Source organism: Silene latifolia, chromosome X (assembly GCF_048544455.1).
Source record: "Silene latifolia isolate original U9 population chromosome X, ASM4854445v1, whole genome shotgun sequence".
Lineage (NCBI taxonomy): Eukaryota > Viridiplantae > Streptophyta > Magnoliopsida > Caryophyllales > Caryophyllaceae > Silene > Silene latifolia.
Window position 1 is genome coordinate 333,157,396 of NC_133537.1, and position 72,089 is coordinate 333,229,484.

Genomic DNA, 72,089 nt, shown 5'->3' on the forward strand with positions numbered 1-72,089 from the left:
AATTACGGCTTCACAGCCAGAACTGAGCCAAGGAACAGACGCAGCGTCTGCTGCGCCTATTCCAAAGGACGCAGCTCTGCTGCGCCTGTTCCTGGCTGAGTTCTGTCCCTGAACTCCGTTTCTGCCTTGACCTAGTTTAATTAGTCTACGTTTAATCAACTATTATCCGTAATATCACGCTAATTTCTGTTCGTTAATTTGTTCTTTCTTCCTTTTATTTCTTTTCCTCAAATTATCCGTTTTAAAGGTATTTTCGACATAAATCGCCTATTCCAATGTAATTATTGTAATTTTCATTATTGTAATTTATAATTATTGTATTTCTTTTATTGTTTGTGTGTTTTCACATGTAAATGAGCATTAAATCCTACTTCGACCCAATTGTATGATTAAATTACGTGCTAACCGACTTAGCCTAATTCTCACATGTTAGGATTAAAACTTGGATGTTGCATTGCATGCATTACAACCGACGATATATCGAGTATAAATGATATCCCTAATCATTAGTAGAGGCCGCTATCGAGGCGGGCGGGATTAGGTGTTCGATCAAAAGAGCTTCCTAATACGTACCCTCACCCCTTACTCCAGATATCTGTGAACACCCGTGTTCATTGGCATCCACGAGAGTCATTCTAGACATAGAATGCTAAGGGTAACGATTGCTTAGAGTTCATGTCTTTACTTTGTGTCTAGACATGGCACGAGGTACTCGAACGGTTCCAATTTCCCATAAAAATTGGTGGCGACTCCATACAAAATGCAAACGCTTGTTTCCCAAGCGCCCCCGTGGCCCCCGCTGTCCACATAACCACTAGTCGAACGCCGTGTATCCGGACACCCGGCCCAATCAGCGTCGGTGTAGGTAGTAAGTGTCGTAGGTAAAGAAGGAGTCAACCATAAACCAAGTCGAAGTGTACCTTGAATATAACGGAGGATACGTTTCAAAGCATTCATATGAACCTCCATCGGATTGTGCATAAATAAGCAAACTTGTTGAACCGCGTATGAGATATCGGGACGTGTGAACGTGAGATATTGCAAGGCTCCTGCCAAGCTTCGATACAAGGTAGTATCACGAAAGGGAAGGCTCGTGGTTGAGCTGAGCTTCGGTTTCGTGTCGACCGGAGTAAGAGAAGCTTTGCAATTGGACATACCTGCACGTTCAAGAATTTCTGCCGCATACTTTTGTTGAGATAAAAACAGTCCGTGAGCACTCCGAGTTACAGCAATACCGAGGAAATAGCTAAGGGGACCGAGGTCTTTCATCGCAAATTCAGTCCCAAGCTTGGCCATTATAGCTGCTCGTAATTTCTCGGATGAGGAGGTTAATATGATATCATCAACATAAAGGAGGATATAAGCCGAATTTCCACCTGTGTCTCGATAAATAAATAGGGAATGATCGCATTTACTATGCACAAAACCAAGTTTATGAACAAAAGAAGCGAAACGAGTGTACCATGCTCGTGGTGCCTGCTTGAGTCCGTAAAGAGACTTACGAAGTAAACAAACATGATCAGGAAAACGCTTGTCACGGTATCCAAGTGGCTGATGCATGTACACGGTTTCTTGAAGATTACCGTGAAGAAAAGCGTTCTTTACATCTAGCTGTTGAATGGACCAACCGTGAGCTAACGCAATAGATAGGACAGTACGGACTGTTGCGGGCTTAACAACCGGACTGAAAGTTTCACCACAATCTATTCCTGCCTGCTGCGTTTTACCGTCACCTACAAGACGGGCTTTGTGCCTTTCAAATGAACCATCAGATTTAACTTTGTGACGAAAAATCCACATTGACCGAATTACATTCACATTAGTCGGACGCGGGACAAGCTCCCAAGTCTTATTACTAATTAAAGCATTAAACTCGTCATCCATAGCCAATTTTCAATTGTGGTCTCGGAGGGCAGACACGGGATTTCGGGGTAAAGGTGAAATAGCAACCGTAGTATTAAGGTCAAATATAGGCTTAGGTTTACGGATGCCATGGTCACCCCGGGTGACAGCTTTAGAGACAATTGGTGGAGGAGTATGAGGGACGGGTTCGGTGCTAGGAGGGGAATTCGGTGGTTCAGGCGAGTGAGGAGTAGGAGGGGCAGTGGGTGAGGCAGGTTGCGTGGGTGTAGGGGAAAGGGGATTTGGCGTGATTGGTTGGGCAGAGGACGACCAGGGAATTGGAGGTAGAAGAGATGGAGAGACATCGCCATCAAGGAAATCATATGTGCGTGAGGCGGGTATGGTAGTTTTGGCAAAAGGAAATGTACTTTCATCAAAACGAACATGGCGACTCAGGATGATTTTGTTGGTGCGAAGGTCTAAGCATTTATAACCTCTATGTTGGTCGGGAAAACCGAGAAACACGCATGGCAAAGAACGAGCTTGAAGCTTGTTAATTTGTGTCGATGGAATGAGGGGATAACAAAGACACCCGAAAACTCGTATGTGAGAATATGACGGGTTTCTATGATAAAGTATGTGGAGAGGAGTTAGAAGACTCAAATGTTTGGACGGTAAAATATTAAGCAGGTAAGTGGACATACTAAGAGCATGATGCCAAAACGTAGCGGGTAATGAAGCATGGAGAAGTAAAGTTCGAATAATATTGTTAATGGAACGGATTTTGCGCTCGGCCTTACCATTTTGGGGGGAAGTGTGGGGGCATGAGAAACGAAATGCAAGTCCGTTAGAGGCACACAATTCCGTAAATGAGCCGTTATCAAATTCTTTTCCATTATCACATTGAATGGTCTTTATATCGCGTTCAAATTGAGTTTTTACGAAGTTACGAAATTTGATAAATGTGGAGTAAACCTGTGATTTCTTTGCCAAAGGAAAAGTCCACAAAAAATTAGTAAAATCGTCAAGGAGGACTAAATAATAGCGATGACCGGCTGAACTTATAATTGGAGATGTCCATAAATCGCTATGAATTATATCAAAAGGCATGGTTGTGCGAGAACTAGAAGCTACAAACGGTTGCTTAATATGTTTACCAATAGAACATGAATGACAAATTGTCTTTTTATTTGGAGAACTACAATTGATCAAATTATTGAGTCTAAGAGAATTGAAAATAACATCGCCAGGGTGGCCAAGAAGGTCGTGCCATAAGGATGACTCGATAGCAGGCAAAGCAGCGTGAGGTTGGACGTTATTCGTGGGTGTGATAGGATAGAGGGCTCCCTTACTCTCACATCTCATTAGCGGTGTCCCCGTCTTGTAATCCTTCACACAAAAACCAAAGGGGTCAAACTCAACAGTGACGGAATTATCAGTAGTGAATTTCCTAACAGAGACGAGATTTTTGACAAGTTTGGGGGCATGAAGGACATGACGAAGGGAAAGGGGTGGGTGCGGTTTTGGTAACGTAGTATTACCGGTTCCACTAATTGGGATGGATTGGCCATTTCCGACAATAATAGAGTTAGAAATGCTCGAATTAGAGTAAGACGAGAGATTACCTGCACTCGAGGTCATGTGGGATGTAGCCCCGGTGTCCATATACCACGGGTCAGGTGGGGTGAGTCCAAGAGTGTACATGGCTGCTTCAATATCAGTTTGTGACGGCGGAGTCGCGGCTGTGTACGCTTGTGGACGAGGAACAGGGGGTCGCATACTCATCCCCGGAGCACGCATCCATGGGGTAGTAGGGTAAGGACATGGGGGGAAGGCCCAGGGAGAGGGTCCCCATGGCCACCCACCGTACCCGCCGTACCCACCAGCCTGCCACGGGTGTGATGGGGCCGTAGCAGACGTTGGCACACCAGCAGCGGCAGCAGTAGCAGGTTCTGACGAGGATCCCTGTTTCCCTTTACCTCCTTTGTTCCCGCCACCCTTCTTCTTGTTCTTGTTGTTCTTCCCTTGCGATTGAGGAGGACGGCCAAGAATTGAAGGAGAGGCAGTGGTGTCAGCGGTTTTTGCATAATTAGCAGAATGGGCATTAGTGGCAGCCTGCTTTGCAAGACCCGCTTCCTCCAAGGTCAGCATCGACCGAGCACGATAAAAGGGAGGAAGAGGAGTGCTCTGTCGAATGATGGTTCCAACACCATGATATGCCTCGGTCAGACCCGACACCATTTGAAGCACTAAACGGGTATCGGATACAGGAGAGCCAACGTTCTTGAGTTGATCGGCTATGCTTTTGAGTCGTTGACAGTAGGCCGAGGCAGAGGAAAAATCCTCCATCATCAGGTGAGAGAATTCTTGCTCGAGAGTGACCGCTCTCGAGTGTTGATTGTCTTGAAAAATATCGCGAATGCGATTCCAACACTCCATGGCAGTGGAGTCATCCTCAACCACAGTTTGCAACAAATCGTCAGAGATCGTCGCGTAAATCCATTGGAGAACCGTTGCATCAATAGTTTCCCATAACTCTTTGTCATCATCGGTGACAGGCTTAGTGGACTTACCCTTAGGGTCGATGATATGGTGCAAGACACGATTGGCTTTCGCATAATTCGTAAAAAGCGCCACCCACAACCGGTATTGGTCATTATCCATACCGAGGACGACTGAGACATGGTTTTTGATATTGTGAACGGCAAAAACCGAGTGAGTAGGAGGAGAATTGGTTTTTGTTACCCCTGAATTTGTCATGATTGAGATTGGTTTTCAAGAAAAAAAAAAAGAAGGAGATGGATGTCGTGAGGACAGAAACTAGGGTAGGAGCGGAAGCGATTTGGATCGAAAATTTGCCCTAGAACAATGATACCATGAAAGAATATTGTGCTTGACTTTCATTCATGAATAAGGCTCAGTATATGTACAAGCTAGAGAAGATCTTATGACCTAATTACAAGGAAACGTATCTCTAAACTACCTAATTAGTTACCACTAATTTAGGAATACAATAAAACAAATATGGACTAAATATATTTACATATATTCTAACAAGGAGCTTACTTTCTATAACAAAAGTTCGCTAAATTGTCTCGTTCTCTTTAATCCCATTAGTTTGAGGTTAAAGCCCTTTCAAAAGCAATATTAAAGATTTGAGAGTTTAGACTATAAGACTTAGGTTTTGTATGAAATGTTTTGTATATATATTCAATGATGAATGATGTACATTATATAGAGGATGCATAGGACTAAATGAGGCTAATAATAATATACAAGATAATTTTATTCTATAGTTACAATATATGATTGAGACTAATTGATTGCTTGCTTAGGGAGTGAGTTATGTAGGAGATATGGAGATATTATTGCTAATAAGACCCTCCCTCAAGATGGATGTAGGAGGACGAAGGCCAATCTTGTCTCGTAGTTCATGGAAATGTTGCTTGTGTAGTGGTTTGGTGAGAGCGTCTGCCAGTTGATCTTTGCTTGCAACATGTTGGATGCGAATGAGACCAAGTTGCAACTTTCACGAACAAAGTGAAATGAGAGAGCTATATGTTTCATTCTTGAGTGGAAAACGGGATTCTTAGCATAGAGTGTAGCAGAGATATTGTCACAGTATAGTGCGGGGGTTTGGTAATAGCGATATTGAGTTCAGTAAGAAGGTTGCGAAGCCAAAGAGTTTCGGTGGTTACAGCTGCAAGTGCTCGAAATTCAGCTTCCGTAGTGGATAGAGCAAGGCCTCGCTGTTTTTTAGAGGACCAGGAGACGGGATTGCGGCCGAGATAGATGATGTAGCCAGTGGGTTGATGCATAGTTGTCTTTGTCGCCAGCGAAGTCTGCATCACAAAACGCATGAAGACAAAGCGGAGTATTTTTATGAAGCTGAATGCCATGGGGTTGAGTTCCTTGTAGATAGCGTAGAATGTAATTGTAATACCCCAAACATTTTAAACTAATTTTAATACTTTATTTAAATTTCAAAATAAAAAACGAGAAAAAAAAATGTGAAATTGGAAACTTAAAAGGTAGGTCATCATCTGTTGTAAGTGGGTTCCTTTTATTTTTCTTATTACGCTTAATAGTTATCGCTTTGAAGTCTTAGTAGAGATCAAACCCTATTTTGCCTCATATTTCTCTTAATCACCAAATAAAATGGTATATTTCCCTCTTTCTCTTCTCTGGAACATGCATAAATTGTCATTGCCTTGATCTTCTTATCATAATTATTGATTATTTACTCAATCTTAGTCTTTAATGTTGTTAAGCCCATCTCCAACAATCATACTACCTATTTAAAATCTAATTTTGATTATTTCCGATAACTCCACTGACATGGTCATTTATAAAGAAAGGAAAAGGGGATTTGATCATCTTCATCCTTAGCCTATCACGTTCAACATTTTTAGTGTGCAATTTCATCCGATCCACTCCCTTATGTTACGGATTTGAGTAATTTCCGAGTTATTAAAGGTAACACGATTCTACCGATCTTAATAATCTTATTTTTGTTCGGGGTTCTGTGAATTTGTGTTATTCATTAAAGTGGTTTATATGCTGAAATTTGATTATATGAGAGAATTATAATTATTGTCATAGTATGATTGTCTTTTATTTTGAGAACGTTGGTAGAGATGAATAATGGATTGCTATGGAAATTGAGTTTTATGTGTTGGAAGTAGTGGAATTAGATGATTAGGATTTTTGAAGGTTATATGTTCTAGCTTGCTTTTAAGGTGGTCTTATTGTGGGAGATTATAGTGGTAATTACTAGTTAGCCTGCCAAACGCATGGATAGATGATGATGGGAAACAGTAAGGTTTTGAATTGAATTTGTGTTGGTCCTATAAAGAATAAGATGATGGGGTTCTCGTGCTACATTTATTATGCTAAGGTTTAGAGTGTAGATTTTTACTTGGCTTCTGACCGAGAGCTTGAGGTCATACTAAGGAGTCGAGTATGCTCGTAACGTGCTTCAGTTGTCGCTTCTTTTGACCATGGCATAAGTGGGTGAGTAGCTTAGAGTTTATACTCTTAAGTGTTTAGCATGGCTCCTTAAACCCTTGACAATATAACATTGAAATGGAGATTGGATACTAGTATTGAGTTATGTGGCTTCAGTGCCGAGTTGAGTTATCTATTTCTGTCAAGAGTGATCAAGATTGTCGTGTTGTATATCATTATTGAGTTTTGATCGATATTGAGAGGGAATTATTGTCTTGCGGTTTATCCGCCAATTCACTCACCCCTTGTCTTTGGCTTAGGTTCGACGATGAAAATACGATGGGAGTATTTACCTTATGAGACAGAGTAATGAGTGACACGTAGTAATGAGCCGAGACTTGGTTAATTATGGAGGCGAGAAATGAGTATTATATTTAGTATTATCTATGTCTTTCTATTATTACAAAATGGGTGAGATTGGGTTTAGTCGTGTAATAGCATGGTTGATATTTGATTAATCAGGAGCAGCCATATGAGTTGATTAAAAGTAGTTTAACTTGGCATATTAAATGACTAATGGTGCACTAAGATAGTTTGTGAGATGATACAATTATCACTTATTGTGTAGTGTACATGACATGAGTATTATGTACAAGGTATAAGAGGAGACTTGGATTGTAGCAACTATAATAGTGTGATTGAAGTAGTAATAGTTAGTGGTGGAATTGTCATTTTTGTAATAATGAGATTAATAGCTAAGACATTATTTGACATGGAGTCATTCAATTTTCTTTGTAATATTACAACTCAGCTTTGTTTCGGAATTTTTACAACTTATTTAGTTAGTGTATTTGTTAAAATTCAAAGTCATAAGATTAGAGGATTATAGTTTGGCTCATAACCCGCAGTGGCGAGCCAGGCATACAAAAATGCCTAGTGAAGATTATAGTTTGGCTTATAACCCGCATTCAGTGGCGAGCCGGGCATACAAAAATGCCGGGAATTATAGTTTGGCTCATAACCCGCAGTGGCGAGCCAGGCATACAAAAATGCCTAGTGAAGATTATAGTATCTCCGTATTTTGGCAAGTTTATATGTAAAAGTAATTTCTAATTTACCCGAAATTTGGGGGTGTTACAGTAATACTACGGTTTTATGTGTTTATGGGTACTCTATCGAGTGGGGCTTACTCTGTCGAGTTGGATGACTATTGCTAATGAGTATTATTTTAGACAATGTTTAAATATGTTGTTTACTTGTCAAGCCAAAACTGCATCGTAACATTCTGTATAGGACGACAGATTACCAATCCCGCCATCTTCCCTCGTATACTGTATACAACTTCTCTTTAGTAGTTGTATTCCAGGGAAACAGGTAAAAGATTAAATTATGAGACCCTTGATTTGTTATTGTATTACAGTATGTTCCGTGTCTATACTGGCTCTACTGAACGATGTTTTTAATTTTTCTGTTCACAGATATGAAGAAAGAGGATGGTGGATCATCACGTCATTACCTGAGTTGATGGTCGGGGGTAATTTGGATCCTCTCCATTACCTCTCCTCTCGATTTCTTTTAAACGGCTGCTGCGTTCATTTGAGTACATAATCTGCACGTTTGAAATGATCTTTCAGTCCCAAAACACGATCATTTGTCAAATTTATATTTCAAATGCTAGGCAAAATTAACGATTTAGAAGTTTTCGGAACCAGCTCCAGCTGCAGTGTTTTTGTAGCATGAAGCCCTTAAGAACAATACATTCAGTTTTTTGCACGAAATTTAAGTGATAAAAGTACAACACAACAATGGAACACGAGCTAAAATTAGTATTGAAAAGTGATTGTACTTAACTAACTACTCTTCTTGTGGGTCCACAATCGACATTAATATAAAAGGAAATACTCATATAAGGCGGGCATACCCGCTTAAGATTAAGACGGGTCAAATATACCTTGTGAGATGAATATGATAAAAGTAGAATGCATAACGAAAAACCAAGTATGATATTTGACCCGTTTTAAATTAAGACGTATACCTCCCTCTCAAGGAAAACTAGCTGAATTATCATCTTTCTCAATTTAGGCCTTGTGGTACAACTCTGCAAGGTTACATGAATGATACGTATCCTACCTTTTGAGGTTAGTCAAGCTACCCAATTATTGTTTCATGCTTTGATTTTCCAAGAGCCTTTGCACCAAACAAAATGTCTAACAACTCTGACTTAGAGATGGTACACAAGCTATGAATCTACGAGTCTATGAGGTAATGCTCCTTAGAAATTTCGCGGAAATATAAGATGCTGATATGAAGGAACAGTATAAGTAGATTTGTAAGCATGTTTGTTTTACTAACACCACATACATTTGATTATTTGATCATCTTTTTCCACAATGAATCGGCATTATCAAAACATCAGAAAACCCCGGGCCACTTTGTTAATACTTGGTTGTCTTGTGATGTCTCTCTGCACGAGTTGCAGTGTCGGTAAATCTAATGATGTTTACCGTAAAAATATTACTTGTATCGACCAAGAACGAGATGCTTTGCTCAAATTCAAACACCACATTGATTCTGATTCATGTAGGTTGGTGGCTTCATGGGGAAATCCTCATACACCAGACTGCTGCACTTGGGAAGGCGTCACCTGCAGCAACCAGTCAGGTCATGTAATCGGGCTTCATCTTGGCGGAGATCCATATTTAAATGTGTGTTTGGATAGTTCAGTTTATAGTCTTTATTCCCTTGGTGAGCTCAAGCGTCTTACATACCTTGATCTCTCTGGGAACTTACTCTCAAGCATTATTCCGGATGCAATAGAAAATCTTCAGTCTCTTATGTACCTGGATCTCTCGTACAATTCACTGTCAGGTATGTGCATCATCATAAAATTTAGATTCTTTTGTTGTTGTATATTACTTCATTTACTAGAATGATCCATGTTATTACATCTTTTGCTTTTAATGTCTCTCGGGTCCAATTCCACTCACACTAGGGTCTTCGGGTTCCCTTTCATATTTCAATCTCTCCAATAACCGTCTTGAAGGTTCCATTCCAAGTGCGATAGGGGATTCACATTCCATATTACAAATTGATTTGTCCAATAACCGTCTTCAAGGTTCCATTCCAAGTGCGATAGGGGATTCACATTCTTTATTACAGATTGATTTGTCAAATAATCGACTTCAAGGTCCCATTCCAAGCTCCTTAGGGCGAGCGTCTTTACTTTCATATCTCAATTTATCTAATAATCATCTTGAGGGCGTCATTCCCAGTTCAATAGCTAACCTCAAGTACCTTGAATACCTTGATTTGTCAACCAACAACTTGAGTGGAGACATCCCCTGTAAACTTGAGATTACAAAGCCTCCATACTTTGCCAATTTCTCTAATAATAACTTATCAGGTTCAGTTCCAAAATATTTGTCATCTCCTGGCTTTGACGCTTTTCAAGGGAATCCTAATTTTAATATTTATGAGGTCCAAGGCCCTTGTGACTACAAAGACAATGACAAAAACGATGATAAAATTTATCCTGGATTGTATGTGAGCATTGGGCTTGGTATCTACACCGGATTCTGGGTATTTTGCGGCACATTGACTGTGAAAACCTCTTGGAGACATGCCTATTTCGGATTCCTTGATCACACTATAGACAAGATTTATGTAACCGTAGCTATATACTTGGCCAGATTCCGAAGAAATTCTCAAGTGTAACGTACTTGATCGTTTTCTAGTGCTATGTTTCAACATGATACATGTAAGAATAAAATTCTTGTCATATAAGTCATACTGTACTATGTACTCCTATGTATAAGGAACTTTATATGAGATAGCCTAGTTGTTAAAACAGAGGTATCATTACAGTTTCGAATCCCCCTTCCAAATAAATCACGGGTTCGAATCTTCTGCTTGAAAAGCATAATGAGTTGAACGAAATCCTAAACTTATAGTAGATCGCGTGTGTATTTGACCATCTAGTGTACAGACAATGGCGAAACCAAGTCGGGGCTAGTAGGGACAATCGTCTCTACTCTCTACTAAACAATGAAACAACAATTAACAAAGCCGAGGCTAGGCTTAACTGTGTGCAGTCATTCACCTAACTCGAATTTTTCGCCCTCTAATTTCAGCCCTCGTTCTGCTACAGTGAATTGGGTAGTCACTATCTAGTCAGGAGTCAACACACGCTAATGCAAAATTTCAACAAAATGAATATAGTCGTCGTTCTATACAAAATCCAATCATATGGACGACCGGAATCTCAGTCGCATAATTATTTAATCATTTCATCTTAAAATTCTTATGCTTCTTCAGATATTTGTAAAACAAAGTAAGAAATTTATCCTTGGACGGAGGAAGTAATCACTAACAACGATCCATATTATGACGTCTTTTGCTTTTAATGTCGATCTCTCAGGTCCAATTCCATCTATACTTGGGTGTTTCGGTGCCTTAGGGCCAGGGGAGCGTCTTCAATTTCATATCTCGATCTCTCTAATAATCAACTTGAGGGTACCATTCCTGGTTTATTAGCAAACCTCGAGTACCTTGGATACCTTAATTTGTCAAGCAACTACTTGAGTGGAGAAATCCCCTGTAAACTTGATATTAAGAAGCCTCCGTACTTTGCTAATTTTTCTAACAATTATTTATCAGGCTCAATTCCAAAACATTTGTCATACCTTGGGTCCGACTCTTTTCAAGGGAATCCTAGTTTTCGCACAGATGAGATTCAACGCTTTTGTGACAAAGACGACAAAGATAAATTCAAACTTGGATTGTATATAAGCATTGGGATTGGATTTTACACCGGATTTTGGGCATTTTGCGGCACATTGACTGTCAAAAACTCTTGGAGACATACCTATTTCCGGAGTTATATATATCCCATGTATACAGAATTAATTTTATGTGAGATGGTCGTAGAAATTTACAAATATCGCCGAGAAGACTTAAAATCAAGAGTTTAGTGAACGAGATGGATGTATGCATACAAAAATACTCAACTGACGAAATCTGGGCTCATCTCGTAATATATGATGAACTACAATTGAAATTAATATCTTGCTAACTAATAGATTGACAGAACATCGCAATATCATCCTCTCACATGAAATTTCTGTCACAAAATGATCAACATATTTGATACTTCGAACTAATTATAATAAAACAATGTCAAAGATCAATTATTTCTGATATATGTGAACCAAAATAGTGAAGTAGAATAGAAAAACTAGGACTTATTTAATTTACCGGGGATCAAGCACCGTCCCAACAAAAAGTACAGCGCCCGAAACATCTTCCATGATCATAAACATAAACGGGTGGTCAGCCACAAAGTTTATTGAAGGAGGTCGTGGTTTAGAAGTTAGTGCACCTCCTGCAATCAATCCACTCCAAGTGACAGCTGCACCCATCGTCCCACGTTCATTAGTTTCAACAAAGCACTTCTGAGATATACCACTTACATAGATCGGCTCAGTGACATCCGTCATTCCTGAAAAATCCTCACAGGTTTTTTCAAATGGCAGTAACAAGCCCAATTCTTTCATAGGCTCTTTGAGCGCAACTTTGCATTTAAATTTGAATTTCGGGAATGAAAGATGGGTAATTCTGACAAACTCGAGGTTATTGATGAACAAATTTGCATCAGTCTTGATTTCTTCAAAGAGATTTGGTAAGCCATTGTTCTCATGTGGAAGAAAGACATACATCGAAAAGGCCTTCGGCTCATCTTTACACTACTACAGATACAGGCTATAACAACGGTCAAAAACCGTTGTTATATAAAAAAGCGGACGTTGTTAAAGCGTCCGTTGTAGAAGGTTTTAACAACGGTTGGTTTACTTAACGAAACCGTTGTTAAAACTATTAACAACGGTTTTATGTATAAAAACCCGTTGTGGAAAGTGTGACTCAATTTTGGGGGGAAAGTTATAACAACGGGTTGTAATATACAAAACCGTTGTTATAACTAAAGACAACGGGTTGTTTCGCAATAACCGTTGTTGTTTGTTCTTAAAAAATAAAAAAATAAAAAATTAAATATTACTAGATGCATGCATAATTACGGCTGTTAGAATTCGATGCATGCATTATTACCGACATCACTTTGTACATATGAACGGATAATATGGAATGAGAAGGGTTAGTAATAGGATTTGAAGCAGCATTATTGAGAGATATGATGATGATTATTATGGCACAACTTCCTAACATATATATTAATTAAAAAGCAATTAACTCAACCCACACATTGCTTAGTATAAATACATTGCATATCTCAACTAACATTTCCATTATCTCATATATTCATCTCCAAACTCTAACTGTTAAAACAAACTCTACTTAATCTTTCAAATCAAACTCAAAAAACTCTAACAAAATGAATGATTTCATCCTAAAGACTCTTACCATGATCGAGAACAACAACAACTTCATCCGCCGGTTCCTCCATATTGAGGAAAGTTTCAGGAGCTACCTTGCGGAAGCTCGATCCGCACTGAAGCACGCCAAAGAAAATGGCTTGACGGAGGCGAGCGATTTGCGGCTATATGACGATATAGCAAGCTGAACGGAACCTCCAAATAGCCAAGGAGGAGAGGACGGATACGATAGAGCACAATAAGATCCTCCATGAAAATATAAGAATTGCATTTTTACATATGTAATTTTTTTTTAATTTATGTATTTATAAATATATATATATATATATATTAATTATGTTTATCTTCTTCATCTTGCTTCTTCATTGTTTTAGTAACTAATTATGCGAACAATACTTAAACAAATAACATAATGGTCGATAAAAACACATACATGCAAAAGAAATAAATAGAAAAAGAAAATAATGACGATGAAACTAACAGTGACGGCGAGATTTACCTGATAAATACAGAACGTAATAGACGATGAAATCACGGTGTGCGAGAAGATAAAGCGACGATGAGAAAGAGAGAAATAGAGAAAGAGAGAAAGAGAGTGTGTATGTGTTTTGTGTTTGTTTGTCTGATGTGTTTGTGTTTGTGTATTAAGGGTTGTGTTTTGTGGGCTGCAGATGAGACTTGTTTGTGTGGTTTATAGTATGGAAGGTATTGACAACGGTTATTAAACAACAACCGTTGTGAAAAAAGTTTTAACAACGGTTGTAAAAAACACCCGTTGTTAAATAAGTTTTAACAACGGGTTTCAAAAATAACCGTTGTGATTACTTTTCACTAACTTTGCGCCAATTTTGCGCCAAATTATTAACAACGGTTGTGCATGTGTGACCCGTTGTTAAAACTAATAACAACGGTTTTTATAACCATACCCGTTGTAATTGATTTTAGTAAAATTCGCGCCATACATTCTACAACGTCTATTGTGATTTTCGTGAATAATCGTTGTTAAAGGGGCGTTGTATTTGCCTGGATTTGTAGTAGTGTTATCTTCCAAGTTTTCTCCTGTTTTGTATGGCATTATTAGAACCTGACAACTATCAGAAGATTGATACTCGAATAACTCGTGCCATTGATTCATCATGGGAACTCGAATTTTGTCACCATTGAGAAGATTAAAGTCACCATCTTTTGTATTTTTCAACTCAAAATATTTATGCCAATTTCCTTTGAAATATAATGCATTAGCCAAAACTAAAAGAGTATTATCTTCAATGTTGTCTCTGGAAAGAACTTGTTTGATCAATCCTTTGGTTTCTTGTTCAGCCCATGAATTTACTTCATTCACGACTTGATCCGCCTTTAAAAATGAAAAAAATTAAACATTTTAGTATACGAGTACGTCTCTTGTAAAACCGCTTTATAATAAGACATTGTGAAATAATCAACAAAATACTTATACAATAACAATTGTGTAAATCGTTTTAAACAAGAATTGTCGTAAACCCTATTCATCATTGTCATTGTAGCCGACAAAGTAAAACACATTAATCAAAATGAACTATTTGATACTGTCCAAATTTTCCCTATTTTTCTGTCTTCATCATAGTTAAATTTGTTAATTTATCACTTTCGGTGAAATATAAAAATAAAAAATATATAAAAATACTCGTAATATAAATGGGATGGAGGGAGTCAAATACTGCCATACCTGATTGGCGAAATCAACAACCCTAACTTCGGCCTTATGAACATCCTTCAAACCTTTCTTAAAACCCGCTTTCAACGAGAACCGTTGATCCAACCACAACCCATTAACAAACGATATCTTCGGCCCATCTTCTTCATCATCACGGGAACCCTTGAGAACGGCACCTAATTTACGTGCCGTGGTGTTCAATTCACTCAAGTCGCCATGTCCAAGCAGCATAAGTAACTGCTCTAGCGTCGAATTCTCCGCTCCAAGGGCTAGGATGCTAAGAACAGCATCGATCGACACCGGCGAGCAAACCACGCTCTCGTTCTTTGATAAGTGTTCTTGAATTACATGTGCAGCGACTTGTAATGAAAACTTTGTTGTGAAAAGTTCTTGTTTGGAATTTTGTTTTACGATTTGATTGGCAATAACTTTGGTTTTTTGATTACTACCCATTATCAACTTCTTCAACTTCCTCAATAATGTTCCAACCCTTATCATCATCAATAATTCAGATTTTTTTGTTAGCTAGGTTTTTATGTTCGCAGTATGTGAACTAATTAATATTTTTGATTTTTGATTCGTAGGCTTTTATGAATAATTAATGTTTTTGATCCGTAGAATATTTTTGAAGATCGCACACACTAGTTAATCTTCTTTGGACTAACAGTTGTAACGTACCTTTAAAATTCCTATTGTTAGGGTTTACTACCAAAGTTGGCTGCTCTTCACCAAAAAAAAAAGTTGACTATTGTGAGTGGTAAAGACTCTCATCTCTTAAACAAATTAGGGGCTCGATTCCGAACTCGCGAATGGAAAAGTCAAACTTAGGAGGCTTGTTGATCGTTACCAGTCAACAGACTTTTAAGCACTTAACACACGCTAATAATGCACCCTAGAAATTCTACAAAATGAACCGTCTTCATGTATTCATTTGTTTTTTTTTTTTTGGTCAATCGAAGCGCGCACTTAGTCGCATTACAATAGAGGGGAGGGGGATTCGAACCTGGGACCTATTGTCCACAATACCTCCATCTTAACCACTAGACTAAGACATCTTCGGTATGTATTCATTTGTCTACTAACCAATAATTCAAACAAAATTAATACGGTCGAATGTTATTAGCTCATATGCTTGATTTTTCAACCCGAATAAAACCCAATTTAACCTGTATAATGATGTTGAGCCAATAACAGCAATCCGGAATAATTGGTCCGCCATAACCCAGTAATTGTTGTTGGGTGTTGATTTTCGCAGTACGCCTTTTACTCATCGCAGTACATATTTGACAACTTTACCCTTCTCATTTCCCAATTCACATCTCTTGTACTACGATGAAAAACTTGTAAAAAAAAATTAAAAACATGTACTCCGTACTATCCAAGTACCCTATCACTAATCACCACCTACCCCACAACCAGCTCCTCCCACCCCTCATACCACCAACCACCCTCCATAACACCGCCTCAACATAGGGCACGCAATCGCCCATTACCCTTACCGCCTTAACAACGCATGCTCTCATGAACTGACGCTCACCGCCGACCACCAAATACACCTTTGTCGCCCTCCCCTTGCTGTCCACATGTGCCGCTAGCCCACCGCCACCACACAACCGGTGTCTCATATTCATAACCAAAACCCTAAATAATATTAAAAGAATCTTAAAATCATGTAAAATAATCATTAACTTGATTACTAATTTTAAATTGATGAATGAAATGATGTTCAGCGCTCACGATTATTTCAATGTCAAGTATAATTGAAAATTTTGATTATTTTTAGAGATTGTATGTTAAGAGTTAGAGAGATAATTAGTTTTAGAGATTTTTTAGTTAAGGGTATGCGAATGGAAATTTTTGTACAAAAAGTACTGTAATGAGTAAAATGTGTACTGCGAAAATAAATTACATTGTTTAATGGTTACTTTCTATCAAAAAAAATGTTTACATTTTTTGGTCTTAAGACAAGACCGTTGTAAGGGAGACTTTTAGTCCAGTTAGGTCACGGTGTCTTCTGCAGCAATCAGTCAGGTCATGTAATCAGGCTTCATCTCAGTGGGGTTCCATATCACCTGGATTGCTTAAATAGTCCAGTTATTAGCCCTTCCCTAGGTGAGCTCAAGCATCTTAAATACTTAGATCTTAGTTCAAATTATTTCTATGGCATGGTTATACCGACTTCTATTGGCTCCCTCGTCAATTTAGTCTACCTTAACCTATCTGACTCTGGCTTCTATGGGAATATCCCCCATCAACTAGGAAATCTTACTCGTCTAAAGTCTCTTGATCTCAGTCATAATCAAGGTCTTTCTGCTAAGAGCTTGAATTGGCTTTCGCGGCTAACTTCGTTGAAAGACATCAACCTAAGTGGTAGCGATCTTAGCAAGGCTAATAATTGGTTTCGTATCATTGACAGTCTCCCTTTGTTAGAGGTACTCAAAATGGATCACTGTCAACTTTCAACGCCGCCTCCAACATCATCATTTCTTCAATCTGCTAATTTCCAAGTCATTAGCCTTTCCGGAAACGGTTTTAGTAGTTTCTCAAGTTTTCAGTGGTTATTCAACAATAGTAATTATTACTCATCAGTCAAAAACCAACTAAAATATCTCGATCTGTCGGGAAATCTTCTTCAAGGGCTTATTCCTGGTGCAATAAGGAACTTGGAATTCCTTACATACCTTGACCTTTCTTCGAACTTCCTCTCAGGTACTATTCCTGATGCAATTGGGAACTTGGAATTCCTTTCCTACCTTGACCTTTCTTCGAACTTGTTCTCAAGTTCTATTCCAAGTACAATAGGGGATTCGCATTCCATATCACATATTGATTTGTCAAATAATCGACTTCAAGGCTCCATCCCAAGTTCTTTCGGGGAACTATCTTCACTTTTATATCTCAGTCTCTCTAATAATCAACTTGAAGGTACCATTCCCGCTTCAATGGCGAATCTCAAGTACGTCAAATACCTTGATTTATCAAGCAACCATTTAAGTGGAGATATCCCCCGTAAAATTGGGACTAGTGAGAGTTTGGCCTACTTTAATTTCTCTTACAATGATTTATCAGGCTCAATTCCAGAATACTATTTGTCAAATTTTTGCATTATGACCCTTTATTCTTTTCAAGGGAATCCTGGTCTTCCTGTGAATGAGCTCTGGCATATTTGTAAAACAGCCGGTAATTTATCAAGTGAAGAAAACGTTGGAGGAGACGACCAGCACGAGAAAGATAAAATCAACATTGGATTGTACGTGAGTATAGGACTTGGATTTTACACCGGATTTTGGGCATTTTGCGGCACATTGGCTGTGAAAAATTCTTGGAGACATGTCTATTTCCAGTTCCTTGACCGCATGATCTACAAAATTTATGTAATTGTTACTGTAAACTTGGCCAGATTTGGGAGAAATTCTGAAGTCTAATATGTATGTACTTTATGGCTTCAGTTGGACATTCATGTCCAACTCTTTCGAGGTGGTTTGATAGCCGGTGGCTTCAACTTATCTCCCTCATTCGAAAGGATGAGATAGGTTGGTCCTACCCTAGAGGATCAACCTAGTTTTCTTACTTAAAAAAAAAAAAAAAAAAAAAACGTATGTACTTTGTCGTTGTCAACACTACGTTGTTGAAGTGATAATAAAACTCAAGACTCGTAATCTCAATAATGTACCCTACAGATACGAAATCAAGAGTCTAGTGTACAATATTATCAAGTAAAGTATAAAGATAAAAAGATCGTTTTCTAGAGCTATGTTTCAACATAAAATAATTAGAAATTGAGATTCCACTCAATTGCAAGTTGCAACAACCCAACGTGACTTTACAAACATAGAATAAGAATTTGACTCAAAAAACAATTTGTACAAAGCATGTCATTTCCACGTGATAGATGAAGGATTACGGGTGTTGTAGTACAAGCAAGACAAATGATACTCCCTTCTATCATAATAACTCTCCCCTTTTAAAAGTATTGTGGTGGTGTAAGGTAATTGGAGAGAGGGAAGGTATTATTGTGGGATAAGATGATTAAAATAAGTATTGTTGTGGGTAAGGTGATTAAAATAAGATAAAGTATGAGTATTGTGGAGTGAGGTGATTAAAATAAGTATAAAAATTTACTAAATAGGGAAAGGGGAGAGTTATATAAAGAGGGCTGATTTATATCGACGACGTTTTTCATAAAAAAGACGATGACTGCCCTTTTGACTTTCTCTCTCTAAAAAAATTTCTCTCAAACTCAAGTAAATTAAAAACAAAAAACAACAACAACAACCATTAACAATACGTCGGATCTCGATTCAACGGTACGTAAACAACTTAATCATTTGCTTAATTTTTCAATTTTTTTTGCGCATCGTTCATTCTATTCGATAGTTGAATTACTTGACGTATTAACTTAGTAGTAGCGAATGTTTGAATTTGTTGCGTAATCTGAAAATTGTCCCCCGAAAAATGAACCATGGCCAAAAGTTGGAAACCAACGTTCAGACCATGGTCCAAACATTGGAAACCAACGTTTGCCATGGACCAAACAATGGATTTCCACGTTTGTCATGGTCCAAACGTTGGATTTCCACGTTTGGCCATGGTCAAACGTTGGAATTCATGGTTTGGCCATGGTCAAACGTTGGATTTCATTGTTTGGCCGTGGTCAAACGTTGATTTTCATTGTTTGGCCGTGGATGAAAGTTGGTTTTCCTTGTTCGTCCGTGGTTGATCGTTGGAAAGTAATGTTTGGCCGCGGTCGACACATCAGTCTCGTGTTTTAGGCATGAATTACTCGTTTTCTACTCGTTTTTACATGTTTTTCTTTCGTTTTACGCAATTTATGTAAGTTATGAATCCTTTTTATTGTCTTACTATAGTCCTTATTGCTTGTATTGCTTGTAACAGGAATCGTGGGAGGATTTTGGCGAGAATTCAATTGATTACAACCCGTTGTTCGAGACTACTATAGATTTCGAAACGCGTGACGATGCTTTCAATTGGGCTCAGAAAATCGCATTCGAGAATGTGTTTGCTTTGGTTAAAGCAAATAACGGAGCTAAAAATAAGAAAAAGAACGGGTTGTTGGCAAGTTATTTTCGATGTAAAAGACATGGTAAACCAAATGAATCGGACGATCTTGAGAAGCCAAGTTTTTAGTCCTTCACTTGGTGAGCTCAAGCATCTTAAATACTCCTTCCAATTCAGACAAATGTAAACATAAGCAAAGAGTGGTTATTTAAGAAAAGGTGGAAAAGTGAGGGATAAAGTAGGAAATATTGATTGGGGCCACATGACTTTAGGTGGATTAAATAAATAGTTGGCGAGTGGATGGTAAAGTTGTAAATAGGTAGTGGATGTAAGGGTAATTTAGTTATTTTTCATGCCAAATATGGTATGTTACCATTGGTGTGAATCATCCATTTTATGTAAGTGTTACCATCTGTCTGGATCAGAGGGAGTATGATACCGTTGTATACTTGTATATTATTATATGTAAAAGTCGGCAAGAAAACTTAAATCAGGAGTCTAGTGGACAATATTATATATCAAGTAAAGATGAGTCCATTTTTGAAATAATGGTCAAAAATAAAATATTTGTCGTTTTGGGTCGGTTTTGAAAATATTTGTCAAAATGGTGTCCACGTAGGCTCGGGATTTCTAGACCTGAAACACGCCACTACTAATGACGTGTTTTGAGAAGGAAACACGCCATTAGTAGTGGCGTGTCTTTACAACAATTTTTTTACTCAACTGACTAAACTTAAAAAAAAAAAATAAAAAAATAAAAAAAAATATTTACACAAGACACGCCATAGGGGATGGCGTGTTTCCCCTCCGAAACCCGCCATTCCCAATGGCGTGTTTGTTTTAGTCCATTTTTTAATGAAGTTTCTTTCCCTACTCATTATAAACACGCCATTTGTAGTGGCGTGTTTTAGGTCCAGAAATCCCGAGCCTACGTGGACATCATTTTGACAAATATTTTCAAAACCGACCCAAAACGACAAATATTTTATTTTTGACCATTATTTCAAAAATGGATTCAGTAAAGATAGAAAGTTAATATGTACTTGATCGTTTTCTAGAGCTACGTTTCAACATAAAATAATTAGAAATTGAGATTCCACTCAATTGCAAGTTGCAACAACCCAACGTGACTTTACAAACATATATGGGGTCGTTTGGTTGCCACTTAGAAAATATAGGCATTGGAAAATCCCATGATTTTGAAAAACATGGGTTGTTTGGTTGCCATAAATTTTGGAAAATGTAGGAATTAGAACTTCCCGGGAACTTCCAATGCCTACATGATGTAGGAAGTTGCTTACCTACTCCCCCCTTGGTCATTGGAAGTTCCTGTGGAATTTAATTCCTACATGAGCAATCAAACACTTTTCCGAAATTCACCCGAATTAGATGAGGGAACTTAATTCCCATGAATTGTATTTTCCTAGGAAAATTAAGTTCCTTGATCAACCAAACAACCCCATAAAATAAGAATTTGAGTCAAAAAAACAATTTGTACAAAGCATGTCATTTACACGTGATAGATATTATCATGTGTACTAAATATTTGAGGCCATCTAAAATTGTAATTACCTTGAAGTAAAGGAGAGACAACTAACTAAAATATCATTTGTAAAATATAAAATATCATTTGTAAAATATAAAATAAATTTTTTTTCGAAAATATCGTGTTACATAGTCACCCTAAGTTATAGTACAATCGACTATACTTTAGAGTACGAATGTAACAATTATCAAATATCGTAAAGGAGAGACGAACTAACTACGGACTAATCTTCCTTGAAAATTCTTGAGATGTAAGTTCATTTCATCGTCTTGATCACGAACTCAAACCGCATTATTAAATCGTCATTTTGCAATTTATAAGCTCGTTAATCTATAAAGACTTAACATATAATTACATGCAAACTTATATAACAATTATTATACACTTGTTATCATCAAAATAAAACGTATTTAGGAGATGGTCCAACACTATCCTACCTTTTGAGGTTAGTCAAGCTATCCAATTATTGTATGATATGTATCCTACCTTTTGAGGTTGGTCCAAAAGCCTTTACACCAAACAAGCCTTTACACACGGTATGAGTCTATGGCATAATGCTCCTTAGAAACTTCGAGGAAATAGATGCCGATATGAACGAGCAGTATTATAAGTAGATTAATAAGCATGTTCGTTTTTTAACACCACATACATTTGATTACCCACATGAAATGTTGAATGTTTGTCAGTTCATTCTCGTTATTATCTCCTTGTTCGCGAGTGGCAGTGTCGGTAAAATCAATGATGTTTATCGTAAAAACATTACTTTTATCGAACAAGAACGGGATGCTTTGCTCAAATTCAAGCACCACATTAAGTTTGACTATTGTGGGTTGATGTCTTCATGGGGAAATCCAAATACACCAGACTGCTGCACTTGGAAGGGCGTCTCCTGCAGTAATCAGTCGGGTCATGTAATCGGGCTTAATCTCAGTGGGGCTCCATATCAGTGGGGTTGCTTGGAAAGTCGAGTTATTACGCCTTACTTTTGTGAGCTCAAGCGTCTTAAATACTTAGATCTTAGTTCAAACTATTTCTATGACTCAGTTATACCGAGTTGTATTGGATCCCTCGTCGACTTGGTCAACCTTAGCCTCTCCTTCTCTGGCTTCAGTGGTAATATACCCCATCAACTGGGAAATCTTACCCGTCTAACGTCTCTTGATCTCAGTTACAATTACGGGATTTCTGCTAAGAGCTTGAATTGGCTTTCACGATTACGTTCATTGAGAGAAATGAACCTAATTGGTACTGATCTTAGCAATGCTAAAGATTGGTCTCAGATAATTGGCAATCTCCCTTTGTTAGAGATGCTAAAAATGGACTACTGTCAACTTTCTACACCACCAACATCATCGTCGTTTCTTCAATCTGCTAATCTTCGCGTCATTAGCCTTTCCAACAACAATTTTAGCAGTTCCTCAAGTTTTCAGTGGTTGTTTAGCACTGGTAATTACTCACCGCTCAAACAGTCACTGGAACATCTCGATCTCTCATATACTTTACTTAAAGGACCTATTCCTGATGCAATTGGGAACTTGGAATCCCTTACACACCTTGACCTTTCTGGAAACTCACTCTCAACAAGTATTCCTGATGCAATAGCAAACTTGGAATTCCTTACACACCTTGATCTCTCTGGGAACTCACTCTCAAGCATTATTCCTGATGCAATAACAAATCTTTATTCTCTTTTGCATATGGATCTCTCGCGCAATTCACTGTCAGGTAAGTTGCTCCTTCATTTTTTGTTTTAAACAAAGTAAGAAGTTCATAAGTGTACACTAACAATTACTACATACCACGATCCATATTGTTACGTCTTTTGCTTTAATCTCTCTCAGGTCCAATTCCATCCACACTAGGGCCTTTTGGCGCCTTAGGGACTATGCATTCTCTTTCATATCTCGATCTCTCCCATAATCGTCTCGAAGGTTCCATTCCATGTGCAATAGGGGATTCACGTTCCATGTCACACATTGATTTATCATATAATCAATTTCAAGGTCCCATACCAGGTTCCTTAGGGGGACCGTCTGCACTTTCATATCTCGATCTCTCTAATAATCATTTTGAGGGTACCATTCCCGCCTCAATGGGGAACCTATACCTTGTATACCTCGATTTGTCAAGCAACAAATTGAGTGGAAATATCCCCTGTAACTTTGGAATTAGGAATATTAATCCGGCCTATGTTAATTTCTCTTACAATAATTTAACGGGTTCACTTCCAAAGCATTTCTCAAATTTTGGGATTGCGCCCCTTGAGGCTTTTAAAGGGAATCCTAGATTTCATACGGATGAGTTCCAGGGTATTTGCAAAGAAGCCCTTAATTTATCAAATGGAGAACAAGTTGGTGGAGACGACCAACATGACAAAAATAAAATATATCCTGGATTGTACATGAGCATTGGGCTTGGATTTTACACTGGATTTTGGGTATTTTGCGGCACATTGACTCTGAAAAATTCTTGGAGACATGCCTATTTCGGTTTCCTTGATCACATTATAGACAAGATTTATGCAACTGTTGTTGTATACTTAGCCAGATTTCGGAGGAATTCTCAAGTTTAATATGTACTCGACTGTTTTCAACATATTACATTGTTGAAGTCATTATAACATTCAAGAGTCGTGATGTACCTCATATTGTTAACTTGTTAGATGTTCAGTCAATATCAATGTAGCTTGTTGGTTTTATTGTATTGTTCCTAAATCTTATAGTGGCATCAATAGGTAAACTACTTACTAATACTCGGTAGTGCATTATAAAATCGAAATTTAAGAACATCAAATTGAAAAAAAAAAAAAAAAAAACCACATATAAGAGGCCAGATGATACATTGTAACTCAATATCGCAGGTGGCACTATCTCATTTTCCAATCGATCACCTAAAATATAACAGGGCGGCAGTTGAAGGAGTTGCACCTTGGCGCCAACATCTTTCGATCACTACAAGTCTCAAACTTCTCCATCTTTACCTAATTCTCCGACGTATGTTTAAGTTGTGGTTGGATTCCCAAAATCGATTTTATACTCTAACACGCCTTCTCACACGAATGCCCATTGGGCTTAAAGTGTGGATGCAACTACAGACTTCGCATACTTAATATTCCACCTTAGAAATTGGGAGGTGATACCATGTCAAGAAAACATCTCAACCAAAAGCTTAAAGTGATTGTTGGAATCCCAAGATCTATTTTAGACTCTAACAATTGCTTCAACCTAATCGTTCTCAATCCTCAACAACACCGTTTCTACGCACCGACAATAATTTCCCCATTCTCTTCAGGTTTCCCCAGTTATGACCTTTTAATGCAACGTTTCGACGACTCTAGCTTATTTTTTCCGTGTAAATTTTGCTCTTGAGTTTGCTGCCTTTTTAATTTTGAATTAGTTACGGCTTATTTTTACACATTTTGTTTAGTTTGATTAGAAAATTGGGTGTGATTGTTCTTGTTTAGTTTAATAACCTATATATTTAATTGAATATTTTAGGACAAATTGGGTCTATCTATAATTGTAGCGTAAATTGACAATGTACACAAAATTAGGATTACAGAACAAAGGGAATATTAATTTCGAATTTATGCAAATAAAATGTAGTTTTCGTCAGTTTACCCTCGACTGTAATCCTAAATTTGTAATGGATCGTTTGTGTTAGAGTGATTTTTGATACAGATATTCGAGTCTAGAAGCCTTATAAAAGCATGCAAGATCAAGTTTATACCAGTATACGGTCTTTGGCTTTATATCTTTATTAAGCAAGCAAGATCAAATCTCAGTTGATAACAAACTGAGGAAATCAGTTGGAGTGGACAAACTTGAGGACGATTCTCCTTCAAGCAAGGTTCCTGCTACCAACACTACCGTGAAGAAAAGTTCTTCTCTTAAGTCTGAAAAGACCGCGGTGAGTCAAATCTCAGTTGATAACAAATTGAAGAAATCAGTTGGAGTGGACAAAGTCGACAAACTTTGCGATTTAACTTCATACAAAAGGCAGTGTGTTTGATCGAGTCTTTGTTTATGAGTCTTGTTGAAGTTTGGAAATTTTGTTTTCGTTCTCTTTGTACTTCATACAAAAGGCGGTGAGTCAAATCTCAGTTGATAACAGAATACCAATTCTGCCATCTTCCCTCGTATACTGTATACATCTTCTCTTCAGTAGCTGCATTCCCGGGAAACAGGTAAAAATTAGATTATGAGACCGTTGCTTTGTTATTGTATTATAGTCTGTTCAGTGTCTATACTGGCTCTACTGGACGATGTTTTTAAATTTTCTGTTCTCAGATATGAAGAAAGACGATGGTGGATCATCACGTCAATACCAGAGCTGGTGGTTAGGGGCAATTTGGATCCTCTCTGTTACCTCTCATCTCCATTTCTTTTAAATGGCTACTGCGTACATAACCTGCACCTTTTAAATGATCATTTGTCAAGTTTATATTTCAAATGCTAGGCAAAATTAACGATTAGAAGTTCTCGGAACCAGCTCCAGCTGCAGTGTTTTTTGCAGCATGAAGGCCTTAAGAACAATAGATTTGGGTTTTTGCACGAAATTTAAGTAAAGTGATAAAAGTACAAAAAACAATGGAACACGAGCTAAAGTGTCCACAATCGACACTTATATGAATGATCAGAATAGAAGAAGGCCACACCTTCATCATTTAACGTCATACAAAAGGCGTAGTGTTTGATCGAGTTTTTGTTTACGAGTCTTGTTGAAGTTTGGAAATTTTGTTTTCGTTCTCTTTGTACTTCAATTAACATTATTATTATTATCAAACCATAACCACAAATGACACAATTATTATTGCTCTATTTAGGCCTTGTAATACAACTCTGCAAGGTTACATGAATGATACGTATCCTATCTTTTGAGGGTAGTCAAGCTACCCAATTATTGTCTCATGCTTTGATTTTCCAAAACCATTTAACCCAAACAAAACGTCAAGCACTCTTAGAGATGGTACACGCGGTATGAGTCTATGGCGTAATGGTCCTTAGAAATTTCGAGGAAATTGATGCGGATATGAACGAGCAGTATAAGTAGATAAATAAGCATTTTCGTTTTTTAACACAACATACGTACATTTATTATTTGATCATCTTTTTCCACAATGAATTTGCATTATCAAACCATCACAACACCCCCTGCTAATTTCTTATTACTTTGTTGTCTTGTGATATCTTTGTTAGCGAGTGGCAGTGTCGGTAAAACCAATGATGTTTATCGTAAAAACATTACTTGTATCGACCAAGAACGAGATGCTTTGCTCAAATTCAAACACCACATTCAATACGATGCATGTGGGTTGATGTCTTCGTGGGGAAATCCAAATAAACCAGACTGCTGCACTTGGAAGGGTGTCTCGTGCAACAATCATTTGGGTCATGTAATTGGGCTTAATCTCAGTGGGGCTCCATATGATCAACAATGGTATTGCTTGGATAGTCCAGTTATAAGTCCTTCCCTTGGTGAGCTCAAGCGTCTTAAATACTTAGATCTTAGCTATAATAATTTCAATGGCATGGTTATACCAAGTTTTATTGGCTCCCTCATCAACCTAATCCACCTTAACCTCTCCGGCTCTTACTTCAGTGGGAATATACCCCATCAACTCGGAAATTTAACCCATCTAACTTCTCTAGATCTCAGTTATAATGTTGGGCTTTCTGCCAAGAGATTGACTTGGCTTTCACAGATAACTTTGTTAAGAGACATTAACCTAAGTGATACCGATCTTAGCATGGTTAAAGATTGGTTTAGTATCATTGGCAGTCTCCCTTTGTTAGAGGTCCTCAAAATGAACGACTGTCAACTTTCTATTCCGCCTTCATCATCATCATCATTTCTTCAATCTGCTACTATTCGCTTCATTAGCCTTTCCGGAAACAATTTTAGTAGAGACTCAAGTTTTAAGTGGTTGTTCAACACTAGTAATTACTCATCAGTCCAACAGTCACTGGAACATCTTGATCTGTCGTTTAATTTTGTTCAAGGGCCTATTCCTGATGCAATAGGGAACTTGAAATTCCTTACATACCTGGATCTTTCTCAGAACGTACTCTCAAGCATGATTCCTGATGCAATAACAAATCTCCAGTCTCTTGTGCACATGGATCTCTCATACAATTCACTGTCAGGTATGTGTGTCATAACATAAACTTGGATTCTTAATAATATTGAATGTTATTTGTGGTCAGTATAACATTTGAGCTCGCATGTTTCACTAAATTTTATCTTAATGTTATTTGCTCCTTAATTTTTTTATATAAAATTGTGAAGAAGAAAGAGCATGTCCATGATAAATGTCTCATGTGATCCCACTTTGAAAGAACATGAAAGAAATGTCTAATATATAAACCAAGGAGTTTTCGCTCATTGCCAATTAATTCAGAGATAGAACCTCCTTTGATTTATAAACTGGACTCTCTCTTCTCCCTTTTCCTAATGATTTTGAGATGAAACTTGACTTGGACTTTATAGAGTCTATACTAACAATTCCATACAATAATCCATGTTTTTATGTCTTTTGCTTTTAATGTCTCTCAGGTCTATTTCCATCCAAATCTGGTGCCTTACGGACTATGCATTCCCTTTCATATCTCGATCTCTCCAATAACCGCCTTGAAGGTTCCATTCCGAATGCAATAGTAGATTCGCATTCCATACTACAGATTGATTTGTCATATAATCATCTTCAAGGTTCCATTCCAAGTTCCTTAGGGATTGTGCATTCCCTTTCATATCTCGATCTCTCTCATAATCGTCTCGAAGGTTCCATTCCAAGTGCAATAGGGGATTCACATTCCATACTACACATTGATTTGTCAAATAATCATCTTCAAGGTTCTGTTCCAACTTCCTTAGAGCGAGCGTCTTCACTTTCACATCTCGATCTCTCTAATAACCATCTTCAAGGTCCTGTTCCAAGTTCCTTAGGGGAAGCCTCTTCGCTTTCACATCTCGATCTCTCTAATAATCATCTTCAAGGTCCCATTCCATGTTCCTTAGGGGAAGCCTCTTCACTTTCACATCTCGATCTCTCTAATAATCATCTTGAGGGTACCATTCCGTCCTCACTGGGGAGCCTATCCCTTGTATACCTCGATTTGTCAAGCAACAACTTGAGTGGAGATATCCCCTGTAAATTTGGAATCAGGAATATTAATCTGGCCTATGTTAATTTTTCATACAATAATTTAGCAGGCTCACTTCCAAAATATTTTTCTAATGTTGGGTTTGAGTCCACTTATGACTTTCAAGGGAATCCTAATCTTCATACGGATGAGTTCCAGGGTATTTGCGAAGAAGGCAGTAGTTTATCAAAAGGAGAACAAGTTGGTCGAGACGACCAAGAAGACGATAATAAAATCTATCCAGGATTGTACGTGAGCATTGCACTTGGATTCTACACCGGATTTTGGGTATTTTGCGGCACATTGACTCTGAAAAATTCTTGGAGACATGCCTATTTCCGGTTCCTTGATCATGTTATAGACAAGATTTATGTAACTGTCGCTGTATACTTAGCGAGATTCCGGAGGAATTCTTAATTGTAATTGTAATATGTACTATTATCGTTTTCTAGTGCTACAGTATTTCTCAACACATTACATTGTTTTTTATGGTGTTGACCAAGAGTATCCTGGTTGAAGTGAGAATAAAATTCTAGGCATAAACTCATAATGTACTTTATGAATACACGAAAAAGTCGGCAATAAACTTAAAATCAAGTGTCTAGCGGATTATAATTACTGAACTGATTCAAGAACAAGAATTTTAACTTACTCATCTTCTGTTGGGCCTTTGCTGAGTTGGTGTCCACGGTCCATAATAGTACATATTGTTCCCTTGGGGCCAAGCCTTAATGAATTTATCTATGGACACTTAAAAAGGTGATCTTTCATCTTTTCACCATCCGACTTATGAACGAAGACCAAGCAACTAGTGAGCAATAGCCTGAATTCTTGGTCAAGAAGTGCAAAGATCTTATCAAAGACGAAGGCTGGATTATAAAGCTGGAGCACTCATATAGGAAAGCTAATCGTGCCAACGACTGGCTCGCTAGCAAAGGGATCAACTCAAGCACCATTCCAACTCTACTAGATGATCCACCTCAATTTACATCATTCCCCATGTATACGAAACTATGCATTGAATAGTTAATAACTCTATAGCATCACAAATGCAAAAAAGAGATTAATTCAAAGAACTAGCACAAGCAACACAGCCTGATTGTGATAGAAATCTGATCAGCAGATTTGATACTCCGTAGTAATTATAATGAAACAACATATTATTAAGTACTCTTAACTACACGAAATCCATCAAAGATAAATTATTTAATTCTATCGGGGATCAAGCATCGTCCCAACAAAAAGTATAGCACCCGAAACATCTTCCATGATCATAAACATAAACGGGTGGTCGGCCACAAATTTTATTGGAGGAGGCCGTGGTTTAGAAGTTATTGCACCTCCTACAATCAATCCACTCCAAGTGACAGCTGCACCCATCGTCCCACGTTCATTCATTTCAACAAAGCACTTCTGAGATATACCACTTACATAGATTGGCTCAGTAACATCCGTCATTCCTGAAAAATCCTCACAGGTTTTTTCAAATGGTAGTATCAAGCCCAATTCTTTCATAGGCTCTTTGAGCGCAACTTTGCATTCAAATTTGAATTTCGGGAATGAAAGATGGGTAATTCTGACAAACTCGAGGTTATGATCAACAAATTTGCATCAGTCTTGATTTCTTCAAAGAGATTTGGTAAGCCATTCTTCTCATGTGGGAGAAAGACATACATGGAAAAGGCCTTCGTCTCATCTTTATCTTCCGAGTTTTCTCCTGTTTTGTATGGCATTTTTAGAACCTGGCAACTATCAGAAGATTGATACTCGAATAACCCGTGCCATTGATTCATCATGGGAACTCGAATTTTGTCGCCATTGAGAAGACTAAAGTCGCCATCTTTTGTATTTTTTGACTCAAAATATTTATGCCAATTTCCTTTGAAATATAATGCATTAGCCAAAACTAAAAGAGTATTATCTTCATGTTGTCTCTGGCAAGAACTTGTTTGATCAACCCTTTGGTTTCTTGTTCAGCCCATGAGTTTATGTCATTCACTACTTGATCAACCTTTAAAGATGAAAAAAAAATTAAACATGTTAGTATACGACTACATGGATAAGTCTCTTATAAAACCGCTTTATAATAAGACACTAGTTTTAATCCCGTGCAAAAATTGCACGGGGTTACTTATTAAACAATTGTTATTATTAAATTATGAATGAAGAAAATGTAGAAATATTGAAATTCAAATATACAAAATTATAAGTAAGAATATCAATCGACAATATTGAATATAGTAAAGACAATAACATTAATACAATCGTTATTACATGAGACGGTTTTACACGGTGAGACGATTTCGTTGTATATAAAAACAACTTACTTATTAGTATTAGATAAATAGTTTATTTGTAGAAATAAACCGTCTCACAGGGTGATCCGTCTTACTCTATAATTCTTGTCAATCTAAATAGGCTGAATAACAAACTGTTGGCTTAAAATCTAAATATGATTAAAATAGGCTTAAACAACCTCAAACTAACCCATTAAAATCCCAGTATATATCGCCAAAGCCTCCACCTTCACCTAATAGTAGTAAATCAGTAATGCTAACCTAACATACTTCACACACCTCTTTCTCCCTCGCTCTCTCTCATCAAACACACCGTCACCAGTAACCGTCATTATATCACTCCCTCAAACTCATTCTCTCACTTATGTCTCAACTTTATCTCTCGTAAAACTCATGGATTCATAGTCCCTATAATTTCTCTCTATAATCCTCATTCTTTAAACAATATATCATCTCCTTACTCGATAATGTTTACCTAATTGTCAATCTCTCTCACTATCAGCTATGTTGGTTTCATTTTTTGTTCATGTTTCTGTGATTTTTTTTATTCAATTTCTCATAGATCTGATGGTTATTTTTCTAAAAGTTGATTTTTTTTATTTTTTTATAAATTATAAAATTATTAGTGAGTATTGTTTTTTTAAATAAAATTACTCAATATAAGTAAGTATGTGTTTAGACCTGGCAAACAGATCGGGTCGTGTCGGGTTCGTGTTCGTGTCACATGTAAACGGGTCACAAACCCTTCAACCCAAACCCGACCCGTTTAAATCTCGTGTCGTGTTCGTGTCGACCCACTTACATAAATGAGTCATCAAGCCTCAACCCTAACCCGGTAATATCGTGTCGGGTTTGGGTCGTGTTTTCGTGTCATGTCAATATTTGGAAAGTTTTAAGTATATTTATGTGATGAAAGATACAAAAAATTAGGATTAATTTATTAAACAGGTCATTCGTGTCGGGTTCGTGTTTAGAGAGCTCAACCCAAACCCGACCCAATTAAATATCGTGTCGTGTTCGTGTCGACCCACTTACATAAATGGGTCATTGAGCCTCAACCCAAACCCGTTAATTTCGTGTCGGGTTCATGTCCTGTTTTCGTGTCGTGTCATTATTTGCCAGCTCTATATGTGTTTTAAAATAATATTCTTTTTACTTTATTTCGTTGCCTATATTATGTTTAAATTATTTTTTTCATTTATTTAAAACTTATTTTCCTTAATTTTAAAAAATCTCATATTTGAATGTAATCTTCCCCTTTTTTGAAGTTTTTTTATTTTATTTTTTTGACAAAACAATAGAGTATTTCTAAGAAAGGAAATCAAATCTATTAAATTTAAATGACTTGGATATTTTCTGAAAAATATTTATCAATTAAATTCCTAAATCTTATTTTTATATAAGTTTTTTATGGTTTAATGGCATATTTTTCCTATACTGAATTACAGGATTTTTAAAGAGAATTTTTTGAATTAAATTGTTAAATTTAGTTTTCGGATTTTTTTGAAGATTTTAAAACAATTTTTTCAAAAAACATAAGTAATTTTTAGATGTTAAATATTTGTAATCACTTTCTTGAGATCATTTAAAAGAATTAGATTATATTAATTCAAATTAGATTAGCTTAGATTATACGGAGTATTAATACATTGATTTTACTATACAAAAAACGTGCAAAATAAACTCAAAATCGTTTTCTTCGGAGTAATTTTTTAGATTTGAATTGGGTGGAGCCGTGGAGGAGATGAGAGGAGAGAGAGTAATTAAATGGTGTATAGAACATGGTGGGTCCTATATTTGCCAAATTTCTGAAAATTTTCAGCTAATGAGAAGCCTTGAAAGAACCTAGCTTTTATACTAGGTAGATTACTGTGAAACAATCTACAAAGTACCTTAACGCCTTTCTTTCCCAAACATATAAATAGGGGGAAGTTATTTTATTGGAGTTAATTACGTAAATTAACCCATACTTTTACAAAAACAAATGTCTAAAATCGTTTTATACAAGAATTGTGGTTGTCGTAAACCCCATTCATCATTGTCATTGTAACCGACAAAGTAAAACACATTAATCAAAATGAACTATTTAAATAGGATTATGCATCTTGTTGTATATAAGCATGGTACAACTAAGGTAAAACAAATTGAGCTTATGTGTATTTTTTTTCGAACTTATTCAAAGTTATATTTTTAGTATTTAAATGGATGAAATCGGATACTATCTAATAAAACTCGTTTTCTTTAAAATAAAACTCGAATTTTTTTATTACAAAGCTCATATTCTACACCGTATAACTGGTAGACGGGTGGTATAATCCATGAGTTTGATTTGATATGTTCCAAATTATTATCCCTATTTTTCTGTCTTCATCGTAATTAAATTTGTTAATTAATCACTTTCGGTGAAATATAAAAATAAAAAATACTCGTAATATAATGGGATGGAGGAAGTCGAATACAGTCATACCTGATTGGCGAAATCAACAACCCTAGCCTCAGTCTCATGAACATCCTTCAAACCTTTCTTAAAACCCGGCTTCAACGAGAACCGTTGATCCAACCACAACCCATTAACAAACGATATCTTCGGCCCATCATCATCATCGTCACGAGCACCCTTGAGAACGGCACCTAATTTACGTGCCGCGGTGTTCAATTCACTCAAGTCGCCATGTCCAAGCAGCAGAAGTAACTGATCTAGCGTCGAATTCTCCGCTCCAAGGGCTAGGATGTTAAGAAGGGCCTCGATCGACACCGGCGAGCAAACCACGCTCTCGTTCTTTGATAAATGTTCTTGAATTACATGTGCAGCGACTTGTAATGAAAACTTTGGTGTGACAAGTTCTTCATTGGAATTTTGTTTTACGATTTGATTGGCAATAACTTTGGTTTTTTGATTACTACCCATTATCAACTTCTTCAACTTCCTCAATAATGTTCCAATCCTTATCATCATCAATAATTCAGATTTTTGGTTGGCTAGGTTTTTATGTTCGCAGTTTATGAAAAAATTAATATTTTTGATTTTTGATAAGTAGGCTTTTATGAATAATTAATGTGTTTGATTCGTAGAATATTTTTGAAGATCGCACACAGTAGTTAATCTTTGGATTAAAAGTAGAGTTGTTCATGGGTTATACCGCCCAATGATCTGATCCGTCCGACCCTTATTTTTAGCGGGTTTGGACACAAAATTTTCTAAAAAATGGGATGTGGGCTGGACAAGCCCGGTCCGATTAAGTAAATGGGCCGGACATAGACACGAGCTTTTCCAAACAGGCCAACCCGCCCGGCCCACTTAAAATATAAGATAATAAATTTTCAATTTATTTGTGTATATTAATTGTTCTATATTATAAATAATGATGTTTTTAATGACAAAAATAAAAGCATATTTTTATTTATTTAATAAAGTCGAACATAAGCTGTTGTCTTTCCAAATACCTCCATGCTAATTAAAATTTGGTAATCTTTCCGATAGGCGTATATATTCAAAACACCACTAATTACCGTGTATTATAAGTTACAATAATATATACATCCAATCTTTACCTCTACCCTTATATGTATTCCTTCACTATCCATATACGGAGTATATTATACACCAAACTTCAAATTTCAAAGTAAGGTATGAGATATAAAAAGTAGTTTAAATTGAAGTCATTCTATATCGAATACGTAATTAACAGTTAAAATTTAGTGTTTCGGCCCATAGGCCGCCCGACTTTTGACTAAAGGGCGGGTAAGGGCAAGGATAATTGGCCCATAATTCTGACCCGCCCCGCCCACTACAGTCTTAAAGGGAAACTTTTTCTTCACGACCAGACCCATGTCCGGCCCAAGCCCGCATTTGAACAGCTCTAATTAAAAGTTGTAACGTGCCTTTAAAATTCCTATTTTTATTATTTACTACCAAAGTTGGCGGTGTGAGTGGTAAGAACGCTCATCTCTTAAACAAATTAGGGGCTCGATCCCTACTCTTGCGAATACAAAAGTCAAATGAGGGGTCTACCCATTAAATTGCCTTCAATACCCTGAAAAAGATTGCTTCAACTGGCCTTATATGCGAGGTCTTACAATACTACTATTACTAGTATTGGTGCCCGACACTGCCCGGGCTACCTCTATTTAACATCAAATTTATTTTTAATTAAATTAAATAAAATTATTTAAGGTTGCATAACTCATAAATTTATCATTAATCTTATCTATATAAATTCAGAAGACAATACTCATTGTACAGCGCACCATGTCATAAATGTATTTTTTTTTGTTGGAAAATCCAGGTTATGGTGGAACCCATGAGTGTGCAACGTATTTAATTATTCAATATCCATCTTTTCGAACATGCGCTAAATTCCGTGTCGCAACAGATTATATAAAATAAACTTATGGAATACTTCTTCGAATTAATATTATGATAAAATTTTATACATTCCGTGTAAAGAAAATGCATAACATTTACGCAGAATTAATTACAAATGCGAGTAAATGTGATTAAATTACATAATTTTTAAAACAAAATTACACAATAAAATTACATAATTTCAGGAAGGAATTATAGTTATATACGGGATCGAACCTACAACGGAAATGAATTACAAAAATGAATTACATGTATTTTTGTTAATATTATTGTACCACAAATTCACAACATAATTTTTAAAACTACAGGGTACAATTTTTTTTTTCAAAAAACAATAATGACGGCATATGTACTTGGAATATAAAACTCGACATCTTAATTATCAGCCGCGCACACCGAAATTGGTATGTGACAATGATAGGAAACCGAGTTAATACAGTCTTCAACAAGCATTTAAAGCTATTTTTAATTTTTTTTTTACACTAAAAAAACCAATAAATAAATTTTATTTTAATTTACAAGTGATTAAAAAAATTTTAGTAAAATTTTTTTAATAAATTTTGTAATAAATAATTCACAATTGTTATAACAAATATTGTTTAAATAATGAAAACACGATAAGGTAAGTCGAATAAATTAAATAACTTAAATATTTTTTAAAACTAGATAGTACGATGTTATTGAGCGCTTAGTGAGAGATCTATATGCCGAATATGGTGAAACTCTTACTGATGTTAATCCGTCTGTAACTGGAAAGGAACATTCACCCGGTAGTTGTGGTTTTAACGCATCCTATTTACGTGGAGAATGTTCATTTCCAGTCAGATCACTGATCACTGATATAAAACAATTAGATAATTACAATAGAAATGTAAAAATAAAATATTTATCAAAAAACATTCATACCGTCCTAAATACAAACCCGTGCAATTTTGCACGGGTTTAAAACTAGTATATTTTTCTATGACATATCTTAAAATTACAATAAAATAAATTATGAGACAAATTCACTATTCCCGCTATTAATATTTTTTGCTTAAATCGATCTATTGTTCATATATACTTTCTTTTGTTGTTAGTATTGCTACTTTTATTACATGATAGCCTGCCAGTAAGGTATACATGATAGCATGTGATAGCCTGTCAGGTAAGCCACCCGAGAAGGACAAGCTCAAAGTCTAGAAGACATGAACCCATGCTTTAAATAATCCACAAAATTGCACTTAAAAAGGCTTAAACCTCGATCTCATGTATATATCACTATTCACTCCTGACCTCCCCAATGAATTGAAAGCTTAATTTTGTTATCAATGATTCAATCACCTTGGTCATTCTTTAATCAGTCCGTCTTGCTTGTGACGGAGATACCCGTCGCAAGCTTGCGACGGGTTGGATAGTACCGTTTAAGCGCTAAATGGGTAGACAACCCGTACTGTGCATACACAGTAAATGCTGACGGCTACTGTGCATACACAGTAAATATAATAACTTGTACCACACCTTTGACATTTCAGGAGAGAGGGAGTGGAATTTTTTTTTAGAAATTTAAGCTAATCAAAGCATCACTTTTATCGTCACAATCTCATTTTCATCTTCCTCTTTCTCTCTTTACAAATTCCAAATTTCCAAAAACCTTCTACATCTAATTTCATCTCCCTACAAATCAACCACAAACTCCAACATAAACACAATAATTGCTAACATAGCAAAAAAAAAAAAAAAAAAAAAAAAAACAGCAACAAGTGTACCACCTAAGAAGAATACCCGAGAGACACATGCAAGTGATGATGTCGGAAAAGGTATACTCATTTTATTCGTTTTTTTTTACAGGTTTTCATTTTTTTGAATACTAGAGAGACATATACAAGTGTCAATTTGAATGGTTCTATTTTTGTTCAGTTTATGTGTTTGTTTTGAAAAGGTATACTCATTTTTTTGAATACTAGAGTTTTTTGTTAATTTGTTGTGGTTTTTGTTAAAAAAAAATTGCATGTTTTGCATCTATTTTATGTTTGCTTTTTAAAAGTTTAAAATTCGGGTTTGTTCTATATGGTTTTTTTTATTTTTTTATATATTTATCTTCATCTTCATTATCTCGTCTTATTTAGTATTTACGAAGCACTTATAAGTTCATAGTTCATTATATTGTTTGGGTCTAATTTTACAAAGCATTTGAATTCTATGGTTATTTTTGGGTTGTTCATGGTTTCAATATTTGCAACTTACTATACTAAATGGTGATATGTGTATAAAATGATAACATAGCAGGACACAAATGGTGACATATTTGCAACTTACTATACGAAAATATCATATAATTATAATGATGAAATGTGAGTTTGATGTTACCATATTATTTAAAATTTGTAACTCTTTTAAAATATATAAACATATTAGTGAGAATATAACCATATTAAGCAAAGTAATGTAATAATTTTACGATGTGTTTTGACTAGATTTGATTAAAATTATTAACATGTAAGCATACAAAAGGTAATTCAGTCAGGATCTGTATAAAATGTTACCAAATCAGTCGAATATGTAGTCATTTTACAATATGAGTGTATGTGTAAAACATGTAACTCCAACGGTGACTGTAATACTACGGTTTTATGAGTCTCTGGGTACTCTATCGAGTAGGCCTTACTCTGTCGAGTAAGGGTGTGTTGCGTTTTAAAATAGTTTCTGACCTGTTGGGTACTCGATCGAGTAACGTAGATACTCGATCGAGTAAGGGGGCACTCGATCGAGTACCTTAACTACTCGACCGAGTAGCCGGTTTACGGGGAATGATTTGACGGGTTTTGCTAATAACGCGAGTTTGATATAAAAGGTTTCCGTCAGTTTATTTAATCACTTTTAACCTTTCTAAACCCTTCAAAAGAAAAAGGAGTTACGTAGTTCTCTCTCGTCGCGTTGTTGGCAAATCCCTAAGGTTAGGAGTGTCGGATCATCTTGTTCTTTGCATCATAGTGTAACACCCCCATACTCCAAGTGCCTTACCAGGACCACTCAGGTATGAAGACATTACCATCTCGGTTACCCGAGGCAATGATAATCGAACAACAATAAAGAAACAACGTTTATTATAAATAGTTTAACGAATAGTTACAATCCATGAAACCAACTAAAAGTGCAATACATTATTCCCAAACGACTGTCTAACTGAAAATCTGAAATGTAAATAAACTAAGGCTACAGCGGAAGACTCCTATCATCATGTCGTGGCATTCCAGCTATCCCAGTACTCATCTCAATACCTGCTCAATATCTGCTCACCATCCCCGAATGGATCACCGCAGGTTTACAAAACAACACCGGGGTCAGTACTAATCACACAATCAATATAGATAACAATAATAAGATAAAAGACAGCTGAACTGTCACACACACACACACACACACACACCACCAACCAATTCCCATCATCTCAATCGATTGTCCCTTTGGACCCGACCCTGCCGATGGGGACCGCAGCCGTTCCCACCTAAGCCCCGCTCATCATACGAGCGATAACCCTGTCCATTAATGTGCACATCCCCTTCCGTGGCGGGTTCCACGAAGGGCGAAACTAGGGCGTGAAGTCACTCCCGCAAGTGACCCCACTCAGCCGAGAACGCATCTCGAGAACCATCAACAGCAATCACAACCACAAACACAGTACAATCATTATATCAAACAACCAAATACAACACATCACCAATATCCCATTATGGGACTAATACTGAGTAGGAAATCCTACCTGGAAAGCACAACAAGCAGACGGTATCTACAGCTGTATCAAAACGCCTCTTCTACGAACCCTCCTCCTATCATATAACACATAGAGACTACACATCACATACTACACACCAAAACCCCCAATCTCTAAATTAGGGTTTAACCAATCTTAACAAAACGTTATAAAAATTGTATTAAAAGCTTACCCTCGGCGCAAGGAACTCAACGATACGAACAACGACAAGAATCGACCAAATGTCGAACTCCGGGAATTGCTAAGAATGCGATTAGGAAGATGAACTGGTTGCTTTCTCTCTTAAACGGGGTTTTAGGTTTTGTAAAAGTGATTTAAAACAATGACGGCTATGTTTAAATACCTTAATCGCATAATTAACAAAACCCGAGAAAACTCCCCGTAAAACCGGACACTCGATCGAGTACCCAAGGTACTCGATCGAGTACCCCCTTACTCGATCGAGTACCCCAGCTACTCGATCGAGTACCCAACAGGTCAGAAACTATTTTATTTCGCAACTTGCCCTTACTCGACAGAGTAAGAGCTACTCGATAGAGTACCCCAAGACTTATAAATACGGAGTATTACAGTCTTCCCTCCTTAAAAGGAACTTCGTCCCCGAAGTTCAAACCACTACTAAACAAAGGTACTCCCATAAGCTTCCCGACTCGGCAACAAAAACAAAATTTAACATAAAACATGATACTAACCCAACTCATCCCGACAAACATACCGACACAACGTATAAAAGGGGTATAAAACTCTTAAAAACTGCTCGCGATCATCTCCTACCCCCCTAAAAGAAACAAGGTTACGTCCCCGTAACCATACATACCTGATCAAAAAGGAAAGGGTAACGCTCTTTCATAGCTTCCTCTGGCTCCCATGTAGCTTCCTCGGTCTCGTGGTTAGACCAAAGGATCTTAAGCAAAACTGTCTCACCACTCCTAGTCTTTCTAACCTTTCGGTCTAGAATCTGCTTAGGCACCTCAAGATATGATAAGGACTCATCTAGCTCTAAGCTCTCTGCCTCTAACACATGTGACGGGTCACTCACATACTTCCGCAGCTACGATACATGAAACACATTATGCACTCTCTCTAACGCAGCTGGTAAAGCCAGACGATAAGCAACTTCCCCAACTCGCTCTAAGATCTCATAAGGCCCTATAAACTTCTGACTTAGCTTGCCCTTCTTCCCAAATCTCATAACTCCACGCATCGGAGACACTTTCAGAAGAACCTTGTCCCCAACTTGAAACTCTATGTCCCGACGATGTAGGTCTGCATAACTCTTTTGTCGATCCTGGGCCGCTCTCATCCGTTCCCTGATCATCTTAATCTGTTCCACCATCTCATGCACCATCTCTGGTCCTAAAACCACTGCCTCAGCACTGTCGTCCCAACAGATTGGACTCCTACATCTCCTCCCATACAAAGCCTCAAACGGTGCCATGCCAATACTGGTGTGATAGCTGTTGTTGTAAGAAAACTCTATCAAGTATAACCTCTGCTCCCAGCTACCACCAAAATCCATCACACAAGCTCGCAACATATCCTCAAGAGTCTTGATTGTTCTCTCGTCTGCCGTCTGTCGCGGGATGAAATCTTTGTACTCATCTTCAAAGTTGTTCCCAACGATTCCTGCAACTCTTTCCAAAACCTCGATATAAACCTCGCATCTCTGTCAGACACTATATCCTTAGGGACTCCATGTAACTTAAGCACGTTCTTTCGATAGGCCATAACCAATTGTGCCTTAGTCCATGTATCTTTCATTGGAACAAAGTGAGCTGACTTGGTCAGACGATCCACTATCACCCTGTTGTTACCTTGTTGACTCTTTGGCAATCCCACAATGAAATCCATGGAAATGGATTCCCACTTCCACTCAGGCACCTCTAAAGACTGAATCTTACCTTGTGGTCTTCTCTGTTCCCCTTTAACTCTCTGGCATGTCAAACAACGGGACACAAACTCAGCTGTCTCTTTCTTCATCCCAGGCCACCAAAACGTTTTCTTCAAATCCTTGTATAGCTTGTCTCCACCTGGATGAACTGAATATGGTGTGCAATGCGCCTCTGTCATGATAGTCTTTTTCAACTCCTCGTCATTAGGAACACACCACCTACCATCAAACCTCAAGCTACCATCTGTATGAATAGAAAAGCGGGACTCTGTCCCTTTCTCTACTCCAGCTCTCCACTCCACTATCTTAGGATCCAAAGCCTGCTTATCCCGAATACCATCATAAAACTCCAGATGTACTATCATATCACCCATGGCATCTCCTTTCTGCATCATATGAATCTCAAAACTCGCTACCTCATCCCTCAGCCTCATCAAAGATAGAGTTGTACACAAGGAATGTACACTCTTCCTACTCAAAGCATCAGCTACAACATTGGCCTTCCCTTCATGGTAGATAATTTCCATGTCGTAATCACCAATCAGCTCCATCCACCTCCTCTGTCTCATGTTCAACTCCTTCTGCGTAAAGATGTACTTAAGACTTTTGTGATCAGAAAATACCTTAAAGATTGCTCCATAAAGGTAATGTCTCCAAATCTTGAGAGCAAACACCACAAAGACCCAACTCAGGATCATGAGTAGGGTAGTTCTCCTCATAAGGCTTCAATCGCCTAGAAGCATAGGCAATCACTTTGCCATTCTCGCATCAAACACATCCCAACCCATTCTTGAAGCATCTCGTATAAACCTCGAAATTCTCGCTCCCTTCAGCAATGCTAAGACAGGAGCTGTGGTCAAACGCTCCTTTAAGGTTTGGAACGCCGTCTCACAACTCTCATCCCAACGAAACCTGTTCTCTTTCCTCATCAACGCTGTCATCGGTCTAGCTATCTTGGAGAAATCTTTCACGAACCTCCTGTAGTATCCAGCTAAACCCAAGAAACTTCTCACCTCAGCAACATTCTTCGGTGCTTCCCACTTTGTCACTGCCTCAATCTTCGCCGGATCCACAGCTACCCCATCTTTAGAGATTACGTGCCCCAGAAAAGCAACTTTCTCTAACCAGAACTCACACTTGGACAGCTTAGCATACAACTCATGATCCCTCAAAGTTTGCAACACGATCCTCAGATGCTCCTCCTTAGTCTTAGAGTAGACTAAGATATCATCGATAAACACCACTACAAACTGGTCCAAGAACTGTCTGAAGATTCTATTCATCAAATCCATAAACACTGCCGGCACATTAGACAACCCAAACGGCATCACCACATACTCATAATGGCCATACCTTGATGTGAAAGCTGTCTTTGGTATGTCCACCTCTCTAATCTTCACCTGATGGTACCCCGACCTCAAATCAATCTTAGAAAAGACTGTTGCACCGCTCAACGATCAAAGGTCATCTATCCTTGGCAAAGGATACTTGTTCTTTATCGTCACGCGGTTCAGCTCCTGGTAATCTATGCATAGCCTCAAACTCCCATCTTTCTTCTTCACGAAAAGAACTGGTGCTCCCCAAGGCGATACACTTGGTCTAATGTATCCCTTCTCTATCAAATCATCCAACTGCTTCCTAAGTTCCTCCATCTCCTTAGGACCCATACGGTATGGTGCCTTAGAGATTGGCCCCGTCCCTGGCTTCAACTCTACGGTGAAATCTGTCTCCCTCTTCGGTGGCAACCCCGGAATCTCTTCAGGAAAAACATCTGCAAACTCCCCCACCACTGGTATCTCATCAACTGCCGGGCTCTCTATCCGGTCATCTCTCACATGGCACAAGATCAGAGGACATCCCTTCCTCAGATAAGACTTCAATGTAACAGCTGCAATCAACTTAACTTTGGGTTTGACGAGAAACCCACGATAAGACACACTAACACCCTTTGGACCTCTTAAGGACACTTTCTTTTGATGACAGTCTATCTTAGATTTATACTTTCCTAACCAATCCATCCCAACTATCATCTCAAAGCCGTTAAAAGGAAACTCTAGCAAGTCTACAGGGAAATCAACTTGCCCAACTATCAAAGATACATCTCTAAACAATCTCCCACACGATACAGACTCACCCGAAGGTATGAAAACTTGCTCACTAACAGACTCATATACTCTCAAACCCAACTGTTTGACATGACTCGAAGACACAAACGACTGAGAAGCCCCCGAATCAAACAAAACAAACGTAGGAATACCATTAACAAGGAATGTACCGGTGGTAACGTGCGCATCTTCCTCAGCTGCCTTCTTCTCCATCATGAACAACTTGCCACTGGTCTTCTGTCCACCTCCCTGGACAGTACTGGCTGATGCGGTCGGCTTAGCACCCGACCCTTGATTGTTGTTGTTGTTCGTCGGTGTTTTCTGATAAGAATTACCGCCGTTGCGGTTGCCTCCACTCTGGTAACTCTGACTCCCTCGGTTCGGCCATGATCCAGCTGGTGCATTTGCTCGCGCTCGCGCAGTCTCCGGAAAGATCCGGTGCACTCGTGCACTCATGTCTCTTGTGGCCTACACCACCACAACCAAAGCAGGTCACTCCCCAACTATTACTCACACTTCCACGGCCACGCCCAAAGGAAGTCCCAAAGACTAAACCCGGACCCGAAGAAAACCCTTTAGACTGATTGTAGTTGCCTTTCTTGTGATTCGATTGGCCACCACCCTCGCTCTCGGACTTCCTCTTCTCACCACCTGACCTCTCCTGAGCCATCTCCACCAGCCTCTCAGCTCTCCCAGCCCTCTCATAAGCTTCCTTAACATCAGTAAGGATCCCCACGGGTAACTTATCCATAATCTTGGTAGTCAACCCTCTCTCAAACCTCAATTCCAGGTTCTCCTCACTCAAACCCATATCCTCAGCATACCTGGACTTCTCATTGAACTGTCTGTAGTACTCGGCTACAGACATCCCAGCGGTCATCTTAAACTTATCAAACTCTTCCCTCAACTTACTCCTCACATGCTCCTGTACGAACTCCTTCCTCATGACCCCTACGAAACTCCCCCAAGGTATAGCGAGGTAAGCCTTGGTTGGTGTATATCTCCTTAGCACTCACCTTCACTTAATCCCACCACTTGCCGCCTGCCTCCCTCGGATAGAACGCAGCCTGTTCCACCTCATCTCATCGGGACAGTGAACCAAGTCTAAGATGTTCTCCATCTCTCTCACCAACTATCAGCGATTAGGCTCCCCAACCCCCTTGTACTCTTTCGGGTTAAACCTCGCAATATAGAGGCTGATTTTAGAATGATCAACCTCCTTTTCCTTATTCTTATCCTTGTCCTCATTCACTCTCTTCAAGGTCTCAGTAAGAGCATCCTGGTGCTCTAACATCTTAACGATGTCATCCGTGGTCATAAGCTCAGCTCTCGCATACAAAGCAGTTCTCTTGGGCGGCATCTTGAAGCTATATAAGAAAGGGTAAACATAAACACACGTACTAAACCTCAAAACACGAATACACGCCGCCCAGAACCCACTCGATCGAGTTCCCAAACACACTCGATCGAGTAACGGGCTACTCGATCGAGTGCCCCACGTACTCGATCGAGTACCCAAACTCCAGACCCAAACAGACCTTCTGATCTCTTACCTACTCGATCGAGTATCTAGGCTACTCGATCGAGTGACCCCCTACTCGATCGAGTACCCCTAGTTACTCGATCGAGTGCCCCAAAACTCGATTCTGGACTCAAAATCACCAAAAACCCACCCGATCGAGTCTGTCTCACTCGATCGAGTAACACTAACTCGTAAAAGCTACCCGCATGTTACGTCATATGCTAACATGTTAAACTTTATAAATAACATATTATATCATAACAATTAAGCTACACATCTTTTCTATATCTACGAGATCATTTCATCATGCTATTAATTGCCACGTTGTAAAACATTCAACATGTTATCATTTCATCAACAGTTTCTATATATTATCACTTTTCTTTCACCTCCTCAACTGCCAATTAGAACATCCAACAATCAACACATTCCATCACATTTGTAAACAAGTTAACCAAACGCACATACGACTCGACAAACACTTTCCCCATGTGACCGGCTCAAAGTTGTAGGGCGACCCCTGCGACTTTAGGACGTCTCCCAAGCCTTTGCACTAGCTCCTACAACTTTTACCCCGGGTTCATTTTAATTGACTCCCTATGTTCATTAAGTTCATTGGTTACAGGTTTCAGGATCGTCGCTCTGATACCATTTGTAACACCCCCATACTCCAAGTGCCTTACCAGGACCACTCAGGTATGAAGACATTACCATCTCGGTTACCCGAGGCAATGATAATCGAACAACAATAAAGAAACAACATTTATTATAAATAGTTTAACGAATAGTTACAATCCATGAAACCAACTAAAAGTGCAATACATTATTCCCAAACGACTGTCTAACTGAAATGTAAATAAACTAAGGCTACAGCGGAAGACTCCTATCATCATGTCGTGGCATCCCAGCTATCCCAGTACTCATCTCAATACCTGCTCAATATCTGCTCACCATCCCCGAATGGATCACCGCAGGTTTACAAAACAACACCGGGGTCAGTACTAATCACACAATCAATATAGATAACAATAATAAGATAAAAGAATTTGAATGAACATCACACACACACACACACACACACACCACCAACCAATTCCCATCATCTCAATATCGATTGTCCACCTTGGACCATTACCCGATGGGGGACGCAGCCGTTCCCACCTAAGCCCCGCTCATCATACGAGCGATAACCCTGTCCCATTAATGTGCACATCCCCTTCCGTGGCGGGTTCCACGAAGGGCGAAACTAGGGCGTGAAGTCACTCCCGCAAGTGACCCCACTCAGCCGAGAACGCATCTCGAGAACCATCAACAGCAATCACAACCACAAACACAGTACAATCATTATATCAAACAACCAAATACAGCACATCACCAATATCCCATTATGGGACTAATACTGAGTAGGAAATCCTACCTGGAAAGCACAACAAGCAGACGGTATCTACAGCTGTATCAAAACGCCTCTTCTACGAACCCTCCTCCTATCATATAACACATAGAGACTACACATCACATACTACACACCAAAACCCCCAATCTCTAAATTAGGGTTTAACCAATCTTAACAAAACGTTATAAAAATTGTATTAAAAGCTTACCCTCGGCGCAAGGAACTCAACGATACGAACAACGACAAGAACTGACCGTCTGAACTTCGGGAATTGCTAAGAATGCGATTAGGAAGATGAACTGGTTGCTTTCTCTCTTAAACAGGGTTTTAGGTTTTGCAAAAGTGATTTAAAACAATGACGGCTATGTTTAAATACCTTAATCGCATAATTAACAAAACCCGAGAAAACTCCCCGTAAAACCGGACACTCGATCGAGTACCCAAGGTACTCGATCGAGTACCCCCTTACTCGATCGAGTACCCCAGCTACTCGATCGAGTACCCAACAGTCGAAACTATTTTATTTCGCAACTTGCCCTTACTCGACAGAGTAAGGGCTACTCGATAGAGTACCCCAAGACTTATAAATACGGAGTATTACACATAGTGTTCCTTGCGTCAAGGGTAAGATCTACATACCAATTTTATACTGTTTCTTTGAGTTTGTTTAAAACCCTAATTGGGTAGATTTGGGGGTTTTGGGAGGGTTATGTTGATTAGGTGATAATTGTATGATTATGTGTATAGGAGAAGGGTTCGTAGAGGAAAGGTTTTGAGACAGCTGTATGCTAGATCGTCTGATGTTTGTGTTGTATTCCAGGTAGGGTTTCCCTACTCAGTATTAATTACATAATGTGTGGTGATTGTGCTGTAGTTAGTGATTGTTGATTGATTCAGACGGTTGTGATTGTATATTGTTGATAGATTCAGACGGTTGTTGATATTGTGATTGTGATTGTTTGTCTATGGTTCTCGAGATGCGTTCTCGGCTGAGTGGAGTCACTTGCGGGAGTGGCTTCACGCCCTAGTTTCGCCCTTCGTGGAACCCGCCACGGAAGGGGATGTGCACATTAATGGGACAGGGTTATCGCTCGGTATGATGAGCGGGGCTTAGGTGGAAACGGCTGCGGTCCCCCACTGGCAGGGCTGGTCCAGTGGACAGTCGGTAACGGAGATTGATGGGAGTGGTGTGATTGTGTGTGTGTGTGACTACATGGCTGCTTGTTTACCGTATTGTTGGTTTATATCAATTGTGTGATTAGTACTAACCCCGTTTAAATGTTTTAAAAACTGTGGTGATCCATTCGGGGGTGGTGAGCAGTTATTGAGAAGGTATGATATGACGCGTATGGGATAGCTGGGATGAGTCATCACGTGGCAGTTAGAAGTCTTCCGCTGTGTCAGACGATGTTTTATAGCTTTGATAGTTTTAGCAGTAGACCGTCTGAGACTCTTGTATCTCTTTATCAGTTTTGGCTTTTGGCATGTAATCACATTAAACGTTATTTACTATTTAAATATGTTTCTTTATTGTCTTATGATTATCATTGCCTCGGGTAACCGAGATGGTAGCACTTTCATGCCTTAAGTGGTCCTGGTAAGGCACTTGGAGTATGGGGGTGTTACAAATGGTATCAGAGCGACAATCCTGAAACCTGTAACCAATGAACCCAATAAACATAGGGAGTCAAATAAAATGAACTCGGGGTAAAAGTTGTAGGAGCTAATGCAAAGACTTGGGAGACGTCCTAAAGTCGCGAACTCGCCCTATAATTTTGAACCGGTCACTATGGGATATGAGTCGGGATCGCTATGTGTTTACCTTGTGTATTGTGTACCTATGTAGTGATGTGTGGCATGAATCAGTGGATGTATGTATGTGGAGAATGGGCAATGTGTAGAAAAGATGGTGATGATGTGATTTTGTAAGTTATTGATTGAAAGTATGATAGTTGTTTTACGATATGGCACTATAGAAATACGGAAAGAAAATTTGTTTGATTTGAGTTATACATAGAGTTATGTATACATATATGTTGTTGGTAGTGTTGTACGAGTTTATATAGCTGAAAGTTTGAGTAAGAGCATAAATAATTGGTGGAAAAAGATGATAATTGTTGCATGATAATATAATATATTTTTTTTTATAACGCATGTTGTATGATGGAAGAGATTTTATAAGGTTGTTATGCTAGTAACATGTGAATATGATACTTGATGTCATATAATTGTGATTTTGTTTACGTAAAGTTATATAATAAAAATATGTGGGTAATATGTGATTGGTAAGTTGAATGATGTATGTGTATCGAGTTATTTGTTGCTTGGCTTTCGAAGTTAGTAACATGTGGTTAGGGATACTGGTTTTTGTGTACTATGTTGTCGTTTAAGTTGTTGGGAAGTAAAATCAAGTGGTTGTGTTTTCGATTATAGAGAGGTTGTCTTTAAACTGTTATAACTTGAGATGCATAAATGATTTTGATGTGATTCCAATTGGAGGTGATAGCTTGTCCTTTTACTGTTCTAACGATAGGTCACACGCCCAAAACGACCAAGTAATGAGTGAGTTATGACTGTCTTACGAAAACTGGACAGTGCTGAGAATTGGGGTACTCGATCGAGTAGCCTTGGTACTCGATCGAGTAGAGGGGAACTCGATCGAGTAGCCCTGGTGATTTGTTTTACGTGCTTCTGATCTTCACCTACTCGATCGAGTAAGTCCCTTACTCGATCGAGTAGCCTGTACTCGATCTAGTGACCCATGATTCGGGTCATATGCTTATCTTTGGACTTAGTTGCATATTATGTTTAATTCAAAGTTGTTATTTTGCTTCTTTATGCATTGTTTTATATGTATGTTGATCCTGATGCGTAAGTTACCCAATCTTATGATGTAAGGAGTGGCACCTGTGGTGAGTATGAGTTCGGTGGGGAGGACATGAGTTATATGTGGTTGTGATAGATAGTGGAAAAAGAAAAGGAAGATCGTTATGGCTTAATTGAGACATAGAGCATGTTTTCTGAGATGAGATGAGTGATATGGTTGTGTGTTGAGTAACGTAAAAGTAAGTGAATATGGGCAAGGGGCGATGTGAGTCTAAGGAACGTGAGAATGAAAGGATTGAGAGTAAGGATGTGGATAGTGGCAACTTGAGATGTGTGAGGAATTATGGAGGGAGATGGTTATGAGTCGTGTGGGTTAAGAATATACATAGTGAAAGTTCGTTTTAAAGGGGTTGAGAAGAGTAGTATATAGTGAACTTTATGGAGACATGTCGCGAGGTGGATTTGTAGACAGTGAGTGAGTTTAGGGAGATTTGGGTTATTAAGAGGTGAAACTACTGTGGGATTTCCTTGGGCAATTAACGGTATGAAAGGAATTTGGATTTCTAGAGATGTACAAAGAAGATGCAATTGTTTGAACAGTGAACGTTGATTTTATGGATAGATTAGAGGCAAGTGTGAGTGATAGCATAATAAGAGAAGATCCATGGTAAGAAAGAGTGAGATGATATCGATATGAAATAATGGGATTTGAGTTTTGGAGCGATGAGAAGGTAATTGGAGCACTAAAGGGTTAGATAGAAGTAATAAGGAGTTGAGCTATTAATTGGTATTGTTGAATGTGAAGAGAAAAGAAGAGTAAAAAGTAAGCTAAGGAAAATGTTCACCGGAGTTATGTGATATAAAGGTAAGGAATCATCGAAATGTGTGATATTATCATGAGGATGTTAGTTAATGGTTATATGGGAGCTTCAGGACAACATGATTAATAATGAGTTTCGAGGAATTAAGGGAGTAAGAGTTGGTGGAGTATTTACGCGATATGAGATTTTTGGTGGAAAGTTAGATGACGATACAATTAAGGATAGTATTGGGAATAATGTTGAGGTAATTTTGTTGATGGGTTCGATGTTCGTTGTTTGGGGATGGTAACCAAAGATAGGAGAAAAACCGTGTTGTTTTGATATGAGTGTAAGAGGTTTGATATACGAGCAGTGGTGGTATTGTGGTGTTGTCACTAATGGTTAAGGGTGATGGTATATTAGAAAAGTGGCAATTCTAACGAGGTTGATTTTGTAGAGACCAGATTGATATGTATGGTTGTGAGATAGCATAAGATGTAGTTATATGAGGCATCTGTTAGTAGTTGAATATTAATGGTATGGTTACATTTGGCAGGAGGTGATGGATATGCGAATGGGAGAACATGTTATGAGGGGCATACGAGTTAAGCTCGAGTGAGAGGCAACTTTTATCAGGTGGTAACTTACGTGATCAGGACTGACCAGTTGGATGTAATTACGGGTCTATGATGTGTATAAATGTTGGTGTGAGGTTCTGACCTCACGGGAAGTGGTATGGTGTGATAGTTATAAAGCTGTTATCTGAAAGTTGTGTAAAATATGTTGGACACGGTAATTTAATTGAATGATATTCAAAAAGGTAATAATTTGATTGATCTGGCATGACTGGTTATACTTGTATGTATTCATGATATATGTTATTCCGTGATGTGGTAAGGGGATGATATTCATGAGGTTATTATCTGTTTAATTCATATAAAATGTTGCTTTGTGATTTAGTAAAGTGGATTCGAGTAAGTTTTTCTTGTCCGAGGAGTTATGTTGAGTCAGTGCTTATGGGATTGTGTAAGTTGTGATGACTATCGATGTGGTTGTGGTGCCTCGGGTGGTGATCCGGGCACGGTATTTAGTGTAGTGATGCGGGTATTTTCGCACTGCGGTGTGGCTGTGGGTGGCGGTGTTGCGATGCCGTCACCGGTTGTGGTGGAGTAGGCGGGACGATTATGATACGAGTTTTCGAAAGTGCATACCAGTTATACATAGACTGTTGTTTTGTTTGTTGATGTTTCTTACCAGTTTCAGCTTGGGTGTGAGGGTAGAGTATGATATGGGAGAAAGTTGTGTATGTTTTGTTGTTGTCATGGTATAGTGATTTTTTGTTGATAGGGCACATTTGTAAGAGGTGGTACAGTACTTTTGATCTTGTTTTAAGATGAGGCATCGGTAGACATAGTCATGACAAGTGATTCGTAGAACATGTGTGGTAATGATCTGGACGCTGCATGTAATACTCCGTATTTATAAGTCTTGGGGTACTCTATCGGGTAGCCCTTACTCTGTCGAGTAAGGGTAAGTTGCGAAATAAAATAGTTTCTGACCTGTTGGGTACTCGATCGAGTAGCTGGGGTACTCGATCGAGTAAGGGGGTACTCGATCGAGTACCTTGGGTACTCGATCGAGTGTCCGGTTTTACGGGAAGTTTTCTCGGGTTTTGTTAATTATGCGATTAAGGTATTTAAACATAATCGTCATTGTTTTAAATCACTTTTACAAAACCTAAAACCCTGTTTAAGAGAGAAAGCAACCAGTTCATCTTCCTAATCGCATTCTTAGCAATTTCCGGAGTTCGGACGGTCAGTTCTTGTCGTTATTCGTATCGTTGAGTTCCTTGCGTCGAGGGTAAGCTTTTAATATACTTTTTATAATGTTTTGTTAAGTTTGGTTAAACCCTAATTTAGAGATTGGGGGTTTTGTGTGTAGTATGTGATGTGTAGTCTCTATGTGTTATATGATAGGAGGAGGGTTCGTAGAAGAGGCTTTTGATACGTTTGTAGATACCGTCGCTTGTTGTGCTTTCCGGTAGGATTTCCTACTCGTATTAGTCCCATAATGGGATATTGGTGATGTCTTTGTATTTGGTTGTTTGATATAATGATTGTCTTGTGTTTGTGGTTGTGATTCTTGTTGATGGTTCTCGAGATGCGTTCTCGGTACCGAGTGGGGTCACTTGCGGGAGTGACTTCACGCCCTAGTTTCGCCCTTCGTGGAACCCGCCACGGAAGGGGATGTGCACATTAATGGACAGGGTTATCGCTCGGTATGATGAGCGGGGCTTAGGTGGGAACGGTTGCGGTCCCCCACTGGCAGGGCTGGTCCAGTGGACAGTCAGTATTGAGATGATGGGAATTGGTTGGCTGTCTGTGTGTGTGTGTGTGTGACAGTTAAGCTGTCTGTTTATCTTATTATTGTTGTACATATTGATTGTGTGATTAGTACTGACCCCGGTGTTGTTTTGTAAACCTGCGGTGATCCATTCGGGGATGGTGAGCAGGTATTGAGATGAGTACTGGGATAGCTGGGATGCCACGACGTGATGATAGGAGTCTTCCGCTGTAGCCTTTAGTTTATTTACATTTCAGTTAGACAGTCAGTTTGAAATAATGTATCGTACTTTCGGTTTGGTTTGAGGATTGTATCTATTCACTAAATTATTTATATTAAGCATTGTTTCTTTATTGTTGTTTGATTATCATTGCCTCGGGTAACCGAGATGGTGACATCCTTATACCTGAGTGGTCCTGGTAAGGCACTTGGAGTATGGGGGTGTTACACTGCACGTGGGTCGTAATCAGTTTTTGGGACAGTGAGTGTAGGGCGTTGGGTATTAGTGTCATGATAAGTTGTGTATGAGTTTTGTGGTAATGAAAGAAAAGAACTTGAGGATCTAGTGAAAGAAAACGTAACGAGTGTGGATCGTGAGTTATGCTTTTGGGAGATAGGTGTTTTACATAGAGAGGTATGGTGTTTTACAGTAATAATGGAGAATTAGTATGGTGTTTTGCTACGAGTTTTATGTTATAGGTTAGGTGGTGTACCGAATGAGTTGAAGTATGAGAATTGTTTAAGTAAGAGAGCCTTGGATATATGCATGACGAGTGTTTAGAGTATTGGTGGTTATCTAGGACATGTGATGGTGATGGGAATAATGAGAAGATATAACTAAGGATTTAGTATTAGTGAGTTACGAGGACGTAACATTTATCTTAAGAGGAGTAGGATGCGATAAAAGAGATTTTGATGGTTGTACATATGGTAGTATATTTGGAAGTAGAGTGTTGGTGTAGCATAAGGTATGGATTTGTATATGTTGTGGTTGATAGTGTTAAAAGGTCATGGACGTGCTTGTAGTAGTTCGATGTTCAGGAATGCGAGAATACTTCGATAGTGTTGACAGTTGGTTGATGAGCTTATGAGTGTGAGTAAACTTCGAGGACGAGGTTCCTTTTAAGGGTGGTAGAATGTAACATTCCGTTTGATGTTTATGTAGTTGGTTATGTATGGAGTTAGTGTCGGGAGAGTTTATGATGTAGTTGATACGACATCGTGAGCGAGGTGTGGAGGTAGGAATAGTTGGTAGAGTTGGTGTTAAGAGTTCGTGATTTCATGTTTTGTAAGTTGGGGTTTTGTTTTGAGTTCTTAGTAGCTTTTTTGCATCTTGACCGAGTTAGTATGTTTGTTTTTATGTATGGGTTGAACTTCGGGGACGAAGTTCTTTTTAAGGAGGGAAGACTGTAATACTACGGTTTTATGAGTCTCTGGGTACTCTATCGAGTAGGCCTTACTCTGTCGAGTAAGGGTGTGTTGCGTTTTAAAATAGTTTCTGACCTGTTGGGTACTCGATCGAGTAACGTAGATACTCGATCGAGTAAGTGTTGGGAAATGTGTCCTCAACAATAGTGCGATCACATGATTTAAATATCATTATTAAATCTCATTTTAAGAATACATGTGGGATGTAATATTTTACAGTCAACTGGTCCACACATATCGGTAATGATTGGCTGACTAGAGTTTGACATTGTCGTGCGACGGTGGTGATCAGTTGATCCCCTTAGGTCATACCTATAGGGAAATACTCTTAATTGATTATTTAATTAATCGTATACCGATACGAGTTAATTAAATTGCTTAAAATTGACGGATGATTTTGTGAGTATAATTTACGTATCTTATTGTAAATATGATTAAATGAGATACGGTCTGAGTAATCGAATTGTATCATTGCTCAGATGAAATTATTGTTTAAGGAAACAATTGAATTAAATGAATTATTATAAATACAATTTATTGTGATTTATAAATTGGTAAAATATTTTGGTACAAGTAATTATGAATTACTAAGTCAATTTTTGTATATGACGTATTTTTATTAATACGTTGATTTTTAATATGATAAAAATATATTGCATTGTAACATGTCTTGTAACATGTAACATGTGACAAAATTGACAAATGACAAAATATAAAATGGACTTTCCATTTTATAAGTGCCGAAATATTAAGAGGGAGTTAGTGGAAAAATTATGTTGATTATTTTAATAAGAGAAAAACATAATTATTAAAGCCTAATCTCTAGCCATGTAAGCCTACAAGCTTTTGAGAAGAGCAAAAACTAAAGGCATTGGGCATGCTACCCAATGCCATATTTAGAACCACCCTAAGGAAAGAAAAGGAGTTTTTCTTTTTCCAATTCATTCATTCAAAAATTACAATAATTTTCTAGTGTAAGAAAATTAATATCCTCTCTACATCTTATGAGATTTCTAGAGAAATAAATCACAAAAATCCTCTTCTCTCTCAACCGAAATATATGAGAGAACAAAAATATTTTGTGTCAATATTTTTAAGTAAGACTAATTTTAATACTAGATCATATTATTTTAGTCTTTAAGATGTATTCCTTGGGTATATGCTTTTGGGAGGGATTCTACATTTGAGTCCTTGGTTCATCCATAAGGAAAGCTCAAGAACAAAAGAAAAGGAGATTTCTTTTGTGCCCATAAAACCGAAATACCCATTGTAAGGACATGATTTCTTCTCTATTATGTTTAATTGTTTGCATGCATAAAATCCATGTTTAATTTTATGACAAATTAATTTTAACATATATGAGTATGTTAGTATGTATATGAATCTACATTTCCTTCAATCGGTATCAAGAGCCATGGTTGTTGCATGCAAATCTGTTAAAAGTTTTTCCGAGTTATAAGAATAACAAATAAAACTTGTAAAAATTTGTGTTATTATGATATATCACGAAATTAATCCATGCATGTTAATATTCTGGTCCTAAAATGTTTTTAGGATATTTTGGTTATTTTTCGGATTTTTATTGTTCATATTATATATTAATGGCATTTAAATATGATTTTATGAATAAAAATGTCATTTTTGGACGAAAATTAGCTATACTTCGAATTTTCCATTGATTTTTGGATATGTTGTCACATACATTATTTTGAGATAACCTGTAAATTTTCATAATATTTGGACTTGTTATGCTCGAAAAATGGATTTTTCATTATCAAATTCGGATTTAAGTGAAAAATAGGTTAATATGAGTTAAATTTCGAATCTGGTCATAGAAAATTAATATGTTGTCACATGCAATTTTACAAGATGTGTGTAAAATAATTGGCTATAAAGAAGTCATTTTGCATGATTTATGAATTTTTGAAGAAAAATAGCATAAATAGTGACATTATTAGTGGAAAATTAATAAAACATAATCTATGACTTAGGAAAAACGTCTAATGTTGCATTTTATTATATTTTTCAGATCTAAAATTGAAAAGTTAATGAAAATAATTTTTCCATGTTTTTATGATTATTTTATTAAAAATCGATAAACCGCAACATTGTTTTTCCGGAAAAATTTCGAAATTTTTAACCTAAGATTTTGAACATTATGAGTGTCATTGAATTTTTTCCAGAATGTTCATGAATTTAAATTTTGAATTTTGAATTTATTTGAAATTTTGTGATTTATTTGAAGTTTAAATAGCTTATTTTTGTAATTTTTAGTCCATTTATGAACAATTTTATAAAATATTGAATAATTATGGTCAAATTATTAGTGAAGACTATATTTTGAGTCCTAAGAGGTTAGGGTAATTAACTTATGCATAAATATGAGTTTATGTATTTTTGTGATTATAAATGTTGAAATCACGCAAATCCGTAAAAACCGAGTAATATACGATATTGGCTAATTAAAAGGCGATTTAGCATAAAAATTGAGCATGTTCATACATATTATATTGCTGCATTTTCTTTATGATTGTCATAATTTTAATTTATGTAATTTTGAATTATGTAATTTTACTTAGTATGGCCTTAGATTTCAATTGGTATTTCCCGAAATGTATGGGAATATCGATTCGGTTGTAATTTTACTGTGATCTCGTATCACCATTTTGTAATTTAATAGATTTATTTTATTTTAGTTACAAATGTATAATAGGAAATTATGTAATTTATTATGTAATTTTATTCATTCCGGAGTTCCCAAAGGCGGATTTCTTCAAGAATGGCGATACATAAAGACGGTGTTACCTCGAGATGCGTGAAACAACCGAAGTTCAAGGCACCAATGGAGTTGGTTTCCGAATTTGTAATAGTTAAATAATTTTTCTATTTTAGGAAAGGCCATACTAGGATTTATTTATCTTTATGCTTGCATTTTATTTTATGTCACATGCATCGCTAAATCGCCATAACTAAAACATGCATCCTTATTTTATCGAGTTTATCGACCGTGTCAATTAGAATTATCGTAGTTCACCGCTTTAGTTCACTTAAAACGTGATAGATAATAAATTGACATGACCTCTCGCTAAAACAATCAATTGAGACATAGCCTTACCAAATAGTAGAAACCATGAAAACCTATTTCGCGAGGGAGTGCGCTCGGCCCCACCGGGGTACAAACCTTGTTACGTAGGGGAAGTGGGTGATGAATGTTAATCCACCGAATTCATGTTGATAAGGGATGTATCGGCCACACCGTGCCCAAGTTAATGTGGGTTTGGATCATGGACACATTTATTCGAAATTTGGATTGAACTCAACAAAAGTATTTGATAAGGGATGTATCGGCCCCACCGTGCCCTTGTCGATGTGTTTTGGGCTAAAGATAATTGTTAATGTAATATTATCGACCAAGAGTTCTAAAAGTAGAATCGATTAAAGAGTTAATCCACCGAGTTATATTGATAAGGGATGTATCGGCCCCACCGTGCCCAAGTTAATATGAATTTGGATCTTGGAATCATTTATCATAGTTGGGTAGAGGTCACTATGTAAATGCTTTACTTGTTATTTACAAGTATTAATAAAACGATAAATGTTATGTTTTCCTCTATTCCGTTATTATTGTTCTATTTCTTTACCACAATTTATATACGATATCATTTCGATTTTGATTCAAACCTCCATTAAAATATCGTAACTAAAGACAAATTTGAATTTGCTTCTAAAACCTCATATGAACCATTGCTAAGGATCTCTTGTAAAGAGTATAGATTAAAGTTATTCATTATCAAACAGGTTTTTGATTCTTGACTAACACATCTACTTACAATGAATTATTATTCATATACTTAATTGAATTAAGTACCTTGAAGCGATAAATTGTTTTGGTGATTAGATTTTCAGAATTCGTAATTGACCAAAATAACGCAACCACTTCAATGAAAGTTTTAAGACTAAAACGAACAAATGAAGAGTGATCTTCATGAATTCAATTTTGCTTCTCAAAGCAAAGACTCATTGAAATGAGTGGGAGCATTCTCTTAAACCGTTAAGATGAGAATGAGGTTCAAGAAGTAAAGATTATAATGGAATTGATACAAGGTAATGTTAAAGGTAAAGTTGTTGAGAATAACGATACTAAACCTATCAATCCCGACCGATAAAGTTTCCATTGTCTTAAATGTTGGACACTAGAAAGGAAACTACCCCAAATTATTGAAGAATCAACAAGTTAGTTGTGGGACATCTAATGGGACCTTCTTCGTTAAATGTTTATATGATTAAACATAAATTTTGCTAGTACTACTTCGTCGATATTAGAAACCGGTGGTGGTTTTCATCATTATGTTTGATACATAGGATGATTAGAATATGACGACTAACAACAATGATGTCGAGAGATAGAGTAATTGTGTACTCAATCTAGTTTTTGGATTTAAAGTTGTACTTAATTATGACTATTAAGTGCATAAACTCTAAATAAGAATATAAACTTGTTAAGATACAAAAGAGGTTTTCACTTTTGTGACCCTATACACCACGATTTGATGTATGGCTAGCCCATTATCAAGGTGATTATATTCTAAACCAAACTAGAATGATATATCATGTAGATGATGTAAGATTCAAATTGGTAACCCAAGATTAAACCTTAAATTTTGGAATGATGAACGCAAAGAGTTATCGAGTACTCTTGAAACCATTAGATTGTTAATGGTGTATACGTATCTTGTATTCAAAGCAAGATGTCTCGTGCCTTTTGGTTGAAAGAAGATCGAGTTTGTAAATCATCGATCCAAAATAGGTTGATCATTTTCTTTTACCAACGATTTAAGTTGACGCTAATATGTTCACTTAATAAGGTAAATAGAGAAATCTTTGAATAATTTCAAAGAGTTCAAGGAATCACGATTTAAGTCGTGATGGGATTATCAAAGTGAAGACTTTGATATAAGCCAAAGGAAATGTGATATAGTATCACAAGTTAATCTCTCTTAGCACGCATTATGGAATAATGTGTGATTAGATAAGAAATCAAACGCTATTCGATATGGTTTGGATTTCAATCAAGTTACTTTGAGTTACTTGATCCTTTTGGGGATTTTATCATTTTTGTCTAAATTATTTTTCCACTAAATCGAATCATATGAGATATGAAATGGTAAAAGTACCATGTTTGTAAGTTTTCACAAGAAACAAATGCTCATTTTTCCTTTTCCATTATCACGAGTACGACGGGTTTGTGGCTCGTGAAGCTGTCTTTCTAAAATACAAGTTTATTTTTAGAAGACAGAGTGGGAGAAATTATTCAAGAGCCACAAAGAATGACATAGAGAATGTTATGTCGCAAGAAACTGGTCTTTCTTGGCTACATGAGACGTTTTGTGTAAGACATTGTTTCTTCAAAAACCTAGGAGGTTAAATTCGCCACTTGCTAAAAATGATGAATTCCTGCTACTTTAAGAAAGTAAAGAGCTTATAACTTACAAAAGAAATTGTTTGATTCAAGTTAATTACTTCTAGAAAGTAATGAACGAATGACTTACATAAGAGTGTTTAAGTCACAACTCAATACAAGGCTTAGAGTCATGAAAATCCGAATCAAAAGGGCTTGATTAGTGACAAAGGGTTTTGCACTAATAAAGAGATATTTCAAAGCAAGATTGGTTGCAAAGGGTTTTGCACTAATTGAAATGATTAAGTCTATTTGGATCTTCTTAGGGATTGTGTTTCATTATGAGGTTATGAAATACATAGCGAGTAAATCTAAAACCCACTTCTTCAATAGAAGGAATGTATCCAATACATGTCATGAGTTTTGTAGATTCTTGCAATCCTAAGATAATGTGAAACTTAAGAGAGGGTCTTAAGTAGGACATCAATGAGTTGGAATCAACATTTTGATCATGTGATAAAACTTTTCTCGATAAATCGAGAAGTTGTGTTTATACATGGAGTTTAGTGGGAGTTACGGAAATTTTAATTAGTCCGATATGTGGATGACATATTGATCATCAAGAATGATTTAAGACTTTTGGAGTATTATAATACATCTTTAATATCCAGATTTATGAAGATGAATCCACATGATATTAGCGTCAGTAAGAAGTCTTATGTTGATAAGATTCATGACTAGTTCAATTAAATTGAACATATTTGATTGATTCCATTTGCTTCTCTTTGGATCAATTAAATGAGAAATGATGTATAACACTTCATATACTTTGAGTATGATGAATTGTTTTCAAAATCAAATTTAAGTAATCTTTACCTAGTATATAAAGATTACCCTTAAGTGCTTGCAGAAGCATTAAGGAAGTAAAGCAAAGTGTTTTTGATGCAATTTTGTGTAAGGGTGTTACACAAGTGACAATTGACAATTGAGGTTGCGCATGGTTTCTGACAAAACCATAATCAAAACACATTAGGATGGTTAAGATACCATTGTGGCAATGTTAATTAAGAAGTAGATTTTCTAGAATCGTTCTAGGCAATAAAGAACAATGAGAGATATTTATAACGGAAATTGAGTACACTTGCGATCATGAGATGTGCAAGAAGGATGAGTCCCACATTTGTGAAATCAGTGGGAGCTATTCTTAGGCTAGAGGGCCTATGTCTTGATTGGATCTCGACACGTACTCAGAAAGTTTTGTAATGCAAATGTATACATTACAAAGGAAAACGAGTATGTAGTAAGGTTGAGTAAGGTACAAGAAATTAATAAAATCTACTAACCAAAGCCTTCTCAAAGGCTAAACATGATGAGTCATGTCATTTCAATTGAATTGAAATTAACAACTACATGCAAGATCAAATTAGATTATAGGATATGAAATAGTAATCAGGCATTGACTATTCATATGTGATAATCGCATTTGTCGTTCGAGTTTTTCTTTAAAAACTCCTTTTATACTTTGTTACATCCAAACGGGTTGTAGTGACAATTGAACCCCGTTAAAGTGAACACGGATTAACATTGTATTCGCCCATAGTCACTTGAATGAGGTGACGTCTCGAAGTGACTAGAGTGTGATGCGATTGATGGCAAGTTCAAATGCCATAGAGTCATGTGAGATGACTAGTCGATCACATAGGCAGACTGTTAGGAACTTTTTGTCGGGCCTAATGACCGCTTATAGAGTTCTGGCAAATTTATATAGCCTGGTCGTGGCGAGAGCTGCTATAGTATTCAAATGAGTCGATTCTTTTGACTAAAGACTATTCACCTAAGATGGCTCAGTTTCAGATTAACTTTGATTTGTGTTACTACGACCTTCGTAAATGGGGTCAAATGGGCATATTTTGGGTTATGATGGTCGTGGCTAGTCGAAGGGAATGAGTGCGATAGGAATTGTCCATCCCCTTGTCAGGGTTAAAACAATATCTCAGGGCCACTCGAGGAGTAATGAACTGGAAATGCGTGGCCACGCTCGGAAGGTATCTATGATAGATAAATCCGGTCAATCAGTTATTCTCCAGATCGAGGAAACCACTCTCGATATGATCACTTGCAAGTACGACCTGAAAGACACCTTGCATTGAGTGGGAGATAGTAATAGGACAAGAGAATTGGTGACGCACACTTGTCGAGGACAAGTGGGAGATTGTGGGAAAATGTGTCCTCAACAATAGTGCGATCACATGATTTAAATATCATTATTAAATCTCATTTTAAGAATACATGTGGGATGTAATATTTTACTGACAACTGGTCCACACATATCGGTAATGATTGGCTGACTAGAGTTTGACATTGTCGTGCGACGGTGGTGATCAGTTGATCCCCTTAGGTCATACCTATAGGGAAATACTCTTAATTGATTATTTAATTAATCGTATACCGATACGAGTTAATTAAATTGCTTAAAATTGACGGATGATTTTGTGAGTATAATTTACGTATCTTATTGTAAATATGATTAAATGAGATACGGTCTGAGTAATCGAATTGTATCATTGCTCAGATGAAATTATTGTTTAAGGAAACAATTGAATTGAATGAATTATTATAAATACAATTTATTGTGATTTATAAATTGGTAAAATATTTTGGTACAAGTAATTATGAATTACTAAGTCAATTTTTGTATATGACGTATTTTTATTAATACGTTGATTTTTAATATGATAAAAATATATTGCATTGTAACATGTCTTGTAACATGTAACATGTGACAAAATTGACAAATGACAAAATATAAAATGGACTTTCCATTTTATAAGTGCCGAAATATTAAGAGGGAGTTAGTGGAAAAATTATGTTGATTATTTTAATAAGAGAAAAACATAATTATTAAAGCCTAATCTCTAGCCATGTAAGCCTACAAGCTTTTGAGAAGAGCAAAAACTAAAGGCATTGGGCATGCTACCCAATGCCATATTTCGGCCACCCTAAGGAAAGAAAAAGAGTTTTTCTTTTTCCAATTCATTCATTCAAAAATTACAATAATTTTCTAGTGTAAGAAAATTAATATCCTCTCTACATCTTATGAGATTTCTAGAGAAATAAATCACAAAAATCCTCTTCTCTCTCAACCGAAATATATGAGAGAACAAAAATATTTTGTGTCAATATTTTTAAGTAAGACTAATTTTAATACTAGATCATATTATTTTAGTCTTTAAGATGTATTCCTTGGGTATATGCTTTTGGGAGGGATTCTACATTTGAGTCCTTGGTTCATCCATAAGGAAAGCTCAAGAACAAAAGAAAGGGAGATTTCTTTTGTGCCCATAAAACCGAAATACCCATTGTAAGGACATGATTTCTTCTCTATTATGTTTAATTGTTTGCATGCATAAAATCCATGTTTAATTTTATGACAAATTAATTTTAACATATATGAGTATGTTAGTATGTATATGAATCTACATTTCCTTCAGTAAGGGGGCACTCGATCGAGTACCTTAGCTACTCGATCGAGTAGCCGGTTTACGGGGAATGATTTGACGGGTTTTGCTAATAACGCGAGTTTGATATAAAAGGTTTCCGTCAGTTTATTTAATCACTTTTAACCTTTCTAAACCCTTCAAAAGAAAAAGGAGTTACGTAGTTCTCTCTCGTCGCGTTGTTGGCAAATCCCCAAGGCTAGGAGTGTCGGATCATCTTGTTCTTTGCATCATAGTGTTCCTTGCGTCAAGGGTAAGATCTACATACCAATTTTATACTGTTTCTTTGAATTTGTTTAAAACCCTAATTGGGTAGATTTGGGGGTTTTGGGAGGGTTATGTTGATTAGGTGATAATTGTATGATTATGTGTATAGGAGAAGGGTTCGTAGAGGAAAGGTTTTGAGACAGCTGTATGCTAGATCGTCTGATGTTTGTGTTGTATTCCAGGTAGGGTTTCCCTACTCAGTATTAATTACATAATGTGTGGTGATTGTGCTGTAGTTAGTGACTGTTGATTGATTCAGACGGTTGTGATTGTATATTGTTGATAGATTCAGACGGTTGTTGATATTGTGATTGTGATTGTTTGTCTATGGTTCTCGAGATGCGTTCTCGGCTGAGTGGAGTCACTTGCGGGAGTGGCTTCACGCCCTAGTTTCGCCCTTCGTGGAACCCGCCACGGAAGAGGATGTGCACATTAATGGGACAGGGTTATCGCTCGTTATGATGAGCGGGGCTTAGGTGGGAACGGCTGCGGTCCCCCACTGGCAGGGCTGGTCCAGTGGACAGTCGGTAACAGAGATTGATGGGAGTGGTGTGATTGTGTGTGTGTGACTACATGGCTGCTTGTTTACCGTATTGTTGGTTTATATCAATTGTGTGATTAGTACTGACCCCGTTTAAATGTTTTAAAAACCGTGGTGATCCATTCGGGGGTGGTGAGCAGTTATTGAGCAGGTATGATATGACGCGTATGAGATAGCTGGGATGAGTCATCACGTGGCAGTTAGAAGTCTTCCGATGTGTCAGACGATGTTTTATAGCTTTGATAGTTTTAGCAGTAGACTGTCTGAGACTCTTGTATCTCTTTATCAGTTTTGGGTTTTGGCATGTAATCACATTAAACGTTATTTACTATTTAAATATGTTTCTTTATTGTCTTATGATTATCATTGCCTCGGGTAACCGAGATGGTAGCACTTTCATGCCTTAAGTGGTCCTAGTAAGGCACTTGGAGTATGGGGGTGTTACAGTGACATACTAATATGAAATGACTACATATTAAGCTGGAATATTGAGATATTGATTTTGGGTGTTTTTTTTTGCAGTCGATGGTTGTTGAAGAAGAGGCGGCAACTTTAAATGACAAGTTTACCTAGCGTTACACTTACACTAGAGCTGCGATGAGTAAAGGTGTCGGAGACGATGGTGGTGTTGGATCTGCAAAGGGAGATGGTGAAGCCAAAAAGCGCTGAAGAAATGTGGGCGGGGAAATGGGATGGTAGTCAGAGTATAACCATCTTAGTCAGAATATAACCAAATTTTAGAGATATTACCGACCTTGGGAGATGATACCATATTGATCAATTAAATAAACATGTAACAGACTGATAAAAGTTTATATTTCCTAAATATTTGTGACCATATTTAACTAGGTTATTTGAATGATAACTTGTAACATTTGATTTTTTTCAAAAAGAATTTAAAATGATAACATATCTCAATCAAAATGGTGACATAGGATATTTGAATGAAATGTTATCATCTTAGTTAGAAAATGTAATCATTTTACATTCTATTTGATTTGATTTAAATGAATCTTATCATCATAACATATATAAATAAAAACGGTGACATATTAGACAAAAATAATTTGTCTTAAATGTGACCACTTTAGTTAGAAAACACTACAAAAGTTGTTCATTAATTTCGAATAGTGATGGAGTTATAGTTGATATCATTCCAAATGACTATCAAGATTTGATAGTCTCTATTACAAGATAAAACTAAATACAACTTACAGTTCGTATTACAAGATTGTCTTCTGTTCTTTAATCAAAATTTCATAACAAGTGAACTCGATAGGGTGACATTGTCTTCTGTTCTTTAATCAAATTTTCATAACAACTAAAAATGGGAACAATTTTTGAACTTGATAAAAAAAATCGATACAAAGTTTAACAAAAAATAACAACAATAGGAAAGAAAAATGAAACAAAAAATTGTAACAATCAAAGTAATATTGGTAACAATTACCAAAAAACGTTCAACAGTACCCATAAAAAGTGAATTTATCGAAATTTAAAATGAAAAAAATGAACTAAAATTGGTAATATCAAACTAAAAATGTAAAAAGTTCATTAACAATCACCAAAAAAGTATCTCTCGACTTCGGGTGTGCCAGGTCCGTTTACTCTGCGAGAAGTTGTTTTCCTAATGCTGAAACCAACAGCCTGTGAGTGTTTCCGATACATCTCGTCGATCTCATTTTTCCGCTGTCGTTCTCAATATTAACTTCGAATAATCAGTACCTGCAGAAGTTAACAGGGTCACATTAGAACAAAAAGTATGGACATTAATAAGATAAAAAAACATGTGCATTTTTACATTATCTTACTTGCTCTAGTTGACAGAGTGACATTTGTCCTAAAAGTATAGACCTTTGTGAGAAATACAACAACATGTACATATATAACTGAAATAATCTAGTTGACAGGGTGACATTAGAACGGAAGTGTAAACACTATGTAGATATACAAGAAAATCCAATAATAAGTTGACAAGGTGACATTTGTCCTAAAAGTATAGACCTTTGTGAGAAATACAGCAACATGTGCATTTACATGAACCGAAATAATCTAGTTGACATGGTGACATTAGAACGGAAAGTGTAAACATTAAGTGGATATACAAGTGCCTTGAGATAATATGTTGTACAACATTTAACAGGTCACATAAGCACTAACAGTAGAGACATTAATTGATATACAACAACATATGTTTTTTAATGATATGTTGTACTGCAGTGTTGAGAGGCTGACATTACCAGTAAAAGTGTAGACATTCCTTACTTTATACAAGAACACGTGCCTTTAATTACTTCATATAAATATATGTTATACAACAATATCTGCCTTTTGATAATTTCTGACTCAAATAGTTGACAAGGTCACATTCACACAAAAGATATACACATTTACACACGAAAACTTATATTCATACATGTATGCTACAACATTCAACATAACAGTGTTTAATAATTGTAAATTTTATTATTGGATTTGCCCTAATAATAATGATGATAATAAGCTATAATTTCTCGTCCTCCATTATTCTTAACAAATAATAATGATAATTATACATACCTTTACTCTTATCTGTCTTCGTCCCCCATTGTACCGTCAAGTATGCATCCGTCAACCTTTTTTTTTCCGCACATTTTTTTTAGAAATTAATACTGCAAATTGAGAACAATTTGTAAGATGAAAATATATATGATTGTGGAAAATAGAGAAGAAATAAATGGATTTTGTGTTTCTAGCTCATGCAAGGATGAATGAAAAGGCAGAGGAGCAATGAAAGAGAAGCAAGAAGGGCATTAAATGCTTGCTTCTTTATTGCAAATAATTGACGTTAAACAAATGAGCAAAGTACAATTAAAGATTAAAAAATAGCAATTGTACAAACCTATCATAAATGCATGTCGCCTCTTGTCGGTAACTTGTTTAGCAGATCCGATTTTAATATGGGATGTATTTGATCCGTCGCAAGCTTGCGACGGGTACTTCCATCACAAGGGAGAATTTGTGTTCTTTAATTTGCTCGAAAAGCAAATTGTGTCGTACAAGTCTAGGCCTAAACTTATAGAGTTCAGGACCTGATAAACAATAAAACAAGGTAGCATTTTTTTAACCAGTCTAGCGTGCAGTTAGTGTTAAACTGGGATTGAGCCGCACCCAAACGAAGAAAGAAAGAGTCCACAACACAGCCTAAGAGAATTCCACTCTAAAGCCAAAAGCAAATTGTGTCGTACGAGTCTAGGCCTAAACTTATAGAGTTCAGGACCTAATCAATCAATATCTATCTATATTATTAAAGGAAGCTTTTTTCGAGCGATTATAGAGACTCCAATATTCGCGAAAGACTTTCGACCAGTAATAATAGAATAGAATATTATTTACGTATTGAAGGAAAGATAAAAGTAAAATTCTACTACCAAAATAAGTGCAATCAAACTCTACTAAGGCTCAAATTTGTGTAAGAATTTGAGTCTACCTATCTTACCTTTATCATAAAAGTTGTTACGATATACATTGTCAAGCTCTATTTATCCTTGAGTTGTATTTGAGTTTGGAAAGAATAGTTGGTCACTATAAAAAGAAGTTCAGGCGAAAGTTGCAGAGATGCTCAATTGCTATGCTTCGTTTCCATTATATACTTCGTAGTTGCCTAGCTATTTTGACAACCTTTTCCTTTTGCTTTATTATGATATATATGATATATGATTGTATGATGTATGTATGTACGTTTTTTTTATTAAACGCCGGCGCATATTATTTTCTAATGATGATTTTTCATTATTTTTTCAAGGCACAAATGCACAATGCACAATATTATGAAAGATTGTCACTTGCCTTTGACAAAGCGTAAGTGATTTCGAGCCCATCACCACATGTGTTTGATACCATGTAAGTGATTTTGATGTTTTTCCTATACCTGATGAATTTACCTGGACTATGAAAATATCGTCCGAATTAGTTAAAGTTGGCTCTTTTAACCTCCCGCGTCGTGCTACGTAAAAAATTTAAAGGATTTACGAAATTAGAGAGGTTGAATAAGTTTAATTAGAGTTATAAACTTCGTTTATTATTTAGTGAAAAAAACTTCAAAGTAAATACTTCAAGTTCGCACCATACTTACGTTTTTTTGTTTTATTTTTTAAGTTGAATGATCATTATCTAAAGCAGGGTACGGATTTACGATCATGAGATTAAAATATCGACCAATAGTGAAGGCCATGATGGTTAATGATACGAATAAGGAACCTTCATCGTTACCGAAGCGACTTTATATTCAATGTCAAGGCTAAAATTGAATAGTTTAGTTCGTTTAGGTTTATCATTGTATAATTCTTCGTACATATGTACGATTTCAAAAGTAAGAGATCATTTGTGTGAGATACAAGATGCGACTACATGTATTTAGCCTATATATCAACATAAGTCTTACATTAACTTAGCAACATGTCCGGTCGAGATCACTTGTGTGAGATTTGGTAATCATTTATTAGAATTTAGCATGTATTACGTGGGTTTTAACATGCATGACATTAGGGAATTTTTTTTTTTGACAATAATATGACATTAGGTAATACTCCTACTTTTGTTAGCATATTATGATATTTGATTTGCAACACGGAAACTAAGAAAGTTAAGGTTAATCTTGGGCTATATTCATGTAAAAATTGTAGAATAAGACCCTCTCAAATGTATTGATTACTGATTTGTAGACAAAGAAGAAAACACCAATGAAAAATTATAATTTTTCATAAGAATAATCATGTGTGTACAAAGTTTCACTTCTAATGATTTGTTTTGTCATTTTTTATGCTATTTGTGCTGGCAAGCAATTTGAGTTTTCTATTAAGGTTAATGGACTTCTTATCGTACCTATATAAAAAAGGTTATCTCGTAATTAAAGACTTCTATTTGACTTCAAATAAGTATTTAACACTCCTATTACATACGGAGTACTACATATCTTATCTTAGTGAATAGTTTATGTTTGCTTTGTTTTGTGAGGGAAAATAAGTCAAATGTAAATTATTGACTACTGGGACAAAGGAAGTAATATATAGTTAATTGATCATAATTTTCGTTCCTTTCTCTATACATATGTAAAGTACACCTTAAATGGCTGGTAAGGGATGAAGAACGTGCAAAAGTTAATGAGATATGTCGCAATTCGAAATATATAAAGAAGATCATATTGAAACTTAAGTAAAAAAAAATACATAAACACCTATTTGATTGGATTTAAGCAGTGGTGGAGCCAGGATTTGAATTTAGGGGGGCAAAAAATTTTAGGGAGGACGAACGACTAATTTCATAAGGCACCCTCGAAAAAATTTCGAAAAATTTAACTAAAACTTCGAAAATTTCATCCACCAGGAGGGGCGACCGCCTCTGCTAGCCCCCTAGCTCCACCACTGGATTTAAGTAAACTACCCTAGGACAAGAGTATTAGAACTGCACAAATAATTATGTGAGACGATTTTACACAAATTTATCGTAAATGAAATCGTTTAACAACAACTTTAATTTTACCCATTAATAAAGTTACATATTTAAATTTGTTTACAACTATATTAGTGAAAACCCGCTTTATACATACAATGCTAATTTTTAAAACTAATAGAAGACCTAGATGGAAGAATTAAAGAATTGACATAACTATCATAGAAGCACCAAATAACAATGAATGCAAGTAAATAATCGTGGGGCTCTACAACTCATGCAATCAATATACGGAGTATATAGGTGAAAAGACCTTGATTTCTCATAAGTCTATTGTGAACATAAAAGCGAAATGGATATACATTCTTTATTACGTACAAAAAAATTAATATTGGACTATTAATAATTAACAGTTATTATAATAGGCAACATGAGATGACTAATTTCACTTTTCATCATTCTTATTGTATATGTCAATTTTATCAGTTACTTGAGACAAAGCAAGACGGCATTTTTGCGTGCTACAAACAATCTCAAACTACTACTCTCTCCATACCACACCAATGGTAACATGAACCCACTTTTTATGAGGAGAAAAGTGGGTCCATATTATCACTGGTGTCGTATGGAGGGAGTATAAAAGATACTTGACAATCTGTTATGAAAAACAAAATATATAAGATGTCTTGCGTTAACTTGGTCGAGAGACTGATTGAGAGGTAGAATGGACCCAAGCCATTCCACTTTACTACAAAACAATCAACCAAACTTATAAGTTACAAATTGACTATAGTTAGGTATTTTGACTTGTGTTGCGTTATGAGTAAGAGGTCTCTACCTTTAAGATTAACTTTAATGTTATCATCGTCATATAAGTTTAAACTCCAAGTTTTAGGTTAACTTATATCATCTTATTTGATCACTTGCGATCATAGTTAGATTAAAATTAGTGGCAAATGTTTAGTAGTTAGGTCATACTCTTTTGGATTTAAAGCCACTCCTTTTAAATTCGGTTTAACTTTATAAGTTCAGTTGAGAAAATAAAGTAAAGCTCCTATAAGTTGAGTTTAAAAAAGTTAAGCTCCTATAAATTTAATTAGTTTAACTCTTTATAAATTTAGTTCAGAAAAGTTAAACTCAATTCCTACTCATTTTTCTATAAGTTAAGCTCTTATAAGTTCAGTTCAGTTCAGTTCAGTTCCTATAAGTTTAGTTCAGAAAAGTCAAGCTCTTAAAAGTTTAGTCAGCTTCTAAATGTTTAATTCAACAAAATTAAGTCCAAGAACATGACTGTAGAGTATTATTACATCAAAATCATATGATAATACAATTTGGCCCGGGCATCGGCCGTGCATTAAATCTAGCATATACTCCCTCCTATTCTTAATAACCCTCCCCTTTCATGGAGGGCGCGAGAATTAAGGAAGGAGTATTATATGGTAAAGTATTGTAGTGGGGTAGGAGATTGGAGAGAGGGAAGGTATTGTGTGATTAAAATAAGTATTGTTGTGGAATAAGGTTATTAAAATAAGATAAAGTATGAGTATTGTGGGGTATTGTTGTGTGTGAGGTGATTAAAATAAGTATAAAAGTTTGCCAGATAAGGAAATATGGGGAGTAATGTGAATAGACGAAAAGTTAATAGGGAGAGTTATTTAGAATAGGAGTGAGTATATAAAAGAGGCTTTTTTCAGGCAATTCTAGAGTCTCCAATTTTTGTAAAACACCTAAATAAATTTGAATTATTTTTTCAATTTGAATTATTTTTTCAATTAAATTAAATCTACATTTTATTCTTTTTAAATAGTACGTAACAAACTGTTTAAAAGGAAGAGATCATAATTTTAGTAGGATTTTATTATTATAGTTCAGATAAAATTTTGAAGGGTACGGTGTGATATTTTATTCTCGAATAGGACTCCTTACAACAATCAACTACATTATTTTGATGATGACTGATGAGCATAGACTATATAAAGCAAAATATGTGAAAGCTCAGCTCGGCAACCATTGGATATATAGTATAGTATATTGCTTGTGCTTATTATTATTATGCATGCATTAGACATATTTGTTAATATTATTTGTTATTGTTTATTTACGTAAAATTTTATATTATGTTATTTTGAATATGATTATAATTTTCTTTTCTCTTTTGATGATCAGGTGGCTATTCTAAGAACTATTAGTTCAGGAAGTCGTGTAACAGTTTCGGCTAATGTGAGTGATTCTATCGAGCATGAAATACTTCAAATTTTTAGTCCACTTTGATATGAGATCAATTTTAGATGTTTTTTTTAGCATACTCATACTTTGAGATTGATTCAGGTTACAATCGAGTCAATAATAAATTAATTAGTTCATATTTGTATCTTCCCCTTCGTGTAAATGAAAATTGTATGAGGTCATGGCTCAATTTGTATTTTTCGCTTTCTTTGACTTTACCGAGTAATATTTTACGAACTTATAGTAGTTTGTCAACTCTTTTTCATTTTTTGCAGTTTCAAATCTTTTGAGGTACATAAATTGACATCTCACATGTAACGACAAAACTAAATGGAGATGGAACGATTACATTTATACGATAAAAGAAGCATTTCTTGAGCAATGAGAGAGTGTTCAAGTTTTTTCATATTATAGACGTTTGAGACTTCTTTTTAAGATGGAGTTTTGCTAATATTATTGGTTAATAAGACCCCTTAAATTTATTTATGTCCTACTTTCACATTAAGTCCATCAATATATATAGCCATGTACAAATTCTCATTTTAGACGGACACTATCCGTTTAAAACTATAGACGGATAGTGTCCCTCTCACAAAATGAAAGTGAATAGTGCAAGTGGATGTGTTTTGGTAAATTTCTACCAATTTAGGGTTAAAGCGGTCTTAGAGTTAGGTCAGTGTTATGATTTGAATGATTGTCGTGTGTTATCCTGTATGAGCAATGTAAACAAAGAACACAAGCAATTTTGGTGACGCGGAAAACCCGATGTGGGAAACAACCGCGGGGGGAGACGGAATCCCACCAATATTTTCACTATAATTCGAGAGGAAATACAGTTCGTATGCTTGCTATGACTGCTAGGGTGTAGTTCTTGTATTTTCTGATGATCTTTCTTCTTTGCATTGAGGCTCTTTATGTAATACTCCGTATTTATATGTCTTGGGGTACTCTATCGAGTAGCCCTTACTCTGTCGAGTATGGGCAAGTTGCGAAATAAAATAGTTTTCGACTGTTGGGTACTCGATCGAGTAGTGGGGTACTCGATCGAGTAAGGGGTACTCGATCGAGTACCTTGGGTACTCGATCGAGTGTCCGGTTTTACGGGGAGTTTTCTCGGGTTTTGTTAATTATGCGATTAAGGTATTTAAACATATTCGTCATTGTTTTAATTCACTTTTACAAAACCTAAAACCCTGTTTAAGAGAGAAAGCGACCAGTTCATCTTCCTAATCGCATTCTTAGCAATTCCGGGGTTCGGACGGTCGGTTTTTGTTGTTTTTGGTCGTTGGATTCCTTGCGTCGAGGGTAAGCTTTTAACATAATTTTTATAATGTTTTGTTGGGATTGATTAAACCCTAATTTAGAGATTGGGGGTTTTATGAGTAGTAAGTGATTGGTAGTCTTTATGTGTTATGTGTTAGGAGGAGGAT

General features: G+C 36.8%; 4 protein-coding genes across 6 annotated transcripts; 1 reads left to right on the forward strand and 3 right to left on the reverse strand.

Annotated features, from left to right (window-relative positions):
• Window positions 1–1,893: 1,893 nt before the first annotated feature.
• LOC141620890 (uncharacterized) lies at window positions 1,894–4,602 on the reverse strand. The gene has a single exon (XM_074437642.1). The coding sequence runs from the start codon at window positions 4,600–4,602 to the stop codon at window positions 1,894–1,896; it is 2,709 nt and encodes a 902-aa protein (XP_074293743.1).
• Window positions 4,603–9,044: 4,442 nt separating this feature from the next.
• On the forward strand, window positions 9,045–18,488 carry LOC141622296 (receptor-like protein 50). 3 transcript variants are annotated; one of them, XM_074438344.1, is made up of 2 exons: window positions 9,045–9,657; window positions 10,193–10,630. In XM_074438344.1, the coding sequence occupies exons 1-2, from the start codon at window positions 9,180–9,182 to the stop codon at window positions 10,501–10,503; spliced, it is 789 nt and encodes a 262-aa protein (XP_074294445.1). In that variant the 5' UTR covers window positions 9,045–9,179; the 3' UTR covers window positions 10,504–10,630. The 3 variants fall into 3 exon arrangements, with proteins under 3 accessions (XP_074294445.1, XP_074294446.1, XP_074294444.1); XM_074438345.1 differs by lacking the exon at window positions 10,193–10,630 and adding an exon at window positions 17,998–18,488 and having other exon boundaries at window positions 9,119–9,657; XM_074438343.1 differs by having other exon boundaries at window positions 9,139–9,657; window positions 9,782–10,630.
• An 11,299-nt stretch (window positions 18,489–29,787) lies between these two features.
• Window positions 29,788–30,308, reverse strand: LOC141620891 (serpin-Z1-like). Its single transcript, XM_074437643.1, has 2 exons — window positions 30,161–30,308; window positions 29,788–30,035 (listed from the first exon to the last, which is right to left on the reverse strand). Exons 1-2 carry the CDS (start codon window positions 30,306–30,308, stop codon window positions 29,788–29,790), a joined length of 396 nt encoding a protein of 131 aa, XP_074293744.1.
• A 173-nt stretch (window positions 30,309–30,481) lies between these two features.
• On the reverse strand, window positions 30,482–33,780 carry LOC141620892 (serpin-ZX-like). Its single transcript, XM_074437644.1, has 2 exons — window positions 33,340–33,780; window positions 30,482–30,586 (listed from the first exon to the last, which is right to left on the reverse strand). Exons 1-2 carry the CDS (start codon window positions 33,778–33,780, stop codon window positions 30,482–30,484), a joined length of 546 nt encoding a protein of 181 aa, XP_074293745.1.
• Between the last annotated feature and the right edge of the window lie 38,309 nt (window positions 33,781–72,089).

What these genes read in the sequence shown, in the direction of transcription:
- LOC141620891 (XM_074437643.1), bottom strand. Translation starts at nt 30,308, where the DNA reads ATGCCATACAAAACAGGAGAAAACTCGGAAGATAAAGATGAGACGAAG. An exon ending in TTTGTTGATCATAACCTCGA is followed by an intron (nt 30,036 to 30,160) that starts GTTTGTCAGAAT and finishes AGGATTTTTCAG; the next exon opens with GAATGACGGATGTTACTGAG.
- LOC141620890 (XM_074437642.1), bottom strand. Translation starts at nt 4,602, where the DNA reads ATGACAAATTCAGGGGTAACAAAAACCAATTCTCCTCCTACTCACTCG.
- LOC141620892 (XM_074437644.1), bottom strand. Translation starts at nt 33,780, where the DNA reads ATGGGTAGTAATCAAAAAACCAAAGTTATTGCCAATCAAATCGTAAAA. An exon ending in TTGTTGATTTCGCCAATCAG is followed by an intron (nt 30,587 to 33,339) that starts GTATGACTGTAT and finishes TCATCTTTAAAG; the next exon opens with GTTGATCAAGTAGTGAATGA.
- LOC141622296 (XM_074438343.1), top strand. Translation starts at nt 9,180, where the DNA reads ATGAATCGGCATTATCAAAACATCAGAAAACCCCGGGCCACTTTGTTA. An exon ending in CTCGTACAATTCACTGTCAG is followed by an intron (nt 9,658 to 9,781) that starts GTATGTGCATCA and finishes CACTCACACTAG; the next exon opens with GGTCTTCGGGTTCCCTTTCA.